The sequence below is a fragment of the Triticum aestivum genome, chromosome 1D (genome assembly GCF_018294505.1).
Source record: "Triticum aestivum cultivar Chinese Spring chromosome 1D, IWGSC CS RefSeq v2.1, whole genome shotgun sequence".
NCBI classification, from domain to species: Eukaryota; Viridiplantae; Streptophyta; class Magnoliopsida; order Poales; family Poaceae; genus Triticum; species Triticum aestivum.
Window position 1 is genome coordinate 121,684,458 of NC_057796.1, and position 72,089 is coordinate 121,756,546.

The following is a 72,089-nucleotide window of genomic DNA, read 5'->3' on the forward strand; positions in this document are numbered from 1 at the left end:
TCTGGCAACATTCGGACTCAACCGAAGGATCGACTTGTTTGTCCTACGAAACCCCAACCGATTCAGAGGCTAATGATGAGGTCACCTATTACAGGTAGGGTCAAGAACCCATCTTTTGGGACCCACACGGGGCCCATCACCACCATGGGCAGGTCCCTAGACCATGCCAGCATTCGGGTGCATACATCAGGAAGTCCGCTCGGACGGCTCGACAACACTCGGACGACCATGCACCACTCGGCTAATGAATCACCACTCTCTCCGCTCCTCCGGTTCGTGTCCCCGAGCTTCATCATCGTCGCCTTCATCAAGTATGTGCGCTGTAATGGATCGGGAAGCCTCAGGGACGACGATTGCAACCCTTCTTCCCCCATGTTGGTCACCGCTACCCGGCATCGATCCACGCCTCACCGACGAGCCCTGGCTTTGTCGAGTCTTCAGCAAGCTCCGCTGTGAGCCCTGCGTTTGATCCCCCTCTTCCTAGTTCTATTTCCCCGTCGTAAGCCACCGCACCACTACGCCCGAGCTCCTTAGGAGCTCGCGGTCACCGTGCTTTGCCGCGGCCCGCCTTTGCCATCCGCGCACCCGGCTGCCCCCTGGCCTCTATCCGCTCGCGCTCACCCCGCGCCGGCCGCGCCATGCCTCGCCCCACCGCGCTCGCCCGCTACAGCCGCTACTCCGCTCCGCCACATCACAGCCGCCTGCTGCTTGCGCACTGGCGCCCCCCGTGTGCCCGGCCATCGCCTCGCCGTGCCTGGCCGCACCCGCATCCGCCTGCCCCTGCCCACGCTGACGCCCACGCCGCCCACTCTCATGCCTCCCCGTTGCTGCCATCCTGCACGCGCCCACTGCCGCCCAACCCACGGGCAGGCCACGCCCTCCCAGCACCCACACGCGCATGTGCTCCCACACCCGCGTGTGCCTGCCTCTACCGCTCGCGTGCTCCCACTGTGCATCACTCCCACTGCCGTTGCCGTGGCCGCCGGTGCCCTCGTGCGCCTGGCCATGTCGCAGCCAGGAAGGGGCACGATTTGTTCCCCTGTTGAGTGGGGTCGTCCAATGATAATTAATGCGAACCAAAAATTAGAGCTAGCCCCTATGAGTATGACTAGTGGCCCCCGCACGTTAAATAAACCTATTTAACAACTTGGTTAAAATGGCAGTCAATGACAGCTGGGTCCCGCTGGACCGAGTTGACCAATCAACGGCTGGCTAGGCAGTTGACTGGGCCCACTTGTCATCCTCTCTGGCTATGTACCCACTAGGTAAACATAGCCATTTACTATTTTAATTCGAATTATTATATTCCAGTAATTTTAGAAAATCTTTTAGACTTTGAAAAATCATATAAAATAAACCGTAGCTCGGATGAAAATAATTTATATATGAAAAATGTTTAGAAAAATATGACGAATCCGATTATGCCATCCACATACCTGATACACGCCTCCAACACTGCAAGCATGAAACCTTCCCCTCTGGTTCGTCTGTCCGATAATTGCCCGGACGTACTGTTGTTATCACTGCAAGCATGAAAATATTCCCAGATATTTACCCGCTCTGCCTTAACGCTTAGCACTGCATTAGGTCATCCCTAGCACAGAATTGCCATGTCATGCTTTGTGACGCATTTGTTTGCTTAGTATTTACAGTTCCTTCCCCCTCTTCTCTCCGGTAGACCCCGAGACCGACGGTGCTCCCAAGTACGACTACACTCCCGATGACCAGCCCCTTTCAGCAGAGCTTCCCGGCAAGGAAAACCCCTTGATCATTCCTATATCACCCATTCTTTCTCTCTCATGCTTGCATTGGATTTTGCTACCGTTGTTTGATAGCTCCTATTCTGATGCATAGCCTACTTTTGTAACCTGCTATTGTTACTTTACCCGTTATCCTATATGCTTAGTATAGATTGGTTAGTGATCCATCAGTGACCCCTCACCCTTGTCCTTGTTGCCCCGCTTTGTTACCGGTGGCTCGACCAATGTGATCAACGAGCAGAGACGAACACATCACCGGCACCCCCCTTAGTTGTACGTCTCTGCAGCGCTACTATCGAGTACCGAGGTGATGTCTTGTATCCTACTTACAATTGTATCTCTGTAGTGTAGCACGTCGAGTGTGGTTAACCGAGGGTAATTGCTCACTCACCACTCCCGATGATGCCTCTGTCGCGCAGCTCTTCAAGCGTGAACCTATCGAGGGTGATTCCTCCAAGTTCACCTTGACATTTTACCTCAGGTGTGAACCGACCGAGGGTGATTCCTCTGAGTTCACCTTGATGGTAAGGACACATTGTTACCTTTAATTGTTCCCCATTTACTGTTACTGCGGGACTGAAGGGACAAGTGGTACCACCCCGGTAGAGGTCGATCTGAGTTACCGACGGTCCCTGGATAAGTCGGGTTGACCATGAGGGTACCCGCTAGATAATGATGCGGCACAAACCGGGCAGGCGAGACCGCCCAGGAGATGGATGGGCCTGAACCTTGTCTTAAGTCCACGAGACGGGGCGGCAGGATCACTGATCTTCTACGCATGCTCCCAATACACTAACGGTTTGGATATGTGATCTGAGTAGGCCTCTGGCCTTTTCGCACTAACCACCACGCAGGAATAAGTATGGGCACTCGGCGTCATACGATTCTCCCGAAATCTCTACATACCTCATAGTTGAGCGGCACGTGCACGGGTGGTCCGCGTAAGCACCTGCTTTGTATAAAGAGGTAGCCAGGATTGATCCTGGCCGCCTCGCAAGGTGCAGGAGTGGTTAGGGCGACTGGCCCATGATACCTTCGCAATTATGATGTAGACCGGCGTGCTGACCTCTTTGTTGAGCCTAGGTAGGACTACGTTGTGTCAATCGGCCGAGGTCGTACATGACCCAAAAAGTGTGTTTGGCTGGAGTTAATCGAGCGTGTTGGGTAAGTTGGTGCACCCCTGCAGGGAAGTATATCTACTCGAATAGCCGTGTCCACGGTAACGGACGCTTGGAGTTGTATCCCCATCTACTACAACTGGATACTTGTGACACTAAATGGAAATGATGGCTCCGAGATGAATTTCTCGCAGGTAGTCGAGGAAGGATCTCTGGGCGATACTAAAGTACTTGTTACTATATGATATGATACTCTACTCTCTTCTATTGCTGCAAGATGCTAGTCGTTGATAGGCTAGGCCTTCCCTCTATCCTGGCATATCTGCAGTTTAGTCCAAAGATAAAGCCCCACCCCTTTGATACCAATGTATACTTAGCATAGATCTGATGTAAGTCTTGCGAGTACTTTGGATGAGTACTCACGGTTGCTTTGCTACCCCTTTTCCCCTTTACCCGATTGTCGCGATCAGATGACTGACCCCAGGAGCCAGCCGATCTCTTCGATGACTACTACTACCCCGACGGAGCCTACTACTATGTGGCAACTAACGAGCAGGAAGTAGATAGGAGGCTCCTAGGCAGGAGGCCTACGCCTTTTCGATCTAGTTATTATTGTTTTGCTAGCCTTCTTAAGGCAAACTTGTTTACTTATGTCTGTACTCAGATGTTGTTGCTTCCGCTGACTTATGTATTCGAGGCTTTGTGGCCCTGGCTTGTAATATAAAGCTTTATGTTCGAATTTGTGTCTAGAGTTGTGTTGTGATATCTTCCCATGAGTCTCTGATCTTGACTGTCTACATTTGCATGTACGATTAGTGCACGATTAAGTCAGGGGCGTCATAGACGAAGAGTGGGAGACTAAAGTTAGGTTTGCTCCAGGTGGAAATTTTTGTAGGGACGGTGTAGGGTTCGTGCAGGCCAGGACGGGCCAGGCTGATTTGGCAGACACGCCCAGGCGCGTTCAGGTCTTCCATATCCACCCCATATATAGACTAGATATGGATCAGCCCGAATGTACGACCATTTGGGTTGGGCAAAAGTAATCGGTCACTGACCGGGTCGTCTGTCCGGTCATTATGAAAAGTCCAGTTGTAGATGCTCTTAAGCATGTCATCCGGTGATACGATATTTGTGGAGACAACCTCTATGCTATATCCAACTCTTCAAGGGGCTGGGTCAAATCTAGCATCCCCTTATTCACGGACATACTCTACTTGTACACAATTTTGGTGGTACCCAGCTGGATGTACCACATCCATCTAACTTTGGGTAAATGTTTGGACATGCATCCAAAATAATGCAAACAAAAAGCATCAAAATCCATCCAAACTCAAGCATCCTAATTTAATTATACATACCATGTTCATCATAGTCTCATAGTACTTAAATAACTGAAGCAATTTCCTCCTTTGGGAAGTCTATAGGATCGGATTCCTATAAAAAAATTTCATTTTGAGCCCTTGATTTGTAGGAATAGATTAATAAAAAATCACATTCTATGAATCAAATGACCTGAAAGTGTTAGTTATCGACTAGAGGGGGGATGAATAGGCGATTTTTATGGAAGTCTTCGAGACAGGCAATGTCTTCGAAGACACGCAGTTAAAGCAGTAACTAAACAGGATACGGCGGAAGATAGATTACACTAGCCATGCAAGAATGTCAAAGTACAATACATGTGTTGCACAAAGACAAGTAGCAGCTAAGTAGAACGGATCAAAATTGGAAGATAGTATGAAGACAAATATGCAATCAGAGTGAACGTCTTCACACAATGTCTGCGAACAGAATAGGCAAGCAAAGACTTCACGAAGAAAAAATGTAAGTAAAGGAATGAAGTGATAGAGCCAGTTGCTCGAGGAAGAAAAGGATTTGGTAGACCAGTTCTAGTTGTTGTGACAACTGTACGTCTGGTTAGGGAGGCCGAGATTGAACTCAGAAGACCATCTCTTCACCTTAATCCCCATGAGCTAAGACCTGTAGATCTCGCCCAATTACTCAGGTTAGTCTTCAAGGTAGACTTCCAAACCTTCACAGACTTCGTTCACCGGCAATCCACAATGACTACTGGATGCTCATAACGCAACGCCTAACCGACTAGAAGATCATAGTCTTCAAGTGTAATAAGTCTTCTGTTCATGCGGAACGGAAAGGCTTCAGTGATGCTTAACTCTCTTTGGTCTCTAGGTGTTTTGGGTTTGTCCTCGCAAGGATTCTATCTCAAAGGCTTTGGAGGTGGGTTTCTCTCAAACGACAAAAGCCGTGCACTAACTTGTAGCAGCCACCAATTTATGGTGGATGGGGTGGGCTATTTATAGCCAGGAGGCAACCCGACATGATATATCCGAAATGACCCTGGGTCATTAGATAATCAACACGTGTCCAACGATCAGATTTCGAACACATGCGGCAGCTTGACTTGGGCTACAAGTAAATCTGACTCCTCCAACCCAGGATAAGATTTTCACTTGTTTGTCTTTGCTCGAAGACATAGGATTTTGGTTGAGCATCACGTCAGTTTTCTGACTTTGCTTACCTTGACCCCACTTAACAGTTTGGTGGTTCAAATGACTCAAGAAACAAGAAAAAGAAACAATGAAAGAAACCACGTCTTCACGCTCCATTGTCTTCAACGAATGTATTCACATGTCAGTATCCTCGATACGAATGTCTTCATGAACCACCATTGTCTTCAATGTCTTACATTTTTAGGGGTCATCTTCGATGGATAAACCAAATCAATAGGGACTTCTACCTGTGTTCTCATGTGAATCTCACAAACAAATTAGTCCGTCAACCAAGTTTTTCGTCAATACTCCAAAACTAACTAGGGGTGGGACTAGATGCACTTACAATCTCCCCCTTTTGGTGATTGATGACAAACTGGTTGAAGTTTTCAATGGGATGAAATATATGAAAGATGAGGAACGTGGTCATTGGCTTCATGAAAATTGGAGGGGCTCCCCTGAAGATATGCATATAAGTAATTGCCTTTGAATGCAAATGCACATGACATGGTTTTCTTTGTGGAGATCTCCCTCTTTTCATGAAGTCAAATCAAAATGCATATAGGAATAGTTCGAAGATAATGTCATGCACAATGAAAAATGGGCGTCTGCAGAATGACTTCATGCGCACAAGATTAATTTTGATAACGCGCATGAAATGGAAGTAGCAAATGTAGCAGACATCCCATCCGGACTTAAGTTTACAACTCAAAACCACTAATGTTCAAGAACGAGAGTTCTAAAACTTAAACAAAATATAGCACACCTGACCAAAATTCCCGCTCGAAGAGTATCAACCCATATGCTTCTCCCCTTTTGTCATCGAATGACCAAAAAGGACTGAAGACATAAGGCGTCTAAGCATTCCTGGATGGAGGTGGTGAACATGTTGGTGCGGCTGGGTTGGTGACGGTGTTCGGCAGTGCAGAGGGGCTTGATGTAGCATCGTGATGGAGTGAAGCCAAAGCTGGTGAAGTGGCGTCATCTTCCTTATCGATGACATGAGCATGAACTGTTGGTGCAGATGATGAGTACTCAGAGTCTTCAATTGAAGGGGCAGCGCGCCACTTGGCAGATTCAGGGGGCTTGGAGCCAAACTTGAAATTCTCCTTAAAGCCATCGGCAACAAGATCATCTTCAGAGCATAGAAGTGTGAGGCTCTTCCAAGCGCGACGATTAGCTTCATGTGAAACAAAAGCATTTTTGGTTGAGAGGTTGTGAATGCGATTGGCATCACCAAGTAGGCTCTGCATCTGGCGCCTCATCCAGTCATGATGCTTATCTTGCTTCTAATGAAGAGAAACAAGAAGCTCTCTATCTGTCGTCACTCTTGGGTGCTTCTGAGGCCTTTGTGGAACAGTGCTGGTAGTGGCTTCAGTGTCAGCTTAAAGTGTTGTCGAATCTGACCAGCAAGTCTAGAAGTTGAGGCCACATTAAGAAGATGAATGGCTTCCATATGCGTTGAGTGGCTTGGCTCGACCAGTCTTGGATTTTTATCTATTGAAGGGTAGATGACTTCATGAGGAGCATAGACTTGAGGCAGAAATATGTGATGTGTACGGCTAGAGGGTACATGTTGAATAGATGAATGAGACTTAATGGGACGCATGATCCATGGCGCGTAGAACTTGAGGCCAAACAAATCCATGCCACAAGCTTCAAGTTGCCAGATGCCATTGACGACATAGTATACCAATGTCTTCATGGCTCCTTCAAGCTGGACTGAAGATGAATACCGTTAATTGGCTACAAAGTATGTCGAAGAATGTGATAAACAACGCATGGCAGATAATCATGGTCTTGTACAAAGAAGGCAGTGGGGTACTCATCTTCAACTGGGAATGGCTTCATCATGGTGAGCATCTTAGTCATATTGGGCTCTGGCTTGTAGAAATTGCTCTCAACTTCCCTTTCATAGGCAGCACAACCTGGATTATAGTTATCAACAGGAGTGGGCAGGTGATAACCCATAAGTATAGGGGATCAATTGTAGCCTTTCTCGATAAGTAAGAGTTTCGAACCCAATGAGGAGCTAAAGGTAGAACAAATATTCCCTCAAGTTCTATCGACCACCGATACAACTCTACGCACACTTGATGTTCACTTTACCTAGAACAAGTATGAAAATAGAAGTACTTTGTAGGTGATAGGATAGGTTTGCAAGATAATAAAGAACACGTAAATAAAAGCTAAGGGATGTTTAGATAAACAAACAACTAAGTTAGTTTATTAGAGAGATTTTTGTCACAAGAAACTTATTTGTCCCTAGGCAATCGATAACTAGACCGGTAATCATTATTGCAATTTTATATGAGGGAGAGGCATAAGCTAACGTACTTTATCTACTTGGATCATATGCACTTATGATTGGAACTCTAGCAAGCATCCGCAACTACTAAAGATCATTAAGGTAAAACCCAACCATAGCATTATAAGGTATCAAGTCCTCTTTACTCCGATACGCAACAACCCCCTTACTCAGGTTTAAGCTTCCGTCACGCTAGCAAACCACCATAAGTGAATCATGAACATATTGCAACACCCTACAGCGGGGATCCCTCACGCTTGCGTGACACAGAGATCACCATAGGATAACACCAATAATAAAACATACAACTCAAACCAATCATGATCATCAATCAACCCATAGGACAAAACTGATCTATTCAAACACCATAGGATAGCCATACATCATTGGGAAATAATATATACCGTTGAGCACCATGTTTAAGTAGAGATTACAATGGGTAAATTAAAGAGAGGTTACACCGCTGCATAGAGGGGGAGAGAGTTGGTGATGATGGCGGCGTAGTTGTTGTTGTAGATCGCCGTCACGATGATGGCCCCGGCGGTCACTAAAAAAAAGACACATCCGTGACATTTTGGGCCGAACGAATTTTTTCTGTCATGTTTATGACACGTCTATGAAGATAATTGTGACAAAACCCGGTATCATCATAGATGTGGTGGGCTCCTACTTCTATGACAAAAAATCATGATAGAAAATGGGCTTTTCGTCCTGGACGGGCCGGAGATGTAGCTGCATGACATTCTTTGGGCCGTCCATGACGAAAAAAACAGTGGTAGAAGCTAGGGCAAGGAAAATATCGGGGAGTCCCGGTTATGGTGGGTGGTCGGGGCTGAGTGATGCGTGTTTCCCTCGTACACGTACGTGTGTGGGTGCGAGGTGTTGGGCTCTAACTGAACCCGAGCGAGGCGGTCACCTACTCCCAAGCGATTGCACTGCAGGTTACGCGTTACTGAACTTGAGCGATCGATTGATCTGGCTGTTAACTAAATCTGATCGAGCGATTCCTTCACTACTGCTGCTAACTAAAGCCGATCGAACATGCTGCCTCTTGATGAACAATGAGCGTTGTTGGGGGTTGGATGAATAGTTCTCGGTGGGGGTTGGATGAACATGACCCCGTGGTATTAGAGGTCGTTGCAGCTAGATGAACGGGACCCCGATCGAGCCGGTTGGAGGTGGATGAACAGGACCCCGTGGAGGGCTGGATGAACAGCAGCCGGTGGGGGGCTGGTTAAACAGTAGCTGGTGGAGGGCTGGATGAACAGTAGCCCGTGGAGGGGTGGTTGAACAGGACCCCGTGGAGAGGGCTGGTTGAACAGTAGCCGGTGGAGGAGCGGTGGAGGCTGGATGAATAGGAGGCCGTGGATGAACAATAGCTGGTGGAGGCAGGAGGGAGACGCCGTGGATGAACAGTCGCAGGTGGAGGCCTGAGGAGGCCGGAGGAGGTCGACGGTGGATGATTAGTAGCCCGTGGAGGCTGGAGCGAGGCAGTAGATGGTGGATGAACAGTAGCCCGTGGAGTCTCGTTTTGCGGTACGCCACTCCCCTCCGATGAACAGGACCCCCGTTTCGACCGTAGAATGTCAAAGAGAAGTCTGTTTCCTCTTTTTGCGGTATGCCACACCCCTCCTGATCAACAGGACCCCGTTTCGACCGTAGGCACTCGGAACACAAGTCAATTTCCTCCGTTTTGCGGTACGCCAGACCCCTCCCGATGAACAAGATCTTGCTTCCACCGTGGCCGGTCGAACAGAAGGCCATTTCCTCCATTTTGACGTACGCCAGACCCCGTTTCGGCTGTTCCGCCCAAGCCGGTTGGCTCGCGTTGAACAGGACCCATTCCGACCTAGTCGGTCGCCTCTCGATGAACAAGACATTGTTTCTCCGTTCCGACCCAGCCGGTTCGCTGCCCGATGAACAGGACGCCGTTGCTGCCGTCCGTTGCCTCTCCATGTACACAAGCCCTGGTCGTCCGTATATATGCGCGAGTACGCGCTCGAGACCCCGCCCGTATGTACGTACATGGCCATATTTTTTTCCTGTGGCTGTACGTACGTGTACAGGACTTAGACGGGACTGTGTGAACTGCTATGTCGGGTGCTCTACAACGACACATGCCGCTACTTACTCGGCCACGGTTCATACTTGCAGAGAGACCGATCGGCCAGTATCACTGGTGCGTGTTAGTGCTATACAAACGGTTTTTAACCCCTTTCCGTGACGACATTTGGAACCGTCGCCAAGTGAGTGTGGGCGATAGGGGGGTCCTTCCCACACGACCCAGAAATCATCGGGGATAGGCCCTCCTGGGACACAGGCTGGGGCTGTGTGCGATCGGGTGAGGCATCGAAACCCAATCATTTTCATAGGTATGTACATCCCACACGGTAATCCAAGAAAATCATTTCCGTAGGTATGCACATCCCACATGGTGAATCCCAGAAAAACATTTATGTTCGTATGTATATCACACATAGTCAATCCAAGGAATACGTTTCCATGCTTATGTACATCCCACACTGTCAATCCAGGGAAAACGTTTCTGCTCGTACTTACATCCCACAAAGTTTTATGTGTAGGCTCGTGTGTGAAAGGTGTAACTATCACACACGGTCAGCCTTCGTTAACTGTTTGCTTTTATCAACTATATCACACACGATTTGATGAACAAAACTGTGTGGCATTGGGCTATCCATCGCAAGCGCTTTTACTGCTAGAACCGTTTGTGAAGGTCCATGAGACATTTAGCAGGTTTATTAGTTTATAATTAATAATTCCAGTATTACGCAAATTCACATTTCATATCGAACAGCTGTTTGCCAATTTCATATCAGGCACGTAAAAATATTATAACATCACAGTACAGTAGCTACATGAAAATAGCACAGTAAAACATATAGCTAGTTCAACTTCATAAGAACAATATATTCATTTCCCTAATCGAGATCATCCAGGCTCGTCTTATCCACCTCTGCTTTCAGTTTAGTAAGAACCTATTTTGCACGGGCCAACTGGGAAAGTGCCTCCTCCTTCGCAACCACCATCTTAGCAAAGTCTGACTTAAAAAATCTGAGCTCATTCTCCACCTTCAAATTTTTATCCCGCATCTTCAAATATTCTTCAGCGTTGACAACAGTTTCTCTAAGCCTACGTCTATTCTCTTCCTCATACATGCTCCAGAGATTCGCTAGGCACATCTTCAAAGACTGTGGCCACTCTTGATCAACCCACTCCAAGTAAGAACACTTTCGTTCATCCTATAATATTTAAAACTAGATCAGTAACAATTATAGGGGAAATGAGTTTATAGCAACATAGAAAATCATCAATGCTTATTTTGAAAAACTGAAGAAATATGTTAATTATGACATATCTTCTCCAAAAGATCAATGTGCAAATGAATTAATTGCTACTGAGACAACAACCAAATTCTGGAATATCAGAAGCTATAATTAACTACAACGACGCTACAAGTTCTTACTCATGTACAATAAATAACAAATTGAACATTTTATGAGGAAGGTAAATATAACTGCAACAGCATAGCAACAGTGTTTGGATGACAGCGAATTGATACTAACAGGTGTGTACATGCACAAATTTAGTAATATAGAACTAATAGCACTAAGGCCATCCACTATGTATGCCAAAACTGGGGTAAAGACAACTGTTGCTACATCTCGCACAGGTGCCCTGCATTGGCGAGCCGATGCAGCGGAAAAAAATCAGGATGTGTGGACCAAAGTTGGATGCCCAGTTCCTTCATGTCATAAAGATTTAGTATTTTACTGGTTGGCTGCTCGGATGTGTGGACCAAGTTGGCTTCACAAACTGCTGAAGCAGTGCTAAATAATTTTCTAATGGCATCGCTGATGAGATGGCAACAATTTAAGATACTAGGTACAAATGGTGACACTGTCTTAGGATGCGTTTGGTTGAAGGTGTGGTATAAATGGGTTGGGACCGTGACAGTGTCTGAATCACATCTAACAAATGATGTGTAACAACGAAAGAGGGTCTAACCTTCTCTGCACATGCCAGAAACTTCCTCCCACTGTCCACAGATTCAAACGCAACTAGCTTCATGCATGGAGATTGATGGTGACAACGAGCAGATAGATCTTCAGCCACCCCACTCCATTCGTTGGCACTGATGGTCCTAGGGAGCTACAAGAGGAAGAAATGACTCAAATCGACCGCCAGGTAAAAATCCTTCATTCCAAGTCATGGCCCGAGAGAGAGAGAAGAGAGGCATACCCGGGTGGTGAAGGAGTCGTCGCCGGAGGAGGAACCACTGGAGAGGTCTTTGAAGAAGACCATGGCGACCCCGGCCGTAAGATGCGAGACGACAAGAGTGAGAAAGCGGCTATAGCTTAGCATGGAAGGAAGGAAGGTGGAAACAGGGGAAATGTGACTTGTGGTCAGGGAGAAAAGGGGTGGGGAAGGGGGCGGGGGTAGATATTTTGGCGGTAGGCCAAAATTTTGGAAATGTGGAGGGAAACTTTGCGCGCGGTGCCGCCGGACCATTTACTTCGAACGATTGTGTGCATCACAAATGATTCTTCTGCTTTATGCTCATGGGATGAGTTTGATAATTCAAATTTTGGTGGAAATTTCCTCGGGTACGTCATTACATAATTTAACATCGCTTGCTAATTTGGGCACACGACACTTACTGAATCTAGCAATTTAGTAATTAAACAGAGCCAGTTGACCTAAACATTGCTCTGACAAAAGACCAGCATTAAAAATAAAGCCTAAGTACGCATAATTTTAACAAATCCACCGCCGCAATGGCCTATGCATCGCCGGTGTGAGATGAGACGTCGATGACTTGTCCTGGCGACATGCCGCCGTTGGTGGACTCCACGTCCCCCTGCTAAAGTCGACCATGTCCTCGTCCTCGGCACCGCCCTCAAGGTTGTAGTACTCATAGTAGTGGCTGCGCCAGAGCTCGCATTGGTACTCCACCGCAGATTCCTCTACGGACAGACTCTTCTCTACCTCGACCTCGGCCACGCGCAACTCCTCCTCCCGGCGCTCCTCGATCTCCGCCGCCTCCTGCATCTGCAGCTCCCGCTCGGCGACCTCATGAGGAAGCAGGTACTCCATGGCCACCGCCGCCTTTTCAGACGTGGATTGCATGCTGGAGTCCGAGGTGGCCTGGAATATCTTGGCTTGTGCATCCTCGATCTTGGCGTGGATGGCCTCGACCCGGGCCATGGCGACATCGGCGGCACGGACGACAGCTCGAGCGCTCTCGGCATTTGCACCCGCCGTCGCAGCAGCAGCTGCAGCCGTCTCGGCTGCTGCAGCTGCCCTGTCGGCTGCCGCAGACGCCCTCTCGGCGGAAGCGGCCACACTCAACGCGGATGCGGAGGCACTCTCGGCGTAGGCGGCCGTGCTCTCGGTGCAGGCGGCGGCGCTCAGGGGGGACGCTGCCATCGAACGGGCCTTCACGAAGCGTTTCCACGACGTCATCTTTGCAAGAAGGGGGTGCAGGAATGGGGATCGAGATTCGTGGATTCGGGGGTTGCCGGCACTGGAGCAGATGAGCCGGCGAAGCTTAAGGAGGGAGACTTAAATAGACCCAGATATTTTCATCGCAAACGGTTCCTAGAAAACAACTGTGTGTGATGTTGTAGATATTTTTTATTAGCTGTGAAAGACGAATTTGGAGTAAAGTGGCAATAGATGGTGTTTTAAATGAACGATAAATTTTGTAGTAGTAATACAACTGTCATGTCAAATTTTGGAAAAATTCAGGGGTCATTTGACATTTTAAGACATTTAAGTGATTTTCTAGCCATTTAATGACCGTAATTGAAATTTGAATTACATGTACATGCAACACCTAACCATAACGGTTTGAAAACTCATATTTTGTGTACTTGTGTGCGATTTAATTCCATGTGCAGAAATTGGAAGAAATTTCAAACATATTGGTCTAACGGCTATGCCACAATTAAGCATGGAGTGACATGGCATTTTAATTCCAAAAAATGAAAAAAATCAGAAACACTTAAAACCTTGGTTGATGTAATGTCATGCGACCAAGATGATGTGGTAAAAAAATTGGCATGTTTGACGATAGTTTGGACACACACTCCTCACAAACCGGAGCAACTCACTAGAAGGCTCGTGGTTCCGAGAGGGAACAATGCATGTTTGATGACGAACGGAAGATAGCTTCCTCTTATGGCCTTCAATTTTTTTCTCCGTCTAACGTGCACTACTACAACCGTAATGTGAAATTTTGGAAAATTCTACTAGTTATTTGACCTTTTAAAGACATTTAAGTGATTTTCTAGCCATTTAATGACCGTAATTCAAATTTGAACTACATCTACATGCAACGCCTGACCAAAACGGTTTGAAAAATCATCTTTGTGTACTTGTGTGTGAGTTAATTCCATGTAAAGTAAATTAGAAGGAAATTTTCAAACATATTTGTCTCACGACATGGACACATGCATACGTATGCAAGGAGTGACATGGCATTTTAATTCCAAAAAATTAAAAATATATCAGAAACACATGAAACCTTGGTTGATGTTTTGTCATGCCACCAAGATGATGTGGTAAAGAAATTGGCATGTTTGACGAAAGTTTGGACACACACCCCTCACAAACCGGAGCAACTCACTAGAAGGCTGGTGGTTCCGAGAGGGAACGATGCATGTTTGATGATGAACAGGAGATAGCTTCCTCTTACGGCCTTCAATTTTTTTCCACGTCTAACGTGCACTACTACAACTGTAATGTGAAATTTTAGAAAATTCTAGGCGTCATTTGACCTTTTAAAGACATTTAAGTGATTTTCTAGCCATTTAATGACCGTAATTCAAATTTGAACTACATCTACATGCAATCCCTAACCAAAATGGTTTGAAAAATCATATTTGTGTACTTGTGTGCGAGTTAATTCCATGTGCAGTAAAATTAAAAGGAATTTTCAAATATATTTGTCTCACAACATGGACACATGCAGACGTATGCATGGAGTGACATGGCATTTTAATTCCAAAAAATTAAAAAATATCAGAAACACATGAAACCTTGGTTGATGTTTTGTCATGCCACCAAGATGATGTGGTAAAGAAATTGGCATGTTTGATGAAAGTTTGGACACACACCCCTCACAAACCGGAGCAACTCACTAGAAGGCTTGTGGTTCCGAGAGGGAATAATGCATGTTTGATGACGAACGGGAGATAGCTTCCTCTTACGGCCTTCAATTTTTTTAGACGTCTAACGTGCACTAGTACAACTGTAATGTGAAATTTTGGAAAATTCTAGGGGTCATTTGACCTTTTAAAGACATTTAAGTGATTTTCTAGCCATTTAATGACCCTAATTCAAATTTGAACTACATCTACATGCAATGCCTAAGCAAAACGGTTTGAAAAATCATATTTGTGTACTTGTGTACGAGTTAATTCCATGTGCAGTAAATTAAAAGGAATTTTCAAAGATTTTTGTCTCACGACATGGACACATGCAGACGTATGCATGGAGTGACATGTCATTTTAATTCCAAAAAATAAAAAATATCAGAAACACATGAAACCTTGGTCGATGTAATGTCATGCCACCAAGATGATGTGGTAAAGAAATTAGCATGTTTGGCGAAAGTTTGGACACACAACCCTCACAAACCGGAGAAACTCACTAGAAGGTTTGTGTTTCCGAGTGGGAACAATGCATGTTTGATGATGAATGGGAGATAGCTTCCTCTTACGGCCTTCAAATTTTTTCTACGTTTAACATGCACTAATACAACTGTCAGGTGAAAAATTGGAAAATTTCAGGGGTCATTTGACCTTTTAAAGACATTTAACTGCTTTTCTAACCATTTAATGACCGTAATTCAAATTTTTACTACATCTACATGCAACGCCTAACCAGGACGGTTTGAAAAATAATATTTTTGTGTACTTGTGTGCGAGTTAATTCCATGTGTAGTAAATTAGAAGGAATTTTCAAACATATTGGTTTCAAGGCATGGGCACATGCATGGAGTGCCATGGCATTTTAATTCCAAAAAAATTAAAAATGATCAGAAAAACATGAAACCTTGCTTGATTTAATGTCATGCTACCAAGATGATGTGGTAAAATAATTGGCCAGTTTAATGAAAGTTTGGACACACACCCCTCACAAACCGGAGCAACTCACTAGAAGGTTCGTAGTTCCGAGAGGGAACAATGCATGTTTGATGACGAACGGGAGAAAGCTTCCTCTTACGGCCTTCAAATTTTTTCTACGTCCAACGTGCACTACTACAACTGTAATGTGAAATTCTGGAAAATTCTAGGGGTCATTTGCCTTTTAAAGACATTTAAGTGATTTTCTAGCCATTTAATGACCGTAATTCAAATTTGAACTACATCTACATGCAATGCCTAACCAAAATGGTTTGAAAAATAATATTTGTGTATTTGTGTGCGAGTTAATTCCATGTGCAGTAAAATTAAAAGGAATTTTCAAAAATATTTGTCTCACAACATGGACACATGCAGATGTATGCATGGAGTGACATGGCATTTTAAATCCAAAAAAAGTATCAGAAACACATGAAACCTTGGTTGATGTAATGTCATGCCACCAAGATGATGTGGTAAAGAAATTGGCATGTTTGACGAAAGTTTGGACACACAAACCTCACAAACCGGAGCAACTCACTAGAAGGTTCGTGGTTCCGAGAGGGAACAATGCATGTTTGATGACAAACGAGAGATAGCTTCCTCTTATGGCCTTCAAATTTTTTTCTACGTTTAACGTGCACTAATACAACTGTCATGTGAAAATTTGGAAAATTTCAGGGTCATTTGACCTTTTAAAGACATTTAAGTGCTTTTCTAACCATTTAATGACCGTAATTCAAATCTGAACTACATCTACATGCAACGCCTAACGAAAACGGTTTGAAAAATAATATTGTTGTGTACTTGTGTGCGAGTTGATTCCATGTGCAGTAAATTAGAAGGAATTTTCAAACATATTGGTTTCAAGGCGGGGGCACATGCATGGAGTGCCATGGCATTTTAATTCCAAAAAATTAAAAAATGATCAGAAAACATGAAACCTTGCTTGATTTAATGTCATGCCACCAAGCTGATGTGGTAAAAAAATTGGCCTCTTTGATGAAAGTTTGGACACACACCCCTCACAAATCGGAGCAACTCACTAGAAGGTTCGTGGTTCCAAGAGGGAACAATGCATGTTTTATGACGAACAGGAGATAGCTTCCTCTTACGGCCTTCAATTTTTTCTACGTTTAACATGCACTACAACAACTGCAATGTGATATTTTGGAAAACTCTAGGGGTTATTTGACCTTTTAAAGACATTTAAGTGATTTTCTAGCCATTTAATGACCGTAATTCAAATTTGAACTACATCTACATGCAACGTCTAACCAAAACGGTTTGAAAAATCATGTTTGTGTACTTGTGTGCGAGTTAATTCCATGTGCAGTAAATTGGAAGGAGTTTTCAAACATATTTGTCTCACGACATGGACACATGCATACGTATGCATGGAGTGACATGGCATTTTAATTCCAAAAAATTAAAAAAATGTGAGAAGCACATGAAACCTTGGTTGATGTTTTTTCATGCCACCAAGATGATGTGGTAAAGAAATTGGCATGTTTGACGAAAGTTTGGACACACACCCCTCACAAACCGGAGCAACTCACTAGAAGGCTTTTGGTTCCGAGAGGGAACAATGCATGTTTGATGACGAATGGGAGATAGCTTCCTCTTACGGCCTTCAATTTTTTTCTACGTCTAACGTGCACTTACAACGGTAATATGAAATTTTGGAAAACTCTAGGGGTCATTTGACCTTTCAAAGATATTTAAGTGATTTTGTAGCCATTTAGTGACCATAATTCAAATTAGAACTACATCTACATGCAATGCCTAACCAAAACGGTTTGAAAAATCATATTTGTGTACTTGTGTGTGAGTTAATTCCATGTGTAGTAAATTAAAAGGAATTTTCAAAGATATTTGTCTCACGACATGGATACATGCAAACGTATGCATGGAGTGACATGGCATTTTAATTCCAAAAAATAAAAAGATATCAGAAACACATGAAACCTTGGTTGATGTAATGTCATGCCACCAAGATGATGTGGTAAAGAAATTTGCATGTTTGACGAATGTTTGGACAGACACACCTCACAAACCGGAGCAACTCACTAGAAGGTTCGTGGTTCCGAGAGGGAACAATGCATCTTTGATGACGAATGGGAGATAGCTTCCTCTTACGGCCTTCATTTTTTTTCTATGTTTAACATGCACTAATACAACTGTCATGTGGAAATTTGGAAAATTCAGGGGTCATTTGACCTTTTAAAGACATGTAAGTGCTTTTCTAACCACTTAATGACTGTAATTCAAATTTGAACTACATCTACATGCAACGCCTAACCAGGACGGTTTGAAAAATAATATTTTTGTGTACTTGTGTGCGAGTTAATTCCATGTTCAATAAATTAGAAGGAATTTTCAAACATATTGGTTTCAAGGCATGGGCACATGCATGGAGTGCCATGGCATTTTAATTCCAAAAGATTAAAAAATGATCAGAAAAACATGAAACCATGCTTGATTTAATGTCATGCCACCAAGATGATGTGGTAAAAAAATTGGCTTGTTTGATGAAAGTTTGGACACACACCCCTCACAAATCGGAGCAACTCACTAGAAGGTTCGTGGTTCCGAGAGGGAACAATGCATGTTTGATGACGAACGGGAGATAGCTTCCTCTTATGGCCTTCAATTTTTTCTACGTCTAACGTGCACTTACAACAGTAATATGAAATTTTGGAAAACTCTAGGGGTCATTTGACCTTTCAAAGACATTTAAGTGATTTTGTAGCCATTTAATGAGCGTAATTCAAATTAGAACTACATCTATATGCAATGCCTTACCAAAACAGTTTGAAAAATCATATTTGTGTACTTGTGTGCGAGTTAATTCCATGTGTAGTGAATTAAAAGGAATTTTCAAAGATATTTGTCTCACGACATGGACACATGCAGACGTATGCATGGAGTGACATGGCATTTTAATTCCAAAAAATAAAAAGATATCAGAAACACATGAAACCATGGTTGATGTAATGTCATGCCACCCAGATGATGTGGTAAAGAAATTTGCATGTTTGACGAATGTTTGGACAGACACACCTCACAAACCGGAGCAACTCACTAGAAGGTTCGTGGTTCCGAGAGGGAACAATCCATCTTTGATGACTAACGGGAGATAGCTTCCTCTTACGGCCTTTAATTTTTTTCTACATTTAACGTGCACTAATACAACTGTCATGTGGAAATTTGGAAAATTCAGGGGTCATTTGACCTTTTAAAGACATTTAAGTGCTTTTCTAACCATTTAATGACTGTAATTCAAATTTGAACTACATCTACATGCAACGCCTAACCAGGACGGTTTGAAAAATAATATTTTTGTGTACTTGTGTGCGAGTTAATTCCATGTGCAGTAAATTAGAAGGAATTTTCAAACATATTGGTTTCAAGGCATGGGCACATGCATGGAGTGCCATGGCATTTTAATTCCAAAAAATTAAAAAATGATAAGAAAAACATGAAACCTTGCTTGATTTAATGTCATGCCACCAAGATGATGTGGTAAAAAAATTGGCTAGTTTGATGAAAGTTTGGACACACACCCCTCACAAATCGGAGCAACTCACTAGAAGGTTCGTGGTTCCGAGAGCGAACAATGCATGTTTGATGACGAACGGGAGATAGCTTCCTCTTATGGCCTTCAATTTTTTCTACGTTTAACGTGCACTACTACAACTGTAATGTGAAATTTTGGAAAACTCTAGCGGTTATTTGACCTTTTAAAGATATCTAAGTGATTTTCTAGCCATTTAATGACCGTAATTCAAATTTGAACTACATCTACATGCAACGTCTAACCAAAATGGTTTGAAAAATCATGTTTGTGTACTTGTGTGCGAGTTAATTCCATGTGCAGTAAATTAGAAGGAATTTTCAAACATATTTGTCTCACGACATGGACACATGCATACGTATGCATGGAGTGACATGGCATTTTAATTCCAAAAAATTAAAAAAATATCAGAAACACATAAACCTTGGTTGATGTTTTGTCATGCCACCAAGATGATGTGGTAAAGAAATTGGCATGTTTGACGAAAGTTTGGACACACACCCCTCACAAACCGGAGCAACTCACTAGAAGGCTTGTGGTTCCGAGAGGGAACAATGCATGTTTGATGACGAACGGGAGATAGCTTCCTCTTACGGCCTTCAATTTTTTTCTACGTCTAACGTGCACTTACAACAGTAATGTGAAATTTTGGAAAACTCTAGGGTTCATTTGACCTTTCAAAGACATTTAAGTGATTTTCTAGCCATTTAATGACCGTAATTCAAATTTGAACTACATCTACATGAAATGCCTAACCAAAACGGTTTGAAAAATCATATTTGTGTACTTATGTGCGTGTTAATTCCATGTGCAGTAAATTAAACGGAATTTTCAAAGATATTTGTCTCACGACATGGACACATGCAGACGTATGCATGGAGTGACATGGCATTTTAATTCCAAAAAATAAAAAAATATCAGAAACACATGAAACCTTGGTTGATGTAATGTCATGCCACCAAGATGATGTGGTAAAGAAATCCGCATGTTTGACGAAAGTTTGGACACACCCCGCTCACAAACCGGAGTAACTCACTAGAAGGTTCGTGGTTCCGAGAGGGAACAATGCATGTTTGATGACGAACGGGAGATAGCTCCCTCTTACAGCCTTCAAATTTTTTTCTACGTTTAACGTGCACTAATACAACTGTCATGTGAAAATTTGGAAAATTTCAGGGGTCATTTGACCTTTTAAAGATATTTAAGTGCTTTTCTAACCATTTAATGTCTGTAATTCAAATTTGAACTACATCTACATGCAACGCCTAACCAGGACGGTTTGAAAAATAATATTTTTGTGTACTTGTGTGCGAGTTAATTCCATGTGCAGTAAATTAGAAGGAATTTTCAAACATATTGGTTTCAAGGCATGGGCACATGCATGGAGTGCCATGGCATTTTAATTCCAAAAAATTAAAAAATGATCAGAAAAACATGCACTACAAAAAAAAGACACTTCCGTGATGATACGTGTTTGTCACAGTAGGTCACGTTTTCTGTCATGCATGTACATCCATGACAAATTTATGACAGAATCAAGATAGTCATACCTGTGCTGTCGTGGAAGTGTTCCATGACATTACCAAAATTATCATCACGGAAGTGTCCACTTCCATGACGATAAATCGCGCGTCACAGAAGTGCTTTCGTCAAGGGTGACCGACACGTGGCATCCACCGTAACGGAACGTCGTTAAGCTATCGGGTCGGGTTTTGGATCCGATAACCCGTTAACAGCCCCGACCAATGGGGATTTTCCACGTGTAAAATCATCATTGGCTGGAGGAAACACGTGTCGGCTCATCGCTGGGACAGATGCCATCCACTCATTGGACAGAAGGCGCCTATGATACGTCGACACGTGGCACGACCCAACAGAGGCCCATTCCTGTGAAAAGGCCGGCCCGTTTGACTTGGTCAAAAGGTGGCGGGCCGGCCCATGGAAAGCTTGTTTACGGCCTGTTCGCATATAGCCCATTTACAGCCCGCTAACCCAAGGCCCGTTACGCCCTATTCGAATTAGGTCTAGTAGCGTCATCTGGGCCATCCAATATGATTCCAGCCCGTTTTCACTTCTGGCCCATGACGTCTTTCGGCCTATATGAGGCCCTATGTAACTCTTGGCCTATTAACGGCCCGTGGTGAAACTGGCTCGTAACGAACAGTGTATCACTTTACACCCATTAACGACCCGTGGTGAAACTGGCCCGTAAAGAACAGTGTATCACTTTATACCCATTAACGGCCCGTTATTCCGTTGGGCCATTTCCAGCCCATGTTATCTTTCGGCCTTCTCAGAGTCCATTTATTCTTGGGCTATTTTCCAGCATTCGTTTACTTACGTCCCGTTACTGTCATTTTCTGCTTGTGGGCCAAATTCAGCCCGTGGTTACAGTCGGCCCGTTTGTGGTCCGTTAATACGTTGGGCCGTTTTCATAGCGTCATCAAATACGGCCTGTTAATGATGGCCCATTATGGTCGGCCCATGAACGGACGATTCCAACTCTAGCCCGTTTACGGCCAGAATGCGGTCTGTTTGGCCCATGTTTGGCCAATCGATCATATGGCCCGTATAAGGCCCATTTATGATACGACCCGTAGAAGGCCCATTGTTTCTACGGCCCGTAGAAGGCCCATTGTTTCTACGGCCCGAAGAAGACCCACTATTTCTACGGCCCGTAGAAGGCCCACTGTTTATACGGCCCGTAGAAGGCCCACTGTTTCTATGGCCCGTAGGAGGCCCAGTGTCACTACAGTAAATATTAGCCCATGGTTATTGTGGCCTAGTTTTAAAAAATAGGGTATTGCAGCCACTAGCAAACCGCAGAAAAAGAACTGCACTGACTACAAGCAAACAAATAAACAAGACAACAAGGAAATAAATAAGCAAGCAACTTACACTAGACTATCACGGCTATTACACATATTACCTCCACTGGGCATCAAAGTTCGCCACCAGTGCAAATATAGGGAACACAGCAGCATATAAACGCCGCAGCAAAACAAGTCCAGAACTAAAACCACTTCAGAAGAGCTCAATAAACAATATCCTGGGTACCCATAATGCTGTCAAGATGCTTAGCAAGCTTATTAACTTTCTCTTGTTTGGCGCTTAAGTCCTCCAGCGCTTGCTGTTGCACCAGAAAGTATGCATCTGAATTCTGCAGGGACTCCTCAGTCCTTCAGCTTCCTGTCGCATAACATCTGATCGATGTCTTTCAACTTGAAGTTGAGACTCAAGAAGCCGAACTGATTCAGGCAACGAGTTCGAAGAGCTGGTGCCAGCAGTGGTAGCCAGTAACTCGAACACTACATCAAGACAGGACTTTGGGGTTGTCTCAGTGTCTTCAATATAGTTTTTATCAGCTTTCTTGGAGACCAACATGGATGTCTCACTATCTTGAACCTTATCTGCATTACTTCCTTTACCATTGCATAACAGGGTACTCTTCTCCAATATTTTATCCACGTTCTAAAAGAGAAACAAACAAACACATCTCAGGTTTACAATGTAGTATATGAAACTCATTTTGGTAAACCAGTTCAGTAGTAAGGTGGACAGGATAACAGCATGAAACAAACATATATCTATGTAGTATGGTCACTGTATGGTCTATATCATTCGAGTTTATGTTGCCAAATCAAGATATATACAGTTCGAATCATATCTATTTAAGACAAAGCAGCATAGACAGAATATAAGTGTGGGAAACTACACAGCAATAACAACACTTGTAATGTGCATGGCATGAGAACATAACTGTTTATTCAACTGAAACTGAAATCAACATAGAGCAAGTTACAACAGCAAACAGCCAAACACGTTGAAGAAACAGGTTTAAAACATACCTGTTGCGCCATTGGAGTTTCAGTTGCATCCTTCAAATTTGAAATTAGTTGGTATCAGTAAATACAGTGATGCAAGAGCAAAGTAGTATGAACCGTAGCTATGGAACCTCACCTGAGAACAATTCTTCTTCTGCTTTAAGCGTTGACTTCGGGTTCGGAGTGGTGGTCCTCGTGATTTGGGAACTGCAGTTGCCTTACTAACTGCTCGTGTTTGGGTGCTCTGTGGTGGAGACGGTGCTGTGTCAACGGGAACTGGGTGTCTATCTGCTGGGGTTGGGGTTAGAGGGGGTGTAGCTGGTTCTCTGTCCAACTGGGTAGGGTTACAATCTGCATGAGTGTGGGTTATGTGTGGTGGGGCTGGTTCTTGGGCAAGTACAACCGTGGTTCTATCTGCATCGACAGGTAGCACGATCTTTTGTGAAGACTGTGTTTTTACTCCCACAGATAGTGCCATCACTCCCTCCAATTGAAATGGCTGATAAACAAGAAAAGTAATTGAATGTACAGACATTGTAAGATAGACAGGTGCAATGGATAGTAGGGAAGAAAACAGGGCATGAAATAATTCACATTTATGTTGTCTAAGCAAACAGAATAGCAGGACATAATTTCACATATATGATGGCTAATTAAACAGGATAGCATGACACAATTTCACATGTATGATGGCTAACTAAACAGGATAGAATGACATACTTCAAAATATGATGACTATGTAAACAGGATGACATGATATAACTATACGATGTGTCTATTAAAGTGGTTGGCATGCCATAAATCACATGCCGTCGATGGAAACATGATGGCATGATATAATTCATGGATAGAATGACATAATTTAAAATATGATGACTATGTAAACAGGATGAGATGATATAACAATATTATGTCTTTAGAAAATGGTTTGGCATGCCATAATTCAGATACATGCTGTCTATGTAAACATCATGGCATGACATAATTCAAATATATGATTTATATACTAAGGAAGTGAGCAGAGGGCAATCGCATATATGATGTGTCAACTAACACTACTGCAAACAGAGAATTTGCCATCAGTCATTTCTTTGCCGTCTGCCAGCGGATGGCAAAGAACGTCTTTGCCATCTGCTTACAAAAAATAGACGGCAAAGAACTGACAGATGGCAAAGAACCTGGTTGCCATCAGCCAGTTCTTTGCCATCTGCCAGCAAATGGCAAAGAATCTTTTCCGTCTGCTGGCAGATGGCAAAGAAGTGGGTGGGGCCCAGTGGATGACGGAGCTGTAACGGCCCACTAGCCCCACCCCTTTGCCATCTGCCAGCCAACGGCAAAGGTTCTTTGCCATCAGCTGGCTGATGGCAAAGAGGTGGGGCTTTGCCATCTGTTGGCTGATGGCAAAGATGTGGGCCTTTGCCATCCGTTGGCGGATGGCAAAGAAGTGGGACTATCTCCTCCCCTCTTTTTTTCACAAAAAAATCTCCTCCCCTCTCTCCCAGCCCGGCCCCACCCCTCTCTCTCTCTCCCTCTCCCAGCCACCACCGCACCGCGCCCCAGCCCCGCGTTCCCGACGCCGCCCTGCACCGCCACCGGCCCGCCCCTCCCCGCCACCGCAGCCCGCCCCTCCACCGTTCCAGGCCGCGGCGCCGCCCCCTCCCCCAACCCTCGAGGCTCTTTCCCCTTCCCCCAACCCTAGCCGCCGCACGCAGCAGCCATGGCGGATTACACCTTCAGCGTCGGCAGCCGCCGCTCGTCCATGCTGTGAAGCCATCCCCGCCCTGCTCGCCTTCGTCCGCCGCCGTCGCGGACCGTCTCCTCCGTCCCCGACCACACATTCCCGCCCTCGTCTGCCGCCATCACCGACCGGCTCCTCTGTCCCTGACAAGTCATCCCCGTCCTGCTCGCCGTCTTCCGCCGAAGAACCCGGCGGCTGTGTCGATTCTCTGCCTTCCCGACCACCTCTTCCGATTTTGCGAAGGTGATGCCCTCTTTGATGCTCGACCACCTCTCCCTGTACATGTTCAATAGCATTACTGGACAAATATATAGTGAACCCTCAGAAAACAGTGAAGTGGCACATACAAGTGTAACGAATTATAGTCTTGTGCCAACAAGCACTTCACATGCAGGTGCTTTAAGAGGTAGATGAAATTAGTTTGTTCTCATGTACAATATCTGAGAAGAGGATGAAGTTTCACAATGCAGAATTGCTCAAAAATCTAGTATAGCAAACTAGAACAAGCTTGTCCAGTTACAATTTTTTTCTGTGCATGGATACAAAGAGATATCCCTGTTATTCCTCTCAAATTGAAAGCAAGCATATCCCAGATGAGCATGAACTAGTTGTCCTGTCCAAATTTTGAGGCAAACATTATGTTTTTCTGTTATGGCTAATCAACACCACATAAAGTGTCAGTACATACTAAACTAAGTTTTTGCACTATAGTTCACATTTATCACATGTGCTTTTTTTGTTAGAATAAGGATATATACTGGTAATATATCTATTCAGTTAGATTGATGGATGTTCTGTCCTTTAGTAATTTCATTTAGCTCTCTGTATGTATGTATAACATACTGTGTTGCTAGTGGGTTAGCTACTGTACTGCTCGCCTTTGCCCAAAAAATCATTGTAAGCATCCAAGGTACTGTTACTCATGATTAAAATATATCATCTACATGCCATTCATATCATTTCCAAAGATCCAATTTTTTTGAATCTTATCCTAGAGGATACAACATATGCTCAAAGCATTTTAAAGCAAGAGTACTTTCAGATATATATGCCAAAAATATTATGTACTCTTAAATAAACTTGATATGCTACAGAATTGTGCTTCCAGTTTGCAGTAAGAGTTGAAAAAAATGATTTTCTAAATAATATTATGTACTGGAAGTACTCTTTACGCCGAAGAAGTTTGAAAGTACTAATATTATGTATGTCGTAGATGACATGTACAAGCACAACATATGGTACTTTCAGACTTTCACACTGTCCAAGCACTAGTCTGAAATTTGGCACTTTCAGACTGTCCAAGCACAAGTCTGGAAGTCTGAATTTTGGTACAAGCACAAGTAATTTCAGACTGTCGTCTTTGTTAATATTACCTTTCAGACTGTCAGTCTGAAAGTATGAAATTTGGTACAAGCTCAAGTACTTCCAGACTGTCCAAGCACAAGTCTAAAAGTCTGAAATTTTACTCAATAGAGTACTTTCAGACTGTCCAAGCACAAGTCTGAAATTTGGTACATAATATTTGCAGAATGTTTGGTACTTTCAGTCTGAACTTCAAGCACAAGTCTCTTTACCATGTAGAGGACATTTACTACAGAATCAACTATGAAAATTGGTATCAACCTTTGACAAGCATACCTGAAGACTAGATATTTCTTCTTTTCCAGCTTGTTGCACTATCCCATGTGAAGAAGTAATCTATCTGAGAAAGAAATTTTAAGAGACTGGCCTATTAATTTTAAGAGGATTTTTAACCCAGCTTTTTCTGTTTAGTGCTGGTTTGGCTTGCCTTAGCTTTTATATTTGAACAATCAAGTTCACAAATAGATACCAACCTAGACACGAGCTGGATAAACCCTATCTGATTTTGTTTTCTCCACTTGAGATTTGCAGGGGAGGTTGCATTGCCCGGAGGAAAGGCAGAGGAGGGTGATGCTGATGATGCAGCAACATCATTAAGGGAGGCAAAGGAGGAGATTGGGCTTGATCCAGCCTTGGTCACTGTCGTTTCCTCGCTTGAGCACTTCTTGCCCAAGGTAAGATGTCTATGAGTTCTCGCTTATACCCCTACTGGAAAAAATCACATTGTACAGCCAAAAGGCATGTTAGTTTTTTTTTCTTCTTAGACTTCCAAAAACACATGCATGCAGCCAAGATTTAGGATATGCTTATAGATGTTTTGAGGATTATGTACCAGGCTTTTCTTTACAGTCCACTTTTGCCGGATAGAATTTATCTTTGTCCCTTTGACACCACGACACCCAGACACGACACCCCCGACCCCCGACACCTCTTCGGCTTCCTGTTGACTGAAAAGGTGCTTTTCGGCCTTCCAGAGGCCGACGGGGTCATATATTTATGAATTATGAGTTAGGTCATATATTTTCCGATTTTGTTATGAAAAACATCATATATATTTGTGTTGATCGGGTGGGTTTAAATGTGCAGTTGTTTCGTCGCTGCGAGGGTCTGGTGTTCGACGACCTCCCCGTGCGTTCAACGAGCTCCGCCCCGGTGTTCGTGGGTGAGCACAAATGACATCTCCTCCTCCCCCAATCATTTGTTATGTTCCGGTCTTCATGCCGATGAAACATGCTAGCTGTAGGTAGATTGAATCATCAGTATGCGTGACCACTATGCGTCTCCCGTTCGAAAGGGTTACATCTATAAATATGCATGCATTTGCATATTATAACCGTGATTCTTTCGAATTGTCCAACGTTATCCATGGACAGCCCGAGTATGTGTAGATTGGGTTCGTTTTCCCATATGCTCTGCTCCGGATCCGATGCAGAATTTCGTCAGCGCCTCCCTGTTGTTCTCCGGGTACACATCCTCTTTGCTTATTGCGGAGACGTGTATCAGGAGAACAGTGGGGAGGTGCTGCCGAAATTTTGCGTCGGATCCGGAGTAGAGCATGGGAAAACGAACCCAATCTACACATACTCGGGTGGGATTAGGACCTATCTTTACCTATTAGCGTCTAGGTTGCATGGACGTAATAAAACTGACAAACTCTATTAACTGATGAATATGGTTTGCTGAATTATGTATATATTTCTTGTGTGTCCAGTAGCTAGGCAAGATGAGTGATCGTGCGTGGATGTACACCGGTCACACTAGTCAGAAAGACATGACCCATGAATGGATAACAAAAACCAAGGGGTTTGTGAGAGTCGCATTTGCAAATGGACAGAGACAAACCTGGTGCCCCTGTGTCGAGTGCGACAACTATCATAAGAGGTCAGAGTTTGAAATGATCAAACACCTGCAGAAGTGGGGTTTTACGCCTAATTATACGGTCTGGACATTTCATGGTGAGTCTGCCCAACGTGCCAGAGCTGAGGAGGGCCGTCGTCGCACCGACGAGCATGGTACCGGGATGGAAGACATGGTGGAAGACTTTGATGATGCTCGGGATTCGGATGATGAGATGGAGGAATCTGCAAAGGCCTTCAATGATATGTTGGAGTCTTCAAAACGTCCTCTCCACGAGCACACCGAGCTTTGTCAGCTGGATGCCATCGCACAAGTAATGGCTCTAAAGGCTCAATTCAACTTGGGCAGAGAATGCTACGACGCGATGATGACACTATTTGGACGCTTTCTACCCAAAGGCCATGTAATGCCTGCAAACCTGTACCAGTCGGACAAAATCCTCCGTGTACTTAAGATGCCCTATGAGAAGATAGATGCCTGTGAGAAAGGATGTGCCTTATTTAGGCTTGAGTATGCGGACTTGAAGTATTGTCCCGTTTGCCAGTCTTCCAGGTATGTTGTGGTAGACAACGGTATGGGTGAGAAGAGTCAGACAAAAATTCCAGTTAATGTTCTTCGGTATATGCCAATCATACCAAGACTTCAACGTCTTTTCATGGTCGAAGAGACGGCCAGACAGATGACATGGCACAAATTGGGCAAAAGAACCGAACTGGATGCAGATGGGGAGCCGATGTTGGTACACACATCAGACGGTTTTGCGTGGAAGCGCTTCGATGCAATACATCATGCTAAAGCGGCAGATCCAAGGCATCCTCGAATCGCCGTAAGCACGGATGGGTTCAACGTGTTTGGTATGATGGCAGCCCAATACAGCTGTTGGCCTGTATTTGTCATTCCACTCAATCTCCCTCCCGGACAGATTATGCAAAGAAAGAACATTTTCCTAACGTTGATAATTCCGGGGCCCAACTATCCGGGGAAGAGTATGAATGTGTACATGCAGCCGCTTAAGGATGAATTGCAAGAAGCTTGGGATAATGGGATCAAGACATACGACGCCGCTACAAAAAAAACTTCCTAATGCGTGTGTGGTACATGTACTCGATGCATGACTTGCCGGCGTATGCGCTATTCGTTGGCTGGTGTGTGCATGGTAGGTTCCCGTGCCCCACATGCAAGGCAGCTCTTGAGTTTCGTCGGTTGCAGGCGGGTGGCAAGTTTTCTTGCTTCGACATGCATAGACAGTTCCTGGATCCTCGTCATAAGTTCAGAAAAGACAAGAAGAACTTCATCAAAGGTAGAGTTGTCAAAAACTCTGCACCACCTGCGTTGACAGGCCAACAGACCCTAGATCAGTTAAACGCTCTCGAGCCGGATCCAGAGCGTCCAGGGTATTTCAAGGGGTATAATTCGGAACACGCCTGGACTCACAAGACATGCTTGTGGGATCTGCCTTACTTCAAAGACCTCCTTTGCCCACACAACATCGACGTGATGCACACTGAAAAGAATGTCGGCGAGGCCCTCTTTGGTACATTGTTCGGCATAGAGGGGAAAACAAAGGATAATCCTAAGGCTAGAGTCGATCAGGAGGCTCTATGTGATAGACCGCTACAAAACATGCGACAAACGAAAGGAAAGAAGAACTGGGCGAAGCCAAAGGCATGGTTCAATCTTGGAAGGCCAGATATGAGGGAAATTATCCTGTGGGTGAAAAAGGAGTTGATGTTCCCCGATGGGTATGCAGCGAATCTAAAGAGGGGAGCGAGCCTTGAAAAATTGAAAATATTTGGTCTCAAGAGTCATGATTGGCACATATGGCTTGAGCGGGTAATGCCGGTGATGTTGCGTGGCTTTATCCCTGAGGATGAATGGCTAGTATTGGCAGAGCTGAGCTATTTCTTCCGTGTTCTTTGTGCGAAAGAACTATCACCTGGCTTGCTAGAAGAACTGGAAGAGTTGGCGCCGGAGTTGATCTGCAAGTTAGAGAAGATCTTTCCACCAGGCTTCTTTAATCCAATGCAGCATTTGATTTTGCATCACCCGACCGAGGCACGATTGGGGGGGCCGTGCAGAATCGTTGGTGCTACGAACTGAGAGGATGTAGAAGACACTTCGAGCAAAATGTACAAATAAACGTCGAATTGAAGCATCGATGGCCGAGGCATTCATTACTGAGGAGGCGGAAAACTTCGTGACAGCACACTACGAAGCCAAAAATCATCATTTGCATAATACGAAGCCTCGGTACAATGCTGGCGACCCTAAAAAGGGTGGGTCCAACCTCAGCCTATTCAAAGGGAAGCTCGCACCAGCCGGTGCTTATACTCCCTTATTGTTGGATGTCGACGAATGGTGGACCATTACGTTGTATATCTTGAACAATCTAACAGAAGTGCGGCCGTACATCGAGTAAGTTCTTGGTACATTGTTTCGCAACCTCTAATTCCTTTGAACTGCTCTTATTCCCGGATATTTGATACAGTCGATACGCCGCCAAATTCTCGTATGGAGCGGTGATCCAAAAGGATTCCGTCGAAGAGTATGAGCTTCTGGCAATGCATGGACGCGGCTATCCCGGTTTCATCTCTTGGTTCAAACAAACGGTAATTCCATTAGACCATTTCATTTCTTCGTCTATTTTCCGGCTAATGCAACAATCATTTTGTATTAAACTTGTAGGCTAGTTCAGAGTCTATGGACGCCGAATTGAGACAAGTCGCTAATGGTTTTGACTATAAGGTCCGTTCATTTGACAAATACGACATCAACGGGTATCGCTTTCGTACCTATGGTAAAGAGCTATCTATGGCCGACCGAAAGTCTACAAATTGTTGTGTCTCTGCTATCGGCGAAGGTGATACCGAGTATTATGGAAGAGTTGAAGCAATTTATGAACTTCTATTCTTTGGTGCAAACCCACCGAACTTCGTAGTCTTCAAATGTTATTGGTTCCAGCCAAAGGAGACTAGAAGGACTCATGAACATCTAGGGCTAGTCAAAATCAAACAAAGCACCCATTTGGATGTTCCCGATGTCTATATTACGGCTCAACAGGCAACCCAAGTTTTCTATCTACTGTGGGCCTGCCAAAGTGATCCAAATCTCAATGGTTGGGATGTCGTTTATGAAGTGCCGCCACATGTTAGACCACCTCCCCCAACGAAGAGGATTATGAACCTCACATTAACCCAGACACATATGAAGGAGAGTTCTTCCAAGAAACACATCTTTCCAAAAAACGTTTCAAGAACCGCTCTACTTCACCTTAGAACATTGAAGTAGACAGCGATAGTGAATCCGAGCATGAGCCGGAACAAGAAGAGCCAGAACATGAAGAGCCGGAACAAGAAGAGGTTACTGCTGCGGATGACCTGTCAATGCTTGACCGATTACGTAAAGGAGGCCTTCCACATGTTGATACATTTATTGATGATGATGAGCACGTCATTACTGATAGTGATGCATTTATTGACCCCGAAGCATATATAGACGATGAAGATTAATATTATAGTTCATGTTAGGTATTCCATTTTTTTATGTTCATGATGATGATACACTTAAATTATATACATATTATTATTCATGTCAGGTATTCTTTTTTATGTTGTACTAATTTCGTTTACTCTTTGTCATTGCAGGTGTTGACAGATGGTGGGCGCGGGTCGAGAGCGCTCCGGGGCTCCTTCCTCGGCGCGTGGTGGGAGGGGTAGTTCCATTCCACCCCAGACCCTCCGGAGAGCGCTAGATCTCAGTATGCAGACACCACCGGCGGTCGCTTCTTCTTTGGCCGGGAGAGGTCGGGGGGGGGGGAGAAGAAGGAGAAGGCTAGTAGAGGTGGACGTGGCGGCGGGAGAGGTAGGAAGGCTGCCACTATGCCTTCCTCGCCGCCACCCTCAGCTGATTCACCTGACCATAGGACTGCTCCGTCTGAGATGGAGCCGCCTGAGGTGGACCCGTCTCGGACCCCGGTCCACGAGCCTCGGGCCGACGAGCCTTCGCCCCACGAGACTCCGGTCCCAGAGGCTTCGTCCCACGAGACTCTGGATCAGGCTACGTCGCAGCCGAACCGATTGGGGGACTGGCCGGAGTCGAGTGGCCATGCTGATGGTGACGAGGGTGGCTATAGTTCTGATAGCTATAGTGAGAGTGAGCTGGTTGAGGGGGCAATGTCTACCAGTGTGGTGGTACAAAGCTCCCGCCCACCCCGGCGACCCCTGACCAGAGGTGGTTGATTACGCCTGATGGGGAGAAGTAAGTGCATTTACTCTTTTTAACCTTTTGCCTTCACGTTTCTTCGAATATCTAATGCGTTAGTCTTATCATACTGCAGGTCTTGGAAACACGGTCGTGGTGTCCGCAGGCCCAACACAGTCCTTGGTGTGATTTGTCGCCAGAGCTTCCCGGGGTGGGTCACGTTGCCCGGTGAGGGCCAGGTTCCAGAGCTAGGAATGACCTGGGAGCACTACTTGGCTGCCCCGGCCCCGCCGGGGGAGAGGATCGGCGGTGTCGAGTGCCACACGGTGGCCGACGTTGTGATCCAGATGTTTTGGGTAATTTTTCCTCTCTCGTCTACGTTGTGTTTTCTTGTTCGATTGGCAACCCTAGTGATTGTACTAATCCGTGTTTTCTTGTTTGATTGCAGACCTTTTACAGGTGTGCTGAGGGACAGGAGGAGGCCGCGGCTCGGGTTATCGAAGCCGAGTGCAGGCGGCTACTTCAAAACTGGCGGAACGGGGCTCGGACGCAGGCTACTCGAGACTACTTCGCCTCGATTGGTATTAGGATGTCCAAGTCGAAGTGCCGCACAAAGTATCTGAGTAAGGAGAAGTACATGAAGGTAATTACCTATTCTTAAGGCCTTGTATTTAGTTTTCTTGATTTGATTCGTAGGCGTAGCGCTCAAATTTCTCTTACTTAACTTAGGTGCCCCCGAGATGGTGTGCGGATAGCCTGGATTGTTGGGAGGCGTTGGTGGATGAGTGGTGCTCTCCCCAATGGCTATCCACCCACAACAATGCAAAGGATCGGCGTGGCAAAATGAGCGGTGTGCCACACCATCAAGGCAGCGTCAACCTATATCAATACGGGGATAACTGGGTATGTGGTTTGCTTCATGATTCATGCAAATTCAGTCTTCATGCTAGCTTGAGCCCTTAACTAATACTTTGTTCCTCTCCTTTAGACGTGGCACAACAAGACGGATGTTCCAGAGTTGTTCGACCTCTATGCCATGGCCCATAGTGCCCCGTATAAGAAGGCCAAGGCATTCTCTGAGTCTGATCTCGATGATCCAAAGAACTTCACCAACCGCGCCTCCCACAACAAGCTCGTGAGGTACAGAGACGAGGGGAAGGCGAGGAAAGGGCCGGACTTTAACCCAAGCCAGCCTATTGATCCAGAGCTGGTGATGATATCTGGTGGCGGGCGGAACCATGGCTTGTTAGCCATTGGGGATGGACTGATACGTTGTACTAGCACTCTCCCGCAGATCAAGAGGCGCCAGACGAGCTCCGATCCTGAGATAAGGCCTCGTCCACGGCCAATGGATCTCGAAATCAAGGTTAGTTATACAGAATCAGATACCTTTCCTCCATTACATTATGTGTGCGGCCGTCGATGATTACAATGCTAAAGAGGAGTGGTGTTGCAGGCTGCTATTGAGGAAGAGAGAGCAAAGACCCAGGAGCTTCTGGCGGAGGTAAGGAGGCAGGCGGCGGAGAGGGAGAGGGAGATTGAGGAGAGGACGGCTAGGCTTTTGGAGGAGGAGAGGAACCGGAACGACTTGGCTAACCGGGCCATATACGAGCTCTTCGCGGTAAGTTTCTTCTGCATATTAGCTAAATCATGCACGCAATGTTCCTTTCATTAGTAACTAATATGACTGACTCGTCAAAACCAAATGTGCAGTCCATGTGCGAGAAGAACGGTCAGACCCCTCCGCCGATGCCAGTCATTGCTCCGGCGGACACGGTGAGTTTCATTTGAATGGACATTACTTATTAGTCTTCACAATTGAGTTGCATCATGCTAACGAGACATTGCAAATGATCTTTAATTTGGTGCAGCATAACTCCCGACAAGCATCGACGTCTGCCATTGGCGCGAGCAAGAACCCCGATCCTCCTCCGTCTGCCACTACCGCGAGCAAGAACCCCGATCCTTCACCTACGGGTTGATGGTAAGTTTTGCCTAGTGCTTTGCTTAATTAGCTCCAAAATGACCTATTTAACCTAGGATAGCTCTAAAATGACCTATACTTAGCATTTTTTTCCTCCAAAATGACTTAATATGCTTAGCTAGCTCAAAATTGACCTATTTAACCTAGGATAGCTCTAAAATGACCTATACTTAGCATTTTTTCCTCCAAATGACTTAATATGCTTAGCTAGCTCTAGAATGACATAATATGCTTACGAAATGACATATTTTAGTTCCGAAATGACTTCATATGCTTAGCTAGCTCCAAAATGACATAATAAACTTATTAGTTCCAAAATGACCTTACTTAGCATTTTTTACACCAAAATGACTTAGTATGCTTAGCTAGCTCAAAAATGACATAATAACCATACTTAGCTCCAAAATGACCTATTTTACAGATATAAGTTGCATCATAATAATCTTCACATTTTAGTTGCATCATAATAATCTTCTTCTTCTAGTCTTCTTCTTCTAACTTTCTTCTTTCCCATTTTGTAGATTTGCTTCAGATCACGGAAGCTTGGGTTGATGGAGTGCTTGTCTTTAGTTTTTGTTTTGACTTTGTGAAACTTGCTACCTATGATGAAACTGTGTAATATTGATGAAACTATGTATATGTATTGATGAAACTTGCTACTATTGGTAACATGTGTTGGATATATTTGCGTTCATGACTATTGGTAATATGTGTTGAATATGCTATATTGGTCATATATATATATATATATATATATATATATATATATCTATGTTTGATTTTTTGTGAAAATGAATTGATATAAGAAAAAACAAAATTAAATGAGGCAATATAGGCACTTTGCCATCCGCTGGCAGATGGCAAAGAGGCCACGTGGCAGCAACCTGTGCAGCGCTCATCTGGCCTATTTGTTCTCTTTGCCATCCGCCAGCAGATGGCAAAGAGCCTGCATCCTTTGCCATCAGCTGGCGGATGGCAAAGAGCCTGCAGCCTTTGCCATCAGCTGGCCGATGGCAAAGAGCCTGCACCCATTGCCATCAGCTGGCGGATGGCAAAGAGCCTGCACCCATTGCCATCAGCCGGCGGATGGCAAAGAGCCTGCAGCCTTTGCCATCTGCTGGCTGATGGCAAAGCATGCCATTAGCCTCCTAACGTGGCTAACCCCGTTCCTCAGGCTTTGCCATCGGCCAGCTGATGGCAAAGGTTACAGGCTCTTTGCCATCTGCCAGCAGACGACAAAGAAGCCTTTACCAGAGTTTATTCAGCCGGAACTTTGCCATCTGCTGGCAGATGGCAAAGCCCTTTGCCATCCGCAATCCGTGCCTTTTCCATCTGCCATGGCGGATGGCAAAGTGCCTGATTCCAGTAGTGTAAGGAGATGGCATTCAATATTGTGTATATGATGTTAAAACTAAGCATTGCAATACAACATATGCATTATATGAGTAATATAACCCTGCCAAGTTTGAGCATACACCTCAGGGGGATAATAGGACTGGTCATCTGCCTCTGAATCCTCCTGTGAAGAGCTATCTGTAACCAGCAAGATATCTGATTCAGCAGGTAGCATTGTCTGCTCTAAAGACCTTGTTTTCACTCCAGATTTCTCCATCACCAATTCAAATGGCTGATGCACAGGAAGAGCAGTTGAATATACAAACATTGTCGACAAAAGCAATGAGAAATACAAAAAAAAGGATGGCATGATATAATTCACATATATGACGCTTGCCTAAATAGCATCGCATTGCATAATTCACATACATAATGCCTTGCAACAAGATAACATTGCATAATTCACATATATAATGTCTTGCAACGAGATGGCATTGCATTATTCACATATATGGTAATTAGACACTAAACAGGTGGCATTCACACAAAGCATGTCTAAACTAAGCAAATGACATAGCAATGCAAGATACCATATGCACGATATGAGCAACATAACCCTGCCAAGTTAGGGCATGCACCTTGGGGGGGAATATGACTGGTCATCTATCTCTGAATCCTCCTCTGAGGAGCTATCGGTAACCAGCAAGACATGCGCTTCGTCAGATAGCATTGTCTGCTCTGAAGACCTTGTTTCCACTCCAGATTTTTCCATGAGCGTGCCGAATGGCTGATGCACAGGAAGAGTAATTGAATGTACTAAAATTGTTGACAAATTTAACACGTAATAAAAAAATGATGGCATGATATAATTCACATATAAGATGACTGGCTAACCAGGGTGGCATTGCAAAATTCACATATATGATGCCTGGCTAGACAAGATGGCATTGCATGATTCACATATACGATAAAGAAACTAAACAGATGGCATTGACGCAAAGCATGTCTAAACTAAGCAGATGACATCTTTAATGTATACAGTAAGCAATGCAAGGCACCATATGCATGATATTACCAACATCAGCATGCCAAGTTAGAGCGAAGACCTCATGGGGTAAATAGGAGTGGTCTTCTCCTTCTGAATCCCCCTCAGAACAGTTATCTTCCTCTTCATTACGATCCGAAATGGGTGGAGGGGGGCTGCCTTTGCGCCCACCATGGAACGACGTCTGCATGAAATTTTATTGCCACGCAAGGCTCGTCTCTTTTGCTCTACATGATCAGTTCCATTGTGTACAATAACTGGCATGCATAGGAATAAAAAATAGTGAGATTATGTAAGGAGTGCATGCGCAAATCCAGAGTGATGGTAGCAAATTGTGGATAGACCCAAAACCAATGATAGCAGGCAGATAATAGTTTTAGTTAAAAAATACAGATAATGGCTCCTTTAATGTTTGTTTGCACCCAACATGAAACTCATAGTAGACACCGGAGATTAACCAGATAGTAGACAGATAGTACTGATTGCTGCCCCAATATGTACCCCACAACCATTTAAAAAACTCAAGTTTCAGCATTAGTTTGGACCTGACTCGGAGTCTAATAGGTGAACACGACGATAATGTAGCATGTCATCATATTAAGCGACGCATAACGTAAGCAGACACGGAAGAGTGCGACCTCTCTTGCGGACCCGTGTAGTCCTCAAGGTCATCTTCTCAGTTGATGATGGTAATGCAGTTGCCGTGGCTGCCGGCGGCGGGGAAGAAGATCTGAGGCGGCGAAAGACAGTCTAGAGAGCGGATCCCTGCTGTGGTGAACCCTTCCGTCGTTGGAGCAGCTGAGCTGGGGTGGAACACAGCGTCGCAAGAGCAGGACAAACCACACAAGGTTTTCTTTGACACATATCTGTAACTGAAGTAATTGAGTAAGGGCTTGTTTGAATTGGAGGATTCTAACAATGCAGGGATAGGAAATAGACAGGAATAGGATAGGAATGCACGTGCAAAACAGAGAATTTAAAAACACAGGATTTCTGCCAATCTGGGTGTTTGATTCACAACAATTGGAAGATCACAGGATGCAAAAAAGCATGGTGAGATTAAGTCAAACCACAAGAAAATGTACGGTTATAATGCTTTTATGCTACTATCTCTTAGTCTTGTGGTTGATGAATAGGAATATGAAAAGGAGGAGAAGTGGAAATTAGAATTCCTACGGTTTTTCATTCAAGGAGACACTAAAGGAACAAATCCTACAGTTTTCCTTTGCTCCATTCCTTTGCACCAAATTCATGAAAAGTAGTACCATAGGAAACTTTCCAATTCCGATGTTTTTCATTCACTTTTCCTTTCAAGCACTGGCGATTCTAGTAGGCAGGCTTGAGCAAGGAAAATCCTACACTAAAAAATGTTTTTGTGCTACTTCTATTACTTTGGACCCAGGCCACTGCCATACTAGCTCAACTCCCAGGCCCATCGACAAATGCACAGCTCAAACGCGCAGAGATAAATAATGATGGCGTTCAAGAGAGTCCATCACGGATAGCTAAGTTGCCTGGTACCTCACTACTTGTCATATAGTAGGATAAAATAATCGTATTTCCCGTTACTACGAGTGCTCAGTGGACAATATATATAACATGTAGAGTAAAAAAGAGATGCAACAAGTGTACAACCTCTTTGGCGAAGCCATGTCGATCTCAGCGTGATTGGGTTGGCCGGTGAGGATGCTCCGGCTGACTTGGCTGTCGGAGGAGGGGAAGAAGATCTTAGGCGTCTGGAGATGGAGCCCGAGGTACTGCTCCGCTGTGATGGAGGGTTTCGTCGTTGGAGCAGCTCTGGTGAGTTGTACGACGCCGAGGCTGAAGTAGGACAAGAGAGACAACGAACAACGTTAACCTGAGTGGAATTCTAATAGCATCTCCAATACATGACGTAAAATACATAACCACAAAGTGCTAGATGTAAAATACATCAGCCGCTCATCTCTGAACTTAATTGTCGAAACTGAATTTAACTGTCGAAACTGAACTTAACTGTCAAAACTGAAATTAACTGTCGAAACTGAAATTTGCTGTCGAAACTGAATTTTGCTGTCGAAACTGAACGCACTAGCAAGGTGAGGGTACACGTTGGTCGACTGACTTTTTCATCTCTGGTCAGTCGATTTTGCAGCCGTTGGATACAAAATCAAGGGCCCGCGGTTCATCTTCAACCTCCACCCCCCTGAGCCGCCAGCCACCACTGGCCAAACAGCAGCCCCCGCCGCCCCGCCCGCCCCGAAAACACTCCCCACCGTCGTTCCGCCGCCGGCCCGGCCATCCCTCTAGGCCCCCCCGTGCCGAGCTTTTTCTCCTGCGATCCCCACGCCACCGCCCCGCTAACACCCCGCCACCGCCGGCGACCACCGCCCCCATCCTGAACCCTAAGATAGATAGTGGGGTACCTCTCCAACGAACCCCCCTCCCCGCTGCGGCTGGTTCTTCCTTCACCCCGGCGAGCCCCCACCCCAACCCCTGAAAATCGACTGACCCAAAAGTCGGTTCAGTCGACTGAAGTGTAGCTAAATCGGAGTAGCATCGCAAGTAAGAGCAAGAGCGAGAGCAGCAGCGCGAGCAAGAGCAGACCAGGCAGGGGACCGAGAGCAAGAGCAGAGCAGCAGCGTGAGCGAGAGCTAAAGCAGCAGCAGCTCCTACTGATGTGGACGTCGCCGCCGAGGGAGCGACGCCGTGGAGGAAGTGGCCGGCGACGCCGCCGTGGATGGAGCCGCGCCGTGTCGGCTCGGGACCGAGCGCCGGCAGCACCGTGAGATCGAATCAAGAAGAAAATGCAGCGATTAGTGTACAACCTCTTTGGTGGCACCGATTAGGCCGCAGCTTCATCCGAGGAAACGGTGATGATGATGCTCTTCCGGTGGTGCAGGTGAAGACGGCGGTGTGGGAATGGAGGTGGCGCGAAAGACGAGGGGAACATCGGGGCAGCTCCTTGGAGGTGGAGGACGGGGTGGCTGAACCGGCGGGACGATGAGATCGACGACGGATCCTCATCCAGTACGGTGGATGAGGGACGTCGAGGTGTTGCTGTGGACGACGTCGTCGGGGAAGAGGCTCCGGCTGGGTGGCGGACGGAGCAGGGTGTGGGGTTTCGTCGCGGGTTTTCGCGGCCTCGGTGTACGAATGGGTGGGCGGATGGGATGGCAGTGGGGAACCATGGCTTAGAGACGCGCTTGTCCGAAATGTGGGGTAAGTTACGAAAGTACCCCCACCGATTTGAGGCGGTTCTTTCGGTTCAGGGGTACCACGGGCATTTCGCGTGTCGGGATTTCACAGGAGGTGGGAGTTTTCGCGCGCGTTGTAATTTCGGAATAGCAAGGCGCGGGTTGAGATGGAGGGAGTTGTCGGAGCACAACGAGACAAAGATATATCTTAAATATTTCGGGCTAACAAGGCGCGGGTTGAAGAGGCGGGAGTTTCGCAGCACGATAGACAGAGACGCTAGCTTGAATTTTCGGCATAACAAGGCGCGGCTTGAAATTTCGGAAGAACAAGCTTAACGTGTACCCAAAAAAAGACAATTTGCACCTCAACACGCACAACACACACACAAACACCATTTAGACTAGAGTAAGGTACACGTGCATTGCACGCATGAGATTTGGCAACCAAATTATGAATAAATACCACATTATAGCATGCAAGCTTTGAGTCATATATGCATGATGTAGATGTTCGTTTAATTCTTATAGTTCATTTCATTCAAAATCATCTAGTTTTTATAAGAAAGCTAATCTATTTTAAGATTCATGGAATTGTGCGTCGTAAGACATAAAGTAAAAACAAATAATGGCAAATCATGTAGAAAAACATTTGGGCAATTCTGATACGGAAGATTCTAGAACAAATAAGAAGTGCTTGTGTTTTGATGTTTGTGCATTATGCTTAAGTTCAACCATGGAGTCTTCTAGATTATACATGTGGCGAAATCTGGTGGAATCTAGATGATATCCAACGGCCAGTAGTGCTCAAATTTGCCATCTTTGGACCATCGGATTCGCCTCATCCAACGACCATCTTTCAAAGTTAAAGTTACCCGCACACAATATAAAAAATATAAAATATAATATATATAGGGGTATAGATATAGATATGTGATGCGAAAGCCGCCCATCATCTCCAATTAGAATAGTGTGTCCATGCACGGATGCGACGTGGCCAAATGATGTCTGCCATCGGTATCTCAAATTCAAATCAGTCTGACCTTGTTCAATGTGTATACATTACAACATGCTCGTTTCCAAACCACACCGCGCAGATCTCCGTTATATTCATGCATGCATGGGTTTCAAACATCAGGATCTCTTATTCAAATATTTGAATTCAACTTTACATTGATTATGACCTCACCTATTCTTTTACACCCACACAGTAGTCTTCTCTTTATAATTGTACCACTAACTTTCTCTCGTGCATGCATGCACACACACTACCAGTCGGCATTATCCATCGCACGCATGCAATCTTTTTCTTCAGGTCGGTCTCCCATGAAGGCACACACCCACACACATCCCCCTCTCCATCATATCGGGCATTCTTTATCTCTCACGCGTGCATGCGCAACGATCGATGTTCCTCTATGTATGTGTGTATATAGCTAGGTCTTTCATAGTTTTCCACACAAACCGATCAATCGATATATCCAGTGAGGTCTCACCCTCTTTCCCACGTCCACATCGATCAATCTATACCTCTCTATATAGGATTAACATATATAGCTAATACACCCACATTAATTATATATCCAACGTCCCCCTCTCATCATCCATGCCTTCCGCTTCATCTCTCAGACGCGTGCACAATGGCGAAGACAGGGGGCAGTAAGGGCCCTGCCCCCTCCCCCCTAACATCACTATATATCGAGGCTAATATGAATGTGATCATTAGACAATTGCTGCTAAAAATGGTTTAAGTTCATGAATTGACCCTCCTCGTAAAGGATTAGCAATGCTTGGCCCCCTAGCTCATTTATTTTTCATGGCTCCGCCACTGCGCGCAACAGCGCACGTGTTCGCCCCCTCTCTCTAAATATCGATCTCGCACTTGTGCATTCCTTCATAGTCTCCCTCCACTCGGCCCCTCGCACCATCTTCTAGCCCCCACCGGATTTTGCCACATGTACAATCTAGCAGACTCCATGGTTGAACTTAAGCATAATGCACAAACCTCAAAACAACAGTGGTTCTCTTTTGTTCTAGAATCTTCCGTATCATAACTGCCCAAACTTTTTTTCTAGTTGAATTGCCATTATTTGTTTTTACTTTATGCTTTACAACGCACAATTCCATGAATCATAAAATAGATTAAGGGCTTCTTTGATTCAAAGGATTCTCAAAGGAATTTTGGAGGATTCTAATCATTAGGAATTTTTCCTATCTTGGTTGTTTGATTCGTAGGATTGTAAACCATAGGAATTTTTCCATATGATTCATTTGCACTAGATTTCATAGGAAACATCCCATCCACTCAAACCTCTTTGAAAGAATTCTGCGTTTTTTCTATGCACAATCAAACACTCGTACAATCCTGTAGGATTCAAGACGACATTCCACTATAATCCCATGTTTTTCCTATTCCCGCGTTCTTAGCTTTTTTATAAAAACTAATTGATTTTGAATGAGATGAACTATAAGAATTAAACGAAGGGCTACATCAGGCATATATGACTCAGAGCTTACATGCTATAGTGTGGTATTTATTCATAATTTGGTTGCAAAATCTGATGCGTGCAATGCACGTGTACCTTACTAGTACTTCGAGTATGTGCAAAACACGTAAATTAGAATACCAATGGCACGCTACACAGTGTCTCTCTTACAGTTCATGAAGCCACGTGGCACATGTGGAGGCGTTGTCGCGACCTCCTTGCGTGGATTGATCACAGTGACGTGCTGCTGGTTCCAGAAGAATGTACTCGTCCTCCCTGAGCCATACTGGCGGTACATGCACGAAGCGAAGATGTGCACGCACGCCACGCACGCACTCATTCCCTCGCACGCACACGCGGGTACACGGGCGGACGCAATTTTGTACCAAGATCCACCCCATGTGATAATTTGACGCGTGTAAAGTCGTTCACTTCATTGATGGTCAATTAATACAGCGCATGCAAATTGAGTGGACGTGAGGGCGGAAGAAAGACATTATTACTCCACTGCGCGCATGCGAGTAGTTAAATCGTGGGTTGCTAGTAGTACTTCCATTGGTCTCCTTCGTATTTTGTGCCAATTTTTGACAGTAACATAATATTTACGCATTTGAGCAGTGTAGTACTTGAAATTTATGTTCCGCTAAACTCATCGGGAGCCGTTTCGGGCCTCGAAACCAAAACCATCAATTAATCTTTACCTTGTTCCCATCACATTCGAAAGCCTGCTCACACCTACTAGTACGTACCAAACCTGAACGTGTTCCCACTATGCAGGTATTAGTACTAGTGCTAGTACTTAGGTTATAAAAAGGGGAACTACCTAACCGAAAATTACTCTACCTTTCCTCCTCATAAGTGCTTCTTCTTCGTCCGTCGTTGCCATGGCCGGTGAGCAGAGCTCTAGGTCGAGAACTACTCGTAACAAGGGAGCGGCAACCAAGGCTGCGGAAAAAAAAGAGGGCTCGCCGCCACGCAGAGACCTCGAAAGATCTCTCACGGGCAGGCGATGGCTCCCAGGAGCGCCCTAGCCGCGGAGGCGAACATGCCGAGCCGGCGGAGCTGGAGTCGTTATCCCTCGACGGCATGCCCGATCAGCTCAATAAGCAGAAGGAGTTCATCCAAGGCTTGATGGAGTTGCTGAAGGAGAGCCTCGACGACATGCCCGCTGAGCTCAATCAGCAGGGGGAGTTGACCGCCGGCTTGGTGATGCTGCTGAAGAAGAGCATTGCCTCGGAGAAGAAGGCGACCGGCGAAATCCTGCGACTTCAGGAGGACAAGGCGAAGCTCTGCCACGAGATCGACCTGTTGAAGGAGAAGAACGCCGGCTGGAAGAAGCTGCATGAGAATAGTAGTTCCTCGATGAAGATGCTGCAGGCCCTCGTCATGGAACAGAAGGAGGAGTTGGCGAAGCTCCGCATCGAGCACCCGGCTGCTGTCAAGGTACGTAATGCGGCCGTGGAACAGATGATGAAGGCTCGCGTCGAGAAATCCCGCGTCATGGACAGAATGAAGAAGATGGCGGAGGAGACGCGCAAGGAGATGGAGGTCGTGGAGGCGATGAAGAAGCAGTTACGACTCCGCGGCGAATTAGATCATTTGGGGTGATAATCTTCCTTCTTCTTTTGCTCCTGTGTTTCATCTTTTGCTTCGGGTGTTTCGCCGCACGTGTCACGTTCTCTGCGAGGCATGAATAGAACAATGGTTTTTTTGAGGGAATGAATAGAACAATGCTAACAATGAGATGACTAGCAAATTAGATCATTTTTTATCGCCATATGGCACTGGGCTGCCGTGTTTCGTGCTCCTCCGTCGCAGTACTACTCCAGTGGAAAACTTGAGTATACCGCACGGTTCTTTGCTCCTCCTCGATCAGGTCGTCGGCGCATTTATACGAGCAGTCAAATCACAAGGCCCCGCCTTCCAGCAGTAATGAGCCGTCAAATCACAAAGGCCCTCGCCTCTCGTGAAACCGACCAAGCTAGACTGCCCCGCCCTCTAGCCTTTTAAAAAATGTATACTTTTGTACAACAGTAGTATCGATGGATTGCGCCATGGAGCAAAACTTGAAATTAAAAAAAAGGTGGTACATATAGAGAGCGCTCGTCGCCAAATTATGCATATAGTACTATTAAAAAGGCTAGTCACAATAATGGTGTCCAGCACAACCCACCCCTCAAATAAAACTAAGAGGGTGCTTGGATACGTTTTAGTCCCATGACTAAAAGTAGTGGGACTAAAACATGCTAGCCTCACCCATGCTTGGATCCAAATACTAAAAAGGCTAAAATCAAGTTAATGAGCATTTATTATCCTCCAAACCCTCCAATCCAGAACTCGCCTGTGTTAAAGGAGAGGAGTTAAATGAGTAGAGAGAGGACTAATCCACATTTTAGTAGGGGTACCCCTGACTAAAAAATTTAGTCTCAAGACTAGTTTTAGCCCCTCTTTAGTCAGGGGTGCTTGGAACTTTAGCCTCTTAAAGAGACTATTTTTAGTCAGACTAAAATAAGTCCCTTGGATCCAAGCACCCTCTAAGCATCCTGGAATTCTTTGACAAAACTAAGCACCCTGAAATTCTTTGACAACTAAACTGCTGGCTATATGATGTTGGCCATATATATTGTACGTATATAATGTGAAGAAACGAGTGGTAGTACTATACCAACTAAAAGATGAAATGTAAGAAATACTAGTATGTACGTACTGAAGAGTTAAAGTAACGAGAAGAAACATAACATAGTTCTGCTGGGGGCTCAGCACAACACACCCCTCAAATTAAATTAAGCACACCTGAAATTAAACTTTGCAACTATTCCGGTAGACACTGCATTAGAACCACCATGAGCAACGACACTGCCACCTTACTCGGAGTCCTCGTCCACGTCCTCGACTTCGTCCTTGTCCCTCTTCCTCTTGGCCGATACTTCTTTGCTTGAACCGCACACTTGGCTGTTGCTCTTCATCCAACCCTTGTAGATATTGAAGCAAAGGTAGCCATCCATTGCAGCGTAGTGGATGTGGTCTATATCTAGTACATTCCGCTGCCATGCATGACGATGAAACGTGTATGGAGGTTTCTCCAGTTTACCGTACGAAGGATGAACCATGGCTCCTGCCAGGGTCAGCATTGAAGGCTGACGAGAGGACACCAGCCGATTCTTCTGGAGGTCGAAGGTGTTGCCTACAACGAGGCCTATCCGACGCAGGACTTCTTTGTCGTTACCAAAGTCTACAGTAACGAATTTGACTAGGTTGCTCTCGAGGAAGTCCTTAAAATCCTGGCACTCAACGTCGGCATGGCATATGTGGTAGACCAAGCATAAGTCATGCACGCAAACCTGGATCACGGCGGGCTTCTTCCTCTCTTCGTCCTTTAGATCCTTCTCTCGTCCCAGGACTGTGGTGTACTCAACATCTAGCCCAGCGACCCACTCATCATCTGAGTCTTCGAACATGCGTCTGAAGCGAGAAAGGCATCCTTTCACCGTCGCGGAAGAACGGGTGTAGATGACGTCGAACTCATCGCCGGTGATGGTTCTAACCTTGTACTCACCGCCGATCGTGGAGATTTGGGACGCCATGGATTTGGGAGGAGGGTTAGGATTAGTGGAACTGCCGTAATGTGAATGGACGGGACGACTAGGAGCGAACCGCCGTAGTATTGAAGGACGTGCGGGGACGAGTAGGAGCGAACTGCCAGCGTGCGAACGGCAGGGTAGTGGCTTTCCATTCTCCCATGATACGGGCTTCCGAGAGCCCTTGGATCTGAGATCGAACGGTTGCATGGCGTGATTCTAGACCTATGGGTGAATATCCTATCCTGGAGGGTTATTCTGCAAATTTTCAGCAACTTAGCATGCGACCGTTTGATCTCAGATCCAAGGGCTGCCAGCAGCCCGTATCATGGTCGCGCCTACCACGACCGTCGCGTCACTCGCGCGGTCGCGCCCTTGGAGATTTAACACGGTGCGCTAGGCTATCTGATGTTGGCATGTCATACATAGTCATCACTTAGTCACTCATACTACAACAAGGTTGGCTATAAGGTTGGCTAAGTGTATTTTTTTACTCCTCTCTATCTCTTTCTTCGTACTCCCTCCGTCCCATAATATAAGAATGTTTTTGACACTAGTGTAGTGCCAAAAACGTTCTTATATTATGGGACACAGGGAGTACTAGTATTTATTGCATTTGCCAAGGAGTGACCTCTTCCAATGAAATGGTGTTGCTAAGTTTGCTTCATTTAATTAGCTATAGACTCAAAATTGTCTTTTCACCTAGGTACACGCGCTTAGCACCGTTTCTTCCTTGGGTCACCAAACTAGTCTCTCTCTTCTTGATTAACTTGCCACATCAGACTTTATGCCTATGTGGCAAGCTTAAGCACCTGTAGGAGCAAGTAAAAGTAAGTACAATAGTGCGCTTTACATGGCATTTTTGCATATGTGGAGGAAAGAGAGGCAAGGAAAAAGTGGAGAAGTGGGCTCTCATGCAAGAGCCAGCCTCTACTACATGGTGGAGCATTGGGAGAGGCACCTGTATGGAGGTGGTCAGGAATCGGGAGACTCACGCCGGTCGTAGCGCCGCAGTTAAAATGATAATGGCAAGTCAAATCACGGGGCCCCACCTGTCCAGCAGTAACTCGCTGTCAAATCACACAGCCCTACGTTTGCAGCAGCCTACTCCCTCGTCTTCTCACGTCTCTGTCGAACCGACTAGGCGGAACTGCCCCGCCGCCTACCGCGTAGGAAAAGCCCCGCCCTCGACTTTTAAATAGTATACAATATACTAACTTTGTATCCATGGATTGCGCCCGCGCCATGGAGCAAAGTGTCTAGAAAACGGCGGTACACATGTACGGAGTATACAGCACGCCCGTCGCGTTCGCGTCGCACCCTAGATGGTCGGTCGGTCTAGCACGCTGCTCTCCGAATGGAACATGCGTCATATTGCGTTTGCACACACATGTGGGACGGCAATTGAGAACCGACCATAGGCACACTCCCCGGCCCCGCAAGTCGGGTGACTTAATAGAAGAGGGAGACGAGCGATAGTACTAGAGAAGTGTTGTACTACGTTGGTGCCTGGACGATCCCTGCAAGACACGGAAGATCAGTTCGTCCATGCATGTGACCAGACTCCAGCAGACACGCATGGATTGGCTATCGTCTACATATCGTGCAGGCTGTGTTGTACATGGCTGTAGTTGTGGTGAGAAATCTAAAAAAAGGTTTCTTGTCATCTCGCAAAATTAGGTGTCATGTGCTTCGGATCACTGCGAGGGTTAAACAGCGACAACTGAGTTGGGCTAGTCATTGGGGGCACATGCACGAACAGTGACTACTCGGCTGCCATCTAGGTCAAGCCGGCTATGTTAATTAGGACATCTATCGACGGACCCCTTTTCTATGAGTTTATCTTTAATTTGAGCTTTGTTCCTCGTCTAGTTTGTCCGTCGGGATTCATGTTGTCTCCTTTGGGCAGTGAGGTTATGATTTCTTGTCATGTGGCATTTTTTCGTGTTATATGTTATAATCCGGCGCTTCAGATCAAAATGACGACAACTGCGCCTCCGGGCCACGTGCATGAAGACTTCTCGACAGTCATTGACGAGGTCAAGCCGGCTCCGGTAGACAAAAGAAAACTAGTACTACTCCACTATATAGGCAGGAGCCTCCGCGCTTGCTTGCTAGTGTTGCTCTCTTCACACTGTCTCGGCCTCTCCAGATCTAAACACGACAGCGGTGGCCACACACTCTCTCTCTCTGCTCACCGCTGGTCACAGATCCAGCCGGATCCTCTCCGCCGGGGAAGGTGAGAAGGTGCAAGGTTCACGCGGTCGTCCTCGGCGACAGCTCTTACCCACTGCTGGGCGCGTCCCGATCAGCCTGCCTTGTCGTTCTCTCCCAAGCACCACTGGCGAGGGAGGGCCTCCGACCCCTTCTTCCTCGCTGCCGTAGTGTGGGCAGATCCGGCCTCCCGCCGCCCACCTAGCGACATCCCGGCGACCATCAGGTATAACTTCCTTCGAAACCGGCCTTGCTCTACTTCCCGAGCTCCTGACGTCGCTGCATTTGTATCTTTTACTATTTCTCAGGCCCCCTCGTAGATATGATCGATCGGCTGTTCGAAAACCACCTAATTTTTTTACGTTTAAGAGGTAAAACTAGTTCATGCACTCGAATCTAGTACTACTTGGTTCAAACAAGGAAGAAAGGGGGTGGGGGTGGGGGAGGATTTCTTACCTGAATCTAGGACTTGGTCGAAAGAGGAAATAATGGGGGCAAAAAGTAGCAGAGACTGGCTATCCAACTGGTCTCTAGGTCTAATAGGGAAATAAAGGGAAACGTAGTACAAACTCAATATAAACCCGATCTATTGGTTGAAAAAGGAAAGAAAGTGGGGACTCAGGGACAAGTCAACAGAGTAAGTCCAGCACTAGATTTGCTAGCCTCACACAGTATAAGGTGGCTATACCGAACAAAAATGGGACCAACCCAGATATCCTGTTCTGATGTTTGTTGCCCCGAGCCACTCTTATGTAATACCACTGGTAAAATATAGCAGTCGCACTATTAAAAGTAAGGACACGTTAAACCAATGTTGTTTTCAATGTAATGCCTCCAGTAATATGAATCAATGGCACTTCTTTACATGTCCTGCTAAAATTTCCCATTAAGATAAGTTGGTTCCTTTCGTTAGAAATGCAACTGTCCTGGTCCGCCTACTCTCCCGTGCCCAAAGTAATGTCGTATTTAACGGTTGTCATAGTTAATCCTAATGCCCACACTAATATCTAGCAATGCCAGTGCTTTAGAAATTGCTACTGTCCTTGTAGGATTTCCATTCAGATAAGGAACATGCTTCTTTTCACTTGATGCATGTTTTGCGGCCGGTGCGCGTCAAATGGTGGTGGTGGCTGGGCCTGTGGTGACCGGAGTCGACGGCCGTGAGCTCTTTTGCGGCCGCCGGAGTTCGGGTGGGTGCGGGGTTAGCGCTGCGGCTTGTAAACAAACTGGCTATCGCGCTAGCGTTGCTCTACGGGACGTCGCGAGTGCAACGGACGCACGCGCGGGGCCATTTGGTCGCCGGAGCCACGGCGGCGACGAGCTCATGCGGCGGCGAGCTTCGGGCACGGTGGCTAGTCTAGCTAGAGCTCGAAATCGAGCATGGGAGTAGAGGGAAACGGTTCAGGGGCTCACAGTGATTCCGTAGGGTAGGTCAGTGGCCTCGGGGACGGCTTTGGATGAGGCGGATCGACGCTGGCGATCTCCGGCCAGAGGCGGCGGGGACGAGCTCGATGGCGACGCTTCCGGGCGTCGGGGCTTGCTTCCTTCGTCGAGGGGACGTAGGAGACGATGGCGGTGCTGCTGGACATCCTAGCTAGGCGAGGGGGGGGGCTCGGTGGCCACGACGAACGGCGACGGCTCCGTTCGGTGGTGCGCGCGAGAGGGAAACAGAGGGGGGGAGGAGCACAGGGAGAGTGAGAGGGGTCGAGGCGGCTGCGTGGCGTCACCAGAGAAGGCCAGGGCATCGAGGGAGAGCGGCAAGCAGGAGGTGGCCGGGGCGCGTGCCGGCGTGCGGCGAACACACGCCTCGCGTCCTTCTGGCGCGGGGTGGGAGACGACTGGCAGATGGGCCTGGTGGGCTACTACAGTGCCAGGCCGGCCAGGTAAGCGCCAGGTATTCTCTCTCTCTCTTTTTGTTAATGTTTTTCTATTTTTCTATAACTTCGGGGCTTTATTAAAAATACCAAAACGTTTTAAAAAATCCTGAAAATTAATTGTGGGCTCTGTTTGGATTATTCCTAACAGCCCTCACTTAAGTTCAGAATTAATTGAGCACTTAAAATAATATACAGCATTTAAATGCCCAATTGCAAATAGCATATGATTTAAATCATAGCCCAAATATGTCATGGAAAAATGTGCATCACCTCTGGTTACTGTTTCCAGCATTTTCCAAGAATGATGAACATTTTTGAAAGCCATTTGGATTTACTGGAAATATTTTGGTTGAACCTAGTGAATTCCTTTAATGCTAGGGTTTAGGCAATCCCCATTTCAAGTTTCTTTCAAAGTTTAAACATGATGCACACATGAAGTTAGCCTAGTGCAATGTCAGAAGCTAGGGATGTGACAACTCACCCCCACTAAACAAGAATCTCGTCCCGAGATTCAAGTCGTGAGGTAAGAAGACAGAGGGACACAAGCTAACACAATCTTCACGATCCAGGTTGCACTTCATAAGAACTCTGATTCGATCATCATCTTCGTCTCAACGTCTTGCTTTGAGGACTACATCCAACATGACAACGAGTAGAAAGGGAGAATTTTAGAAGAATCGATCTTTCTGAGATTCGAGCAACTTAGGATCATCTTAATGATCACAAGATCAATTCACGGAGTGGGACATAGAAACATCTCTGGAGCTGAGAGGCAAAACATGCACCAGGAGGGACGGAAGAAACAATTTGACGAAGGTTTCAAAGCAGCAAGGAAAATTGCCATGATTCCATAATGGGGCACCTTGGGAAAGGTGACTCGTAGAATTATTCCCTCAAGTGGCAAAAGATTTACTTTTGATATAAATATCATTGAAACTCTTTATGCCAGCCTAAGGCAATCACAAACGATCGTTCGAGGGAGTTCGGGAGAACGACACACTCGAGCTAGAATGGACGATGTGGACTACCTTGTTGAAGACAACGTAAGGAATGATTTTTGCTTATCATCGGAAATGAATGGGACTCATGGTAAGTCCACCTTTGAAGATGGACCTGGACAGCAACTGCTGAGAAGGGCAGCCCATGGAAAATTGGCACGATGGGGTGCAAGCTGGGAACAAAATGCAACCGTTGGGAATGTTCCAACCATCATATCTGCCTGAGATTCAGATCCGATTGGTGATAGGATACTTCAGACTCAGCATGTCTGAAAAGAAAGTTTGCAACACAATTCGACGAGATGGCGTTGCGAGATTCTCGAGGAATGAACTAAGATAGCAAGCTCCAAAACATGAGCTGGTTCTGCTAAACACATGTGAACACGCTGTCCCAGACAAGCATGACCACATAGTAGTCTTATGATAAAACACTACCGAGTTCAGGTGGGGAACCATCATCTAGGGTAACGAAGTCTTGTGCATGACCTAGGATTTGCACAACAACTCCTTTTCCTTGAACAAATCAATCAGTGGCTTGGTGTGCTAGGAACACATATAGAATGAAGGTTGCAAGTCTCCGAACCACAGAATACTTCGCACGTATGCATGACCGATTTTGGGATGATTCCAAAAGAAGCAACATTGACTTTCTCAAATCCACGATGGCAACTTGCATCAGATGCACGTGAATTAGAGGAAGTCACTACTTTCATCCAAACATATGCTTCATGAACGGAACATGAAGGCATTGTTTTACAAAGTTTCCAACACTAGCTTAATGTTTAACACGAATCATGGGGAAAACAAGATGCAGCTGATGGGCTCAACAGCAACTCATCGGAATTTCCATATCACTGGACTTCCACCATCGTGTGAACACGGTGATAGCATTGGTCAGACCAAAAGATGTAATGGTGTATGCTCGAGGAATCAACCACAAGTAAGACAACATTACGAACATCGTTGGTTCTGATTTGACTTGACGATAGCCCATACTCAAATCAAAGATTTGTAAGATAATAGATCCAACAACTGATCACGAGGGTCAATCAATGAAGATATCATCTTTCCTTAACACACGCACACACACCAAGATATCCCTTAATGATGAACTAAGTCAGACAAAGATTTTATCTTCCAACTCTCCAAGTTGTTGTTTAGCTTGACCAACTAGCTCAGGGGTGTCCAACACGGATTCTTGGAGAAGGGGTGGTTTATAGGAAACCAACTTGATCACGAGCTCAACATAACGGTCAGGGAGCAACCTGGTGATACTTCCGAGAAGATATTCAGGAAATCACGAACCACCGATATGTTACTAAGCTCGAGAACAATCTTTCTTTTCAGGGCAAGGCGATATGATCAATAAGCAAGGGATTGAATAATCCTAACTCATTGATCGAAGAGTGCACCGGAAATAAGGACTAGGTAGCACGATCAACCTTAGGATGATGATTCAATAGCCAACATGCTAAGAATGAGAATATTGTCCATTTACTACCAAGCAACGGAGTTGCTAGGAGTATTGATTTCACGCATCACGATTCATTTGTCGGTGTTCCGGTTACAATAACACGGGACCGAGAAATGAATGATGATGGCGAGGAGTATCACTGCGTCAAGAATTCACAAAAGGTGGTGCAATTCCTACGATATTCTCGACATAAAGGGGGTAATACTCGAAGGTAGAACAGAACAAAAGCTGGTTAGGCATTTGATCTGCGGAATACAACTACTTTGACCCAATCGCAAAGATGGACAAGGTACTGGACTTTGTTTCTCCTAGTCATTCCGGATTAGAATGGCTTGACAGACCACAAGAATAATAGGCATCGATAACACAAATGCACAATTACTCCTGACTATCAATTGATAGACGAGGGCCAGAAAATAACTAAAGAGGGACAACCCAAAGGAACATATGTTTTTCTGAGTTGTGGATGCATGGATTAGTATGTCGAACAAATTCAACATATTTCTTCCGGATAACCCATGCAGAGGAGGAAGGACTGGCAGAGTCACAATATGAATGGAGTACTCCTCAAGAGCGCCCTGGTTGTGATCTTTTGGTTAAAAGAACTTCTGCCATGATGGTTCATGGTATTGGAAGAATGAAATACCACGGACCTCGAGGACTAATGCAAAGGTTACTAATAACCTAAAGGAACGAGCAAACACTATCAACAGGAGGTAAGTGGAGTGAATCTTGGGCTCAAGAACCCAGAAATAGAATGCCTACTAACTAAATGGCATCACGGGATGCTTTCGAGAATAATGGCCAGAATCATCACACTGGGGATGCAAGCATTGCTAGATTACTAAGTGGTCCTCTAAGACACCTAGGGTCATAATAATAACTCCAACATATATGTCAAGGCAACAGAGTACCTCAACTCAACGATTAGTGTGGTTAATCTGGCCCAAAGGTACATCGAGAACGGAAAGAAGGGATTTGCAAATGCATCAGATTAGTTAGAAACCTGGGATGACTCGGACAACATAACGGCTGTAAATGCTCAAAAATACTTGAGACATCCTGCAAAATAGTGGCATGACCACTCAACATCACAATATCAAGGTTCTGAGGCCAGCTATGAACATACGGAAGTAGTAGAAACTAAGCTGAGACTTGAAACTATCAATTCTATAAGTCTATGGATTAGTAACACGTCATCCTGATAGATAGATAGATAGATAGATGAGAAGGCCTAGTTCTTAATCCCCGTAGAAAAGAAGAGGCTGACTCAGATCAGAAGGGCATAAGGTAAAGGAGTAAAAGAGCCTTACGTTCCCTTCAACAATCAATTCCCTTATATAACTAAAGCATTTCTAGACTCAACTTCGACCAGTTTGGCTTGGTAATCCTACAGGCAGTCAGGCTCTGATACCAACGCTGTCAGGACCCCGATTCTAAGTCACACCGATCTAGCCTGTAACACCTCATATCACTTTGCGGCCTCACGCACGGTATTCCCACGGGTGTCGCCTTACCATGGCCCGGGACCGTTTGCGCCTTTTGGCTCATGTATATGATAGTGTCGCTAGCATCCATATGACAGAGAACCTGGGCCGACATGGCTAGTCGTGAACCCAAAGTGGCACTAACTTACGGGGACAGGCATACGTGAATCAACATCGAGCATGTCGATCAGCAGCGTGCGAATCCGGGCTGTAGCACTGGGCTAACAGGACTCCGGGAACCCGGGCTGTAGCAGGCTAGGCAGGACTCCGGATGTCACCGCGTGACATTTCCCCGAAGGGACAGGCACAGGAACGAAATGAATCACATGCCGGCCAATCAGGTGTCCGGAGCAGTAGTGCTGGGCTAGCAGGACTCCGGTGAACCGGGCTGTAGCGGACTACTATGGCTCATGGAAGCACAAGACTACATTTCCCCATAAGAGAGGCTACCAAGGATAAATAACTAGGTTGTCGGATCCCACACATACCAAGCATTTCAATCATACACACAATATGCTCGATATGTGTAAATACAACATGGCATCACAACATAACTCTACGACTCAAGTATTTATTCAATAGGCTCCGAGGAGCGAGATATTACAAACATAGGTCTCATGACCCAACATTCAGAGCATACAAGTCAAACACATGCGGAAGCTTAACATGTCTGAGTACAGACATCTACAAATGAAAAAGGCTGAGAAGCCTGACTATTTACTAGATCCTGCCGAGGGCACAAGATCGTAGCTGAGGTAACAAGCTAAACGTCGAAGTCCACACGGAACTACTAGCGAGACTGACGTCTCTCTGCAAAACATAAAATAAGCAAACGTGAGTACAAATGTACCCAGCAAGACTTACATCAGAACTATCTACATATGCATCGGTATCAACAAAGGGGGTGGTGGAGTTTAACTGCAGCAAGCCAGCTTTGACTCGGTGGCTATCCTAACTACGACTGCAAGTAACTCTTTTGAGGTGGCGCACACGAGTCCACATATTCACCATATCAATACTCCACTATGGATCCGCTCCCGTCTCCCTACGAGAACGCCATCCATAGCACTCACGCTTATCTTGCGCATTTTAGAGTATCCACTTTCACTTGTCTATGAACTGTTATAGGCAACCCAGAAGTCCTTTACCGCGGACACGGCTATTCGAATAGATGATGTTAACCCTGCAGGGGTGTACTTCGTCACACACGCTCTCACCACTTACCGCCGTTTACACAGCATGTACTCGGCAACCTTCAAGCGGAAGCCCAACGTGGGTGTCGGCCACAGCCTACCTAAACACTCAAGTCTCTAGTCCAGGTTTATCGCCTATTCAGGTTCCATCCGCAGGGAGTCCGGCCGAGGTTTCCACATACGGCCCCGAACGATGTGTACAGGGTTCCGCGACACCAAACGGGTGCCCGGCATGCCCGGCCACGTGCCTACCGCATCACAGCCCACCCCTCGGGTCAGCGCTGCCCACGGCCTCCAGCATACTACAAACACCAGAAACTACTTGCAACTCCTGGACAGAGGACAAGGGTGATTAAGAAGCCGAGAGGGTCCATTGGTTTCGGGCCCAATGCGTGGTAGTAACTGTATCACGGATCACAAACACAGAACTCAGTTCCTGAGGACGACTTCAATGAGACAACCCACCATGTACTCCTACATGGCCTCTCACCGCTACCTTTACCAAATCGTGTTCACACACTTAGCTCACACACAGTAGGACATGTTCATCACCATTCCAACTCATCCCCGATGAATCAGACCCGACTCAACTCTAAGCAGTAGCAGGCATGACAAACAAGCAGGAATGAGTAGGCACATCAGGGCTCAAACAACTCCTACTCTTGCTAGTGGGTTTCATCTATTTACTGTGGTAATGACAGGTCATGCAGAGGATAAGGGGTTCAACTACCGCAACATGAAACAGTTGAATCGTTGTTGTCCTAATGCAGTAAAAGAGAGCAGGAGCGAGAGAGTGGGTTTGTATCGGAATGGACAAGGGGGTTTTGCTTGCCTGGCACTTCTGAAGATATTATAGCTCTTCATCGGTGTCATCGATCACGTCATCGGAGCATCGGCTACTGAGAGGGGACGGTTACCGGCAAACAGAGAAGGACACAATCAATGCAATGCACAATATGATGCATGATCATGACATGTCAAGAATGTTATGATTTACACTAATGTATCTAGCAACAATTTGAATGAAGTCCATATGAACTAAGGGTTCATATGCAAACTCCACATTTAGCATTTATAATGTCATTATCATGTTTTCACCTATACAGCAGGTATAACTTAGTTTGACATGCATGAAAATGATATGGATGGATAGATTGCATTTTTCTGATAATTTTTCATATCTAAATTATTTCATTCTGAGCTACGATTGATTTTATAAGATTTTTAGAAGTTTATACTATTTTCTGGAATTTTCTGAATTATTTTAAATCCAGAAAACCAATACTGCGTCAGCATGACATCATGCTGACGTCAGCAGGTCAACGGGCCACGGTCCAGGTCAAACCTGACGCGTGGGTCCCGTATGTCAGTGTGACAAGGCAGGAACAGAGGCTGACCAGTTGGTCCAGGTCAACGCTGACGTGGCCAGGTCAACCTGACCTGTGGGACCCGCGAGGTTAGTTTAAACTAGACAAAAATAAACCCCGGGTTAATTAGGGCGTGGGCCCCAGGTGTCAGTGAGATAGGGGGGGTTAACCAGGTGTCATTAGCGCTAAGCGCCGGGATTAGGCCGGCGGCTAATCGCCGGCGAGGCCAGAGGTGAAGCTGGTGCTCGGGATCGCGCTACGAGGCACGGTTCGAGCCATGGCTGGGCGCGTTGGAGAGCCCTTGCCGGTGCGCGTCGAATGGTGGTGGTGGCTGGGCCTGTGGTGACCGGAGTCGACGGCGGCGAGCTCTTTTGCGGCCGCCGGAGTTCGGGTGGGTGCGGGGTTAGTGCTGCGGCTTGCAAACAAACTGGCTATCGCGCTAGCGTTGCTCTACTGGGTGTCGCGAGTGCAACGGACGCACGCGCGGGGCCATTTGGTCGCCGGAGCCACGGCGGCGACGAGCTCATGCGGCGGCGAGCTTCGGGCACGGTGGCTAGTCTAGCTAGAGCTCGAAATCGAGCACGGGAGTAGGGGGAAACGGTTCAGGGGCTCACAGTGATTCCGTAGGGTAGGTCAGTGGCCTCGGGGACGGCTTTGGAGGAGGCGGATCGACGCCGGCGATCTCCGGCCAGAGGCGGCGGGGACGAGCTCGATGGCAACGCTTCCGGGCGTCGGGGCTTGCTTCCTTCGTCGAGGGGACGTAGGAGATGATGGCGGTGCTGCTAGACATCCTAGCTAGGCGAGGGGGGGCTCGGTGGCCACGACGAACGGCGACGGCTCCGTTCGGTGGTGCGCGCGAGAGGGAAACAGAGGGGGGAGGAGCACAGGGAGAGTGAGAGGGGTCGAGGCGGCTACGTGGCGTCACCAGAGAAGGCCAGGGCGTCGAGGGAGAGCGGCAAGCTGGAGGTGGCCGGGCCGCGTGCTGGCGTGCGGCGAACACATGCCTTGCGTCCTTCTGGCGCGGGGTGGGAGACGACTGGCAGATGGGCCTGGTGGGCTGCTACAGTGCCAGGCCGGCCAGCTAAGCGCCAGGTATTCTCTCTCTCTCTCTTTTTGTTAATGTTTTTCTATTTTTCTGTAACTTCGGGGCTTTATTAAAAATACCAAAACGTTTTCAAAAGTCCTGAAAATTAATTGTGGGCTCTGTTTGGATTATTCCTAACAGCCCTCACTTAAGTTCAGAATTGATTCAGCACTTAAAATAATATACAACATTTAAATGCCCAATTGCAAATAGCATATGATTTAAATCAGAGCCCAAATATGTCATGGAAAAATGTGCATCACCTCTGGTTACTGTTTCCAGCATTTTCCAAGAATGATGAACATTTTTTAAAGCCATTTGGATTTACTGGAAATATTTTGGTTGAACCTAGTGAATTCCTTTAATGCTAGGGTTTAGGCAATCACCATTTCAAGTTCCTTTCAGAGTTTAAACATGATGCACACATGAAGTTAGCCTAGTGCAATGTCAGAATCTAGGGACGTGACATGATGTTCATCACTGGCAGAAGGTGTATCTGGGAGACTTGGGACGATGTCCAGTATGAGGCGTACCGTATGAGGCGTCGCAGGGCCCATCTCGTCCTCGCAGCATGGCATACTATGATACTATCGCAATATTTTCTTGTATTTATTTTGTGTGTTTCATCAACTAGTGCCACTATAATGTAATCTCGCTTTTTCATTATCTGTGCAAACAGGGTTATTCAGCTGCATTTTGGTGGAACTGCACAAATGTACGTATGGAACTGGCATATATGCAGAGTGCGAGGTGTTCCAAGTAAAAATTACCGACACCAACCATGCTGCATGCACGCATTGGCATCCACCACCACCAGTGGGATGTGTGGCGCTCTCTGTGGACGGATCTTTCTTGGCAGCAAATCATCTAACCAAATACTAGTAGCTTATATTGGCAGTTTTCTAGGGAGTACTCTTTTCTGAAAGAAGCACCAATCTATTTTTCTTTATTTGTACACTGTGTCACAACTTTGACCCTAAGGTCCAAAGCTATTTTAGGGTGATTGGCGTAGTACTCGGAGACTGATTGTAAGCATGATTTTCATTAGCTGTCACATTGATTGTAAGCATGAGCAGGTGGAAGATTAGGTTAGTGCGAAGCTTACCTTGAACCCTCGGGCGAATCTGTCTGCTCCATCGCCCAGAGGAGATACTCGATGAACTCGGAGGACTGCGGCGTGACTGCCGCCGAGTAGTACATGTACATCGCCGCCGTCTTGCTCTTTCGCATACATTGCCACATGGCCCGCACCGTCCTCAAAATCTCCCATTCATTGTCAGACCAACTAAGGATCTCCTTCAACCTGGCTAACTTTGCCTGGTCGCCGCCGGCGATCTGCCTGATTCGCTGCTGCATCATCTCCATAGATGTCCTTCTGAGTGGTCCGGTGCTAGCTTTGGAAGATGGGAGGAGAGACGGTGGTCTTGCAGTAGAGAAGAGGGAGAGGCGAGACGGTGGTTTTGGAATGGAGATGATGAAGAGGAGAGGAGGTGGTTTTGCAATGGAGAAGATCAGAAGAGGGAGAGGCGAGACGGTGGTTTTGGAATGGAGATGATGGAGAGGAGAGGAGGTGGTTTTGCAATGGAGAAGATCAGAAGAGGGAGAAGCGAGACGGTGGTTTTGGAATGGAGATGATGGAGAGGAGAGGAGGTGGTTTTGCAATGGAGAAGAGGGAGAGGAGCATGCGGCAGCGATTTAGGATTGGACGAGAGGGCCGGCGCGCTGTGACTGGATCAAAATCAAAATCAATTTACCCTTCAATTAAGAATGCGACCCCACATTAACTAGTCTCCCTTTTATTCTGGGTCATAATTGACCATGATTTTCGCACATAAAATATATGTTATACGTTGCAAAAATAATATAATTTGAAAGTACATTCAGATACGAACCAAATGATACAATTTTTGGTGACATGCATTCACATTTTGCTTGTCAAATACAGTACGTGGTCAAACTTTGACCCAAAATACACAAAACAACAAAAAATACTTCCAAGACCAGCGCCGCTCTTCCGCTCTTCTCCTCTTAAACCACCGCCGCTCATCTCCTGTTCCAGTCTAAATGCAGCGCCGCTCCTCTCCTCTTCCATTTCAAAACCACCGCCCCTCCTCTCCAGTTCCAATCCAAAACCAGTGTCGCTCCTCTCCCGTTCTAATCCAAAACCAGCGCTGCTCCTCTCCTCTTCCATTCAAAAACCACCGCCGGCGAGTGAAGGTGCTGTGGAGAAGTAGATCGATGGAGGAGTACAACCGATGCGTGAGGATCGCAGACGGCGACCCTGTGAAGCTAGCTAGGATGTTGGAGATACAGTCTTGGTTTGACAACAAGGACCAACTAGCGGCGACGGCGACATCCATGGCCAAATATATGCAACAGAGCGAAAAGGTGGCGATACTCCCGGAGGGAGTCGCGCCGGAGTACATAGAGCTGCTCCTCTGGGCCATGGAGCAAACAGATTCACCGAATCCGATTGTGAGGGAGCGGTGGTGGGAGTATCGATCCCAGATGGAGCATCCACCAGAGATTGAAGGATCGAGCATCTACAGGGTGCTGTTTTTGAGGGTGTCCTGCCAGAGCGAGCCGGTGGAGTCTTCGTCGACCAAACCCAACTGCAAGAGGAGAAAAGCAGTTGGCCCGACGACGCTTCCCCGCCATCGTCTCCCTCGCCGTTCACATCGTCTCACGGGGCGGATGTCTGCCTCCGAGGAATAGGAGGGGGCTGCCCCCCCAGCCCAATAGTCGGGCAGGTTGTGAATTGTCAGGAGGAGCTTGGGGTTGTCAGTATTTGCAGGTTGTGAATTGTGTTTTGTGTTGTGTATTTTGAGAGTACTTTCAGATATGAATGTCTTTTGAATTTCAGATTTGCAGTATTGAGCATATGAAGTATTTTATGAATTCTAGAGATCTATTTTTAGCACTTAAAAAAATGTAGTTTCATAGGAGTATAAAAGTGCAGACAATGTGATTCTCAGAGAAGAAACTGCAAGTTTCAGTTTCAGTTAAGAAACTACAAGTTCAGTTTCAGATAAGAAACTGCAACTTTCAGAGGCAGAGCATTTATATTAACACGGCCTTTTCAAACAGGGTTAACATCATGTTGGAAGTTTTATTCATGGTCGAAAATGGAACTACCAGCTAGTTAACATCATGCTGATCAACATTCATGCATAGCACATCTTCATATGATGCACAGTCAAAATGCCCACACAATGTCGAGTGTGCGAAACACAGAGAAAACAAGGGACGAAGTTTTGGCAAGTGTTGGTCGTGGTTTTGGGCTGCCCCGTCTAGGCTTTCATTTTTAACATGCGCAGCCCACGACCTCGGATGGGAGGTCCATAGGCCTGTTTGTATTTTCTTAGGGCCGTCATGTATGCACCGGCCTATGGACCTCCCATCCAAGGTTTTATTTTTGGCAGCCCAATTTATGTATTTTTTTGAAGAAAACGCAGAGGTCTTATTCTATATGTTATTATATATTATTTTTATTGTCATCATATATTTAACAGATACTTACATATGTAAGAAAACAATATCCCACATCTTATTAACTTATAAAAATAATTTCTTAACAAATAAAATCCTGGATTGTTTTGGCACGAAGATCCTAGTGATTGTGTACAAAAGCTTGGTAAGATTTAAGGACGAATGTAATAATATCACTTATTATTTAAATATATTTATAACAAAATGCTCAGCCCCTTTTTATTTTTTGATAACATTGCTAGCCCAACCCAACATTATAATTAGAATCAGCCCAACAAAATCGTGTATTTCGAGAAAGTGCAAATGGCCTGTAATTTTTTAGGAAATAAAATAAATGGGCCGCATGGACGCTACATTATTTGTTCACCCAGCCCAGCTAATGGCTGTAATTCAAAAAAAAGATCAAATTGACTGTAAATTCTACCGCGCAAAAAAAAGACTGTAAATTCTAAAAAAATTGGTTGAATACATGCCACATTTTTGGAGGCTGAAATGTGGGCCAATAGGTCGAAGCCAACGCAAGTCGTTGTCAATTTAGTCAACAAATGATTCTGACATGTTAGCCGTTGGATTTACATCCAACGACCGACATCCATCTTCAATCTCTCGTCTTCTTCCTCCAGCGTCACTGGGACCACCTCCCGCCTCCTGCTGCTAGCAGCTCTACTTAGCACGCTTCGCTATGAAGCGCTACTCCACCGTTGGCCAGGCCATCCCTCCACCCCTCCACACCTCCTGTTCTCCTCCACCGACTGCCGAACCACACCGCACTAGAACCAGTTAACCCTCGTACACCTCTCCGTCTGCGACTCTACTCCCGCGTCTTCCCATCTCCGGCTTGTTGTTGTCCGGGGCCTCGCCGTCGTCCACCACCTTGGATGCGCTCGGCATGGTCAACGTGGTCAACGAATGACACCATCGGAAGTAGACTGTGCGTGGAGAGGCTGACAGCTGGGTCCACGGCCGCACACAAGGAAATGCCTCCTTATTATGCGCAAAATAATGATTCCTCCACCTGACATCTGGGACCCACGGGAAGGGCCTCTGTATTTCGCGAAAATAACGTGCCCCCCGCAGACATGTCGGACCCACCAGCTATCTTCGCACGCAAGGAAGTGCCTCGTTATTACGCACACAAAAATGAATACTCCCCCTACCAGCTGGAACCCAGCATAGTGGGAGGCTGACTTGTGGGCCTACCAAGTTGACGGGGATGGAGGGCTTTGTCAACTTAGTCAATATGAACGATTCTACCTCCTGCTACCGTACGATGTTCATCCAGCGGCCGTAGTGCTTCTTCAACCTCTGGTCTTCTTGCTCCAGCCGCCCAAACCAGCGCCGGTCGTGTCGCGTGCTCCTACCTCCCGTGGCCGGCTGTGATGCCGCGGAGGCCTCACCGCCCCTACTACCCCCCCCCCCCCCGCCGGCCAGGCCATCCCTCTACTCACCCACACCCCATGTTATTCTGCGGCGACAGCAGCCTCACACCGCAGCCGAACCAGTGAACCCTCGTACTCCTCTTCGCTTGGGCATCCACTGCTGCGTCTTCCCCGGCTCCGAGTCGTCCCCTTCCTAGTCCTCGCCATCGTCCACCGCTGTGGTGCTCTCGACGCGGCGTGGTCAACGTGGTCAAGGAACGACTTCCATCGGACATGGACTGTACGTGGAGAGGCTGAAAGCTGGGGCCACGGCCGCAGCAAGGAAGTGCCTCCTTATCACGCGCAAAATAATGATTCCTCCACCTGACAGCGGGGACCCACCGGACGGGCCACCGTATTTCACGAAAAAAACGTTTCCCCCTGACTTCTGGGACCCACGAGCTACATCTTCGCACGCAAGCAAGTGCGTCCGGGCAAAAAAAACGTTTCGCCCCCTGACTGCTGGGACCCACCAGCTACATCTTCGCACGCAAGGAAGTGCGTCCGGGCAAAAAAAAACGATTCGCCCCCTGACTGCTGGGACCCACCAGCTACATCTTCGCACGCAAGGAACTGCCTGACAGTCGGGACCCACCAGGTCGAAGCGTACGTAGCGTTGTCATTCTGGTCGCGAATGTGTACGTACATATATACGGGTGGATGTAGAGCTGCGCACGTGTCGTAGTAGAGGCGCGTACGTGTCGTAGTAGAGGCGCGCACGTAGCATGTACACGTACGTACAGCGGCCAGGGTGCAAAAAAGAAAATACGGCCACGCGTGTGTACATACGGGCGGGGTCTCGAACGCCTACTCGCGCATACGTACGGCCAGGGCTCGTGTACATGGCTTGGTCGGAACGGAGAAACAGCGTCGTCGTCGTGTTCATGGGGAGGCAACGAAATGTGTCGTGTTCATGGGGAGGCAACGGAATGCGTCGTGTTCATCGGGAGGCAACGGAACGCGTGGGAGCCAACCGGCTGGGTCGGAATGGAATGCGTGGTCGTGTTCATCGGGAGGGCTTGGACGGAACAGGCCATGGAAACGAGGCCTGGCGTACCGCACAACAGAGGAAACGGACCTCCTACGTTCGGAACGGGGTCCTGTTGATCAGGAGGGGTGTGGCGTACCGCAAAACGGAGGAAACGGACCTCCTACGGTCGAAACGGGGGTCCTGTTGACCGGGAGGGGTGTGGCGTACCGCAAAACGGACGAAACAGACCTCCTACGGTCGAAACGGGGGTCCTGTTGATCGGGAGGGGTGTGGCGTACCGCAAAACGGATGAAATGGACCTCCTACGGTCAAAACGGGGGTCCTGTTCATCGGGAGGGGTGTGGCGTACTGCAAAACGGGACTCCACGGGATACTGTTCATCTCCACCGTCGACCTCCTCCAACCTGCACGGGCTCCTGTTCATCCAGCCTCCACCGCGCGCTACTCCACCGGCTACTGTTCAAGCACCCCTCCACGGGCACCCCCCACCATCTACTGTTCATCCAGCCCTCCACACCATGGGGTCCTGTTCAACCACCCCTCCACGGGCACCCCTCCACCATGTACTATTCATCCAGCCCTCCACCACACCACGGGGTCCTGTTCATCCAGAGGCAACGCCACCGCTCACTGTTCATCCAAACGCCCCCACAACGCTCACTGTTCATCCCGGAGGCGGCATCGATCGGCTTCAGTTAGCAGCAGTAGCGAAGGAATCGCTTGATCGGGTTCAGTTAACAGCCATCGATCGATCGCTCGGGTTCAGTAACGCGTAGCCTGCAGTGCAATCGCTCGGGTTCAGTTAGAGCCCAATGCCTCGCTCGGGTTCAGTTAGAGCCAACGCCTCGCACACACGCGTGTACGTGTACGAGAGAAACGCGCATCGCTCGGCCCCCGACCTTCCACCGTAACCGGGAACTCCCCGAAATTTTCCTCCCCCTCGCTTCTACCACAGTTTTTTCCGTCATGGACGGCCCAAAGAATGTCATGCAGCTGCGTCTCCGGCCCGCCCAGGACGAAAAGCCCATTTTCTGTCATGATTTGTTGTCATAGAAGTAGGAGCCCACCACATCTATGATGATACCAGGTTTTGTCACAATTATAGTCATAGAAGTGTCATATGTGTGACAGAAAAAAAAATTGTTCGACCCAAAATGTCACGGATGTGTCTTTTTTACTAGTGATGAAACCTTGCTTGATTTAATGTCATGCCACCAAGATAATGTGGTAAAAAAATTGGCCTGTTTGATGAAAGTTTGGACACACACCCCTCACAAAACGGAGCAACTCACTAGAAGGTTCGTGGTTCCGAGAGGGAACAATGCATGTTTGATGACGAACGGGGGATAGCTTCCTCTTACGGCCTTCAATTTTTTTCTACGTCTAACGTGCACTACTACAAGTGTAATGTGAAATTTTGGAAAACTCTATGGGTCATTTGACCTTTTAAAGACATTTAAGTGATTTTCTAGCCATTTAATGATCGTAATTCAAATTTAAACTACATCTACACACAACGTCTAACCAAAACGGTTTGAAAAATCATATTTGTGTACTTGTGTGCGAGTTAATTCCATGTGCAGTAAATTAGAAGGAATTTTCAAACATATTTGTCTCACGACATGGACACATGCATACGTATGCATGGAGTGACATGGCATTTTAATTCCAAAAAAATAAAAAAAATCAGAAACACATGAAACCTTGGTTGATGTTTTGTCATGCCACCAAGATCATGTGGTAAAGAAATTGGCATGTTTGACGAAAGTTTGGACACACACCCCTCACAAACCGGAGCAACTCACTAGAAGGCTTGTGGTTCCGAGAGGGAACAATGCATGCTTGATGACGAACGGGAGATAGCTTCCTCTTACGGCCTAAATTTTTTTTCTACGTCTAACGTGCACTACTGCAACTATAATGTGAAATTTTGGAAAACTCTAGGGGTCATTCGACCTTTCAAAGACATTTTAGTGATTTTCTAGCCATTTAATGACCGTAATTCAAATTTGAACTACATCACCATGCAATGCCTAACCAAAATGGTTTGAAAAATCATATTTATGTACTTGTGTGCGAGTTAATTCCATGTGCAGTAAATTAAAAGGAATTTTCAAAGATATTTGTCTCACGAAATGGACACATGCAGACGTATGCATGGAGTGACATGGCATTTTAATTCCAAAAAATAAAAAAATATCAGAAACACATCAAACCTTGGTTGATGTAATGTCATGCCACCAAGATGATGTGGTAAAGAAATTCGCATGTTTGACGAAAGTTTGGACACACACACCTCACAAACCGGAGCAACTCACTAGAAGGTTCGTGGTTCCGAGAGGGAACAATGCATGTTTGATGACGAACGGGAGATAGCTTCCTCTTACGGCCTTCAATTTTTTTTCTATGTTTAACGTGCACTAATACAACTGTCATGTGAAAATTTGGAAAATTTCAGGGGTGATTTGACCTTTTAAATACATTTAAGTGCTTTTCTAACCATTTAATGACCGTAATTCAAATTTGAACTACATCTACGTGCAACGCCTAACCAGAACGGTTTGAAAAAAATATTTTTGTGTACTTGTGTGCGAGTTAATTCCATGTGCAGTAAATTAGAAGGAATTTTCAAACATATTGGTTTCAAGGCATGGGCACATGCATGGAGTGCCATGGCATTTTAATTCCAAAAAATTAAAAAATGATCAGAAAAACATGAAACCTTGCTTGATTTAATGTCATGCCACCAAGATGATGTGGTAAAAAAATTGGTCTGTTTGATGAAAGTTTGGACACACACCCCTCACAAACCGGAGCAACTCACTAGAAGGTTCGTGGTTCCGAGAGGGAACAATGCATGTTTGATGACGAACGGGGGATAGCTTCCTCTTACGGCCTTCATTTTTTCTACGTCTAACGTGCACTACTACAAGTGTAATGTGAAATTTTGGAAAACTCTAGGGGTCATTTGACTTTTTAAAGACATTTAAGTGATTTTCTAGCCATTTGACCATAATTCAAATTTGAACTACATCTACATGCAACGTCTAACCAAAACGGCTTGAAAAATCATATTTGTGTACTTGTGTGCGAGTTAATTCCATGTGCAGTAAATTAGAAGGAATTTTCAAACATATTTGTCTCACGACATGGATACATGCATACGTATGCATGGAGTGACATGTCATTTTAATTCCAAAAAATTAAAAAATACCAGAAACACATGAAAGCTTGGTTGATGTTTTGTCATGCCACCAAGATGATGTGGTAAAGAAATTGGCATGTTTGACGAAAGTTTGGACACACACCCCTCACAAACCGGAGCAACTCACTAGAAGGCTTGTGGTTCCGAGAGGGAACAATGCATGTTTGATGACAAACGGGAGATAGCTTCCTCTTACGGCCTTCAATTTTTTCTACGTCTAACGTGCACTACTACAACTGTAATGTGAAATTTTGCAAAACTCTAGGGGTCATTTGACCTTTCAAAGACATTTAAGTGATTTTCTAGCCATTTAATGACCGTAATTCAAATTTGAACTACATCTACATGCAATGCCTAACCAAAACGGTTTGAAAAATCATATTTGTGTACTTGTGTGCGAGTTAATTCCATCTGCAGTAAATTAAAAGGAATTTTCAAAGATATTTGTCTCACGAAATGGACACATGCAGACGTATGCATGGAGTGAGATGGCATTTTAATTCCAAAAAATACAGAAAATATCATAAACACATGAAACCTTGGTTGCTGTAATGTCATGCCACCAAGATGAGTGGTAAAGAAATTCGCATGTTTGACGAAAGTTTGGACACACACACCTCACAAACCGGAGCAACTCACTAGAAGGTTCGTTGTTCCGAGAGGGAACAATGCATGTTTGATGACGAACGGGAGATAGCTTCCTCTTACGGCCTACAATTTTTTTCTACGTTTAACGTGCACTAATACAACTGTCATGTGAAAATTTGGAAAATTTCAGGGGTCATTTGACCTTTTGAAGACACTTAAGTGCTTTTCTAACCATTTAATGACCGTAATTCAAATTTGAACTACATCTACATGCAACGCCTAACCAAAACGGTTTGAAAAATAATATTTTTGTGTACTTGTGTGCAAGTTAATTCCATGTGCAGTAAATTAGAAGGAATTTTCAAACTTATTGGTTTCAAGGCATGGGCACATGCATGGAGTGCCATAGCATTTTAATTCCAAAAAATTAAAAAATGATCAGAAAAACATGAAACCTTGCTTGATTTGATGTTATGCCACCAAGATGATGTGGTCAAAAAATTGGCCTGTTTGATGAAAGTTTGGACACACCCCCATCACAAACCGGAGTAACTCACTAGAAGGTTCGTGGTTCCGAGAGGGAACAATGCATGTTTGATGACGAACGGGAGATAGCTTCCTCTTACGGCCTGCAAATTTTTTTCTACGATTAACGTGCACTAATACAACTGTCATGTGAAAAGTTGGAAAATTTCAGGGGTCATTTCACATTTTAAAGACATTTAAGTGATTTTCTAACCATTTAATGACCGTATTTCAAATTTGAACTACATCTACATGGAACGCCTAATCATAACGGTTTGAAAAATCATATTTTTGTGTACTTGTGTGCGAGTGAAAAAATCATCAGACGATGTAAATATCTGATGTTCAAAAGAGAAAATGTAAAGATCTGGCAAGACAACCGGCCCCCACACGATTGGCACTCTATCTCGCGGCTCGTTGTTCGGTAGGTGAGTGCCGGGGATCATTAATTAGACACGGTTCTATATTGGAAACCGTCACCTATCATGTTCACACACGGATTTTGCTGCGGGAATCGTGTCTAATTCAAACTACAGTAGACGTAAATTCCGGTGACCGGCGTGTGTACTGTCCCCGTCGATCTAGATTCCGACCGCCAATAAATACTACCTTGCTCACGTCGTCCAGCCTGCATTCTCATCTACATCCTCCCCTCGCTCTCTCTCTCTCGCTCTCTCTCTCTCTCTCTCAAATCTCTGTCGTGCCACCGCCGGTCTGCCCACGCGACGATGAGGAGTCGCCGCCCCCCGAGGACGCTCACTCGATTAGCAGCGACGAGGACCCCAACGCGCCGCCTGATGAGGTTGCGGCGGACCCCCCAACTTTGGATTGGTTTTGGGGCCAGTACAATCTTTGTCTATGGAAGTCGCTGCCGCCTGCTGAGAAAGCCAGACAAGTGGCGTTCAAGAAGGAGGTGGCACAGGAGGAAGCCAGGTACCAGGCGTCCTGTGAAGCCCGTGAAGCCGCCTGGAAAAAGGAGGCGGCGGAGCTTTGGGGGCGGGCGTGTCGTCGTGCCGAGCAGGTGTACGAAGACGGGTACTTTGCGAGCAAGGTCATAGGCGCTGGGCGCCTCATCGCCGCGTGGAGGTGGGCCTATAAGCTCTAGCATGCCACCGATGAGGAGCTCCGGTGGGCGCCCAACGAAATGGAAAGATCATCAGCGTGAGTCCGCCTGCAAGAGGCAGATCGGTACGTCAAGCGCTGCGGGGCGGAGGAGGCAGAGTACTGCCTCCGCACTGGGAAGACGCCGCGCACCAGGGAGCTGCTGGCGAGGGGCTGCCGGAATACTGGCCCCAGGAGGGATTATTAGTTTTAGTATTGTTCGTTTTAGATTTTATGCATTGTACCTAGTGTATCATCACGTATATGTGATGATATTATATATATATATATATATATATATATATATATTCTGTGATGAACTAATGACCAATTAATATATATATGATGAATTCCGTTTTCTATCTGTTTTTGTATACTAATTTGAATCTAGCTGTTATCATCCACATATACATAATAGAAAGCATATATACACACATTGAAACAGAACATATAAGAATGGAAAACAAAGTACACAAATTGAAACAGAGCAATAAATAGAGCAATACTGTGTTTGCTGTAAATACATAGCTATCCACATTGATACGACTCAACAAAATAAAATGCATCCATGAGACCATGACCAACAGCCCTTGCCTACGATAGCTCTTGGCTCTCCCTGAACTCGTGCAGGCGTTCGTCCAAGCGGTCGACACGCTCGCGGTACATTTGGAGCGTGATCTCGAGCTCGAAGTTGGCTATTTCATCGGAGATCACCAGCTCGAGGATGCGATGGCCATGTTCCTCTACTGCGCCAAGGTGGACACCTGGGCCAAGGAGGCGGTCGAGCCTACAGACCAGCGCATTGGCATCCAGCGGGCCGCGGACAAGGCGAACTGCGCGGCGCGCGTCCGGTGCAAGTACGGCGCGGCCGGCCTCTGGTGCAAGTACGGTGCTGTGGGCCTCTACCCACTCCTGGCGAGGAATGGGGGTACTGACAGGACATGTACCCAGCTGCAACACCGTGTCGACAGCAGGAAAGCGCCGATGGTTCCGCTCTTGTTGTGTGGCACGCCGCTCTTCTCGTTCTGCGACGCTCCAACGGTCTTGCCGTGCGGCGATCCGCAGCCTATCGGTGCGGACGCGCCTAGCTTGCTCTGCGGCGCGCCATTGATCATGTTGTGCGGCGAGCTGCAGCCTGTCAGCGCTGACATGCCTATCTTGATCCACGATCCTCAAGCACCATGCGCCAAAGGTCTGCTCAACCCTGGCGATGATGCGCATCACGGTGTCGTCCATCGCGTTGCTGGGGAGCGCCTCGGCCTCGACGGGCCATGGCGCCTGCTCGTTTTCCTCGTCGACGAGGTTGATGGCAGAGGTGGCGCTTTGGTGGGTTGGCATGCTTGGAAAAGGTGGATGTGCTACAGGCTGCGCTTGTCGCTTCTGTGCGTCGCTTGGCGCCTATGCGCAATATCGTTGGGTGGCGGGAAACAGGTGAGGAAATGGCGGGAAACGGTGGCGTGTTCATAAAATGCCATCAATTAAAGGAAACTTAACATAGAAGGAACATCGAGCTAGCACAAGAAGTAGATGCTAATCATATGAACACAGACCACACTAGGGAACCCGTCGGTGATGAATTCATCAATCGCAAACGATTGAATACTAGCAAGCGTTTGCCCACAACACACACGGCCTATTCCATCACGAACAGGTCGGATGGATCAACTATATGCCATGTATCGCACATTGTCAAAAAGTAATGTGGTAGACCTTCTTTAACATGTGTTAAAAATAAAAAAAATAAAAAACAAGGACCTCGAGGTTAAATTAACTCATGGGATGGGTCGTATCAGTCATTTAATTTGACGAATATGACCCATCCTATCAGTTAATTTAACATCAACACAACTTCCCATCCAGTCACCCATCTGATGGCTGCTCCAGCCTAAGCACACTTAACTTGAGAGTTCTCTTACATGAGCAACTAGTGGAACAGCTAGTCCTTGCTGATTGGATGCCTCTTCGCATCATTATGGCATATCCGGATGACCGCCCGTCCGCCAATGGCCAATAGATGTCGTGTAGACAGAGCATATCACATACGTCTTATTAGAAGCAATCATCTATGTTATTATCGGTCTTCACACACATTTCTGATCACAGACCTATTTGCCGCGTAACACACACATCTTGTTATATTGAACCGTTTATGTTCTCTTGTCTCAACGCAAACAGTTCATCCGAGTGAACCGCATGCCGTATATCGCACACACCTTCATCTGGCTGCCCGTTTCTTCCGTGTTGCCTAATCACAAATAGTTCATCCGAGTGAACTGTATGCTGTATATCGCACACACCTTCATCTGGCTGCCCATTTCTTTTGTTCCTCCTCATCGCAAATAGTTAATTGAGCTGAACCGTGTGTCCTGCATCGCACACGCAACTAAAATCTGAACTGTGTTTGATGCATCCTCCATCGCAAACGTTTTATACCTTTTTTACGGTTATTTTACACCACCATTTGCGATTATGGCATCGCACACAGTTTCGTCGAAGGGTCTCTGATCGTAGTGTCACGTTAGCAGCAACCTGCAGCAGTGTATGTACATACACATTCGCGACCAGACAGACAACGCTACGTACGCTTTGACCGGGTGGGTCCCAGCGGTCAGGGAGGATAAGGACGGACTTCCTTGCGTGCGAAGATATAGATGGTCGTTCCCAGCTGTTAGGGGGAGGAATCGTTTTTATTTTGCGAGTAATAAGGAGGCACTTCCTTGTGTTAGAAGATGTAGCTGGTGGGTCCAGCTGTCAGCCTCACCGCCTAAAGTCCTCTTCCGATGGCTGTCCTTCGTTGACCATGCCATGCCGAGAGCACCAAGGCGGTGGACGATGGCGAGGCCTAGGAAGAGAACGATGCGGAGCCGGGGAAGACGCGGCAGTCGATGCCCACGCGGTGGGGAGTACGTGGGTTGACTTCTTCGGCTACGGTGTGAGGATGCCGTCGCCGGAGAATAACAGGAGGTGTGGGTGAGTATAGAGGGATGGCATGGCCAGCGGTGGTGGCACCGTCGGACACGGGAGGCAGGAATAGGCGCCACGGCCGGTGCTAGTTTGGGCGGCTGAAGCAAGAAGACCA

The 72,089-nt window shown here is 46.1% G+C and overlaps 1 long non-coding RNA gene across 1 annotated transcript; it reads left to right on the forward strand.

Moving 5' to 3' along the window:
- The first annotated feature begins 33,887 nt into the window (after positions 1 to 33,887).
- On the forward strand, positions 33,888 to 34,913 carry LOC123166639 (uncharacterized). The gene is made up of 4 exons (XR_006483636.1): positions 33,888 to 34,019; positions 34,112 to 34,174; positions 34,270 to 34,382; positions 34,904 to 34,913. It is a non-coding gene; the product is annotated as an uncharacterized lncRNA (long non-coding RNA).
- The last annotated feature ends 37,176 nt before the right edge of the window (positions 34,914 to 72,089 follow it).